The sequence below is a fragment of the Epinephelus lanceolatus genome, chromosome 12, assembly GCF_041903045.1.
Source record: "Epinephelus lanceolatus isolate andai-2023 chromosome 12, ASM4190304v1, whole genome shotgun sequence".
Taxonomy (NCBI): Eukaryota; Metazoa; Chordata; class Actinopteri; order Perciformes; family Serranidae; genus Epinephelus; species Epinephelus lanceolatus.
In genome coordinates, this window is record NC_135745.1 from 27,824,242 (window position 1) to 27,896,330 (window position 72,089).

Sequence of the window (72,089 nt, forward strand, 5' to 3'; positions counted from 1 at the left end):
GTCCCACTAGAGAACGTCAGACCCTCATGCCACCCTCATGGAGTCTGTTTCTGACAGTGTGGTCAGAAACAAGCACACCAGTAGCCTGCTGGATGTTATTTTGTAGGGCTGTGGCAGTGCTCCTCCTGTTTCTCCTTACACAAAGGAGCAGATACCGGTCCTGCTGCTGGGTTGATGCCCTTCTATGGCCCTGTCTCTCATGTAACAGCCTATCTCCTGGTGTCTCCTCCATGCTCTTCAGACTGTGTTGGGAGACACAGCAAACCTTCTTGTGATTGCACGTATGAATGTGCCATCCTGGAGGAGCTGGACTACCTGTGCATCCTGATTGGGCTGCAGGAAGGATAAGGAGAGAGCAACTGTCTGTGGCCACCACATGTAAAACCATTTCCTTTTTGAAGGTTGTCTTGCTTTTGCTTCTCTATTGCACCTGTTGTCACTTTCAAAGTTTAACTGACTTGGTATTACACTGCAACACTTAATGTTTTTGAGCAGTGTATATTGTGATAAAGTATGACCCAAATGTGCAGTGGCAACGTGTGACTGAAATTTCTCATCAGGTCACAGATATTTGTTTAACACTGGATTTAAAACAGGCATTAGGATTGCTTTTTACAACCTCATGGCAGAAGCACCTAATACCTGCCTGCCCAGTAAAACTTAGTCATCATCCCATTAATCAGAGCACTAATCATCATGTTTATTATGGGTAATAATAACACGCCCACAGATGGGTATAGCGTCCATTCAACTGTGAACACAGAGCTGGAGTAACAGCTGGAGAAAGATGGAACAACACTATGTTTCTGATAAAGGCAGATATTAATTAACCCGAGCACAAAAACAGCATTATCCCCAGTCCTTCCTCCCACACTGCACTCATTAACTGTCAGCTGTGGGTATTGCTGATATTGATCCATTACATGACAAGACAAAACCATCATGTCCCGTCCTCAGTCAACCTCTGGAGAGTGTCACCATGGACGGATTTTAACCGGAGCCCATATTTCATAAGTCAACCCAACAAGGCCTCTGCTGTTTTTATGATGTGGACAATACTCAGTTTATGAGAGAGGATCCAACGTTGTTGTCCACACCAATAAATATCTGAGGCACGGCACCATAAGCACAGAGAATGCCCAGTCTCTGAGACATATGGCTTGTGATGACTGTGTCCCTGAGGGTTATGTAAGGCAGCAGTAAGTCTTCTCACTGAGGTGTGACATGTCATGTACTGGCCCCAGTGGAGAGGACGTCAGTGTTTGTCCTCCTGTGGTTTCTTCATAGCAGCTCCTCCTCATCCATCAGGCCTGGCGAGTCAAAAGTAAACTGTGACTCTCACAGTATTTTAATGTAGAGGCTTTTGTTTGCACTGCAGCTCTGCTCGTCAGACAGTTTGTTCAGCTTCTGCATGATCCTTTTGATTCTAATTATAGTTTGATGATCAGTATTAAACAGGTGACTGTATACTCTTACACTTGGGTACATGTATTTTGAGTACTGTACTTCTCTTTTATGCTACTTTATGTTTCTACTCCACTATATTTCATATTGTAGGGAAATAAAGTAGTTTTTACCTCACTATAGCTCTGACAATTATCATTGGTTGTTAATTTTGCAAATTAAGAATTTACATAATTAGAAAATATGATGCATTATTAAAGAATAACTCCTTTGCTAGTGACATATGCTGCCTTTGTGTTGATACATTATAAAGACTAATAAAATTATAAAATATTTATAAATATATAGCATTTTGGAAGGGGCCATTCTGAGTACTTTTGAGTATATTTATTTTATATTTATTGGGAAATCTGAGTGCTACTCCCTCCATCACTGCTGGAGCCACTCAGTATAATAAGTACTTTTACTTTTGATACTGCACTGCTAAGGTATCTTAGATATTTTATTGAGCCATATAAGATTATACATACAGTATGTTGTTGTGTCAATGCTTTTGACATGCTTTTGATTGTATTTTGAGATTGGAACAGTATAGAAAAGCTAATTTTAAAGATTTTTTCCCCAAAAATAAAATAAATAAGTAAATATATTAAATTGAATTGGCAAATGTGGGTGATTCTGTGGGTCCATTTTTTTTCTGTAAACTTTTACAAGCTCTAACATAGAAAAAATGTATTGGTTCAATATTTTTAAAAATATAACTGTGGTACAGTGGCATTGACTTTTTGATTACCATATGCATTTTGCAACAAAATGATAAAAAAAAAAAAATCACTATCTTGGACATGACATTTTGTCACATTTAATGGGGGAAAAAAAAGATAGCCTATGTTAGCTTGTTAATGTTCATTTTAGTATTAGCATTAAATATGCACAAAATACACAATATAAAATTTTTCTTATTATTTATACATCCAAAGGAAATATAAGCTGTTTGGAAATAACAGCAAAAAACACATGTTCTTGGTTAATTTTACTTTTTCTTTTTCTTAAGTCTCCTGTCACATGACTGTGGCTGTGGTCATTTCGGAAAAACCTCCCTCAATTTACATTTTATACGGTATGGTGGAGTAACAGTGACCCCAAGGGACAGTATTATATTACATTATATTATATTATATTTATTATTTTTTAATTAATTATTTACTATTCATTATTACTTACTATTTTTCTGCTTTGATTTTTAATTATTCCATTTATCTACCCTTCTTTCTCTCTGAAAGTTTACTTACAGCCAGACTATGTACACAGAGGGAGAATAACACTTGTAACTCTCTGTTGTTATTATCTATCATAAATGTATGCTTAAATTATATAATTATAATTTAAAATTAATAAATAAACATAACCTTACAGAAAGTGGCATGTAAAGAAAATACTCAAGTAAAGTACCTCAATTTCTTTACATAGATAAACATACTTAGTTACTGGCTACATACCCCTGTATGATGTTAGGACTTAGGACTTTTATAGAGGTACTGGTACCTTTATTAGAGGATCTCAATACTTATTCCACTACTGTAAGAAGTTAGTGTCTCTAACAAAGGGTTTCCTTTGTCTGCAGATGAATTTTAACTACAGTGTGAATCACTCTGACCTGAGAGACATGTTTTTCCATCTTAGTGTTTGGTGTTTACCCCAGGATGATTTCAGGTTATAACCATGAGGTGAGGCCAGCCTATATGAACTTTGGGATCACGTGTGTGGTGCTAACTGTCCGGGCAGAGAGCAGCAGCAGCCTCTGTAACAGCAGCAGCAGCAGGCAGCAGTGCAGCTCCTCTGGGCGGACGCTTCCACTCTAACCACCGCCTCTTTCTCCAACTGCACTGGGAGAGATTTATGCTCCAGCTTTTCTCATTTATGAGCTCCAGTCCACCCTCCGGGACCCCACTAGGACGGTGTGACCGCGTCAATGAAGCGTGAAGACGGCATGGGAAGCCCCGTGTACCCGAGATGACCGACGGTTTGGTCCGAATAATCGCTTCTTTTTGTCGCCAGAGAGGGAAACTTAAAACAAGGCTTGTTTTTTGGAGTTCCACCTCCCCTCCTCTCTCCCCGTAGGATTTGATTCAAAGGCGAAAACCAAGATGGCCGCCGATTCCGTGCAGGTAGGAAAAGTTGACAACTGTTGCGAAAAGTGCGCAAACTTTGCTCTACGTGTTCAACTTTAAGCTAGCTAACAGTTTTATTTCATTAAAGTTGAGTCGCTGTGAGTCGGTGCTGTTAAATTTAAGTTAAGGGCCTCTGTTAGACCCCAAAGGGTTGTCTGGGAATTATCCATGGATTGAGGCCTGGGAAACAATTATCCAAAGTTACTTTTCCTGAAATATCCAAGTTTATAACCGGTGGTTTGGTGCGGAAGCTGCCGTGTTAATTAACGTAACGGTTATTTTTTGATAAAAACCTTTGTTAATGTCGCTGTAATTTAAGACAAATAAAGGTTGTTGAACGTGAACTAAGAGCTTTGTAGCCTCACGTTAACCTGCGTTACTTTTGGGAAATAAACAGTGTCCTGCATGCATTCAAACACCGGTAACCACATGTTTTTCATGTTTAATATCCTTATTCGTGATATAAATACAGTTAAAATGGCTCCAACTTTTATATAAAGTAACGTAAAGTGATGGTGACTGCTTTACGTTAAGTTTTTTTGAACACAGACCGGATAAACTTAAAACTCTAGCTGTGTAAATAAACCAGAAAATGTCTATTATAACACACAAGTTAACATTTTTATATTAAAACAAAAGCATTAAAGTGTTACAGTCATGTCGCATTATTCCCAATAAACAGTCATGACTCACTGATTAATGTGGTTTCACTTGAGTGACGTAAGACTTGAAATAAGTCTTTCTCACAAAAACATTGTCCAACAGCTACAATTCATCCACAACTTATCTTATCATGCTTAAAGTGCAGTCAAGCATCAGCTTTTTGTAGCACTGCCCTACCAAAACTGTGCTCCTGTCCTGTTACAGCAAAGACCTGTCTGATTACTCATACACTATTACTCATCTTTACTGGGAGTACTGGAGGGAAAATGGGAACCACAGATAAGTATGTGCAAGAAGTTTTAGTTCAAATGTTTCTTATTATTAATTTGATGTACCAGGGCTGGTGCAGACTGAGGCAACAGGTGGTGGTGACCTGCTGTCATGTCAGTGATGCTGTTGCTGGACTGGTTTAATCATAATGTTAACCTAAGGCGTGAGAATATATATCTACATTGCAATATGAGACTAGGAATCGTCTTAGATTTTGGATATCTTCCTGTCATAACCAGGATTGGGAATTATTTTTTCATCCACCTGCCACTGTGGTTGGTGGATTCCAAAATCTATCAGTCACTCAGTAGTTTACCATTGTTTTTCGGTTTGTGAGTGATGCAAATCTAGCAGCCAGTTGCATTTTTATCGGCATTTGGCAGGTGGCTGGTGCTTATTTCCATCCCTGACTGTAGGGATGCACGACAATATCAGTCAGTCATTGGAATTGGCCAACATGCTGATAGTATCAGCTTTAAAGTGAACTATTAGAAGCACAATGAACTGTTAGAATCACATTTTATTTCATGTCTTCACCTGCTGGTGGGCCATCACTAAGAGCATGCATAATGTGATGTTAATTCATCATATTATACATATATATCTTACGGGTATAATTCACTAAAATTGGGTTGGGAAAAAGTGGCTATATCGGTATCTGTTATCGGCCAAATTAGTTGTTATATATTGGCATATCGGATATCTGCAAAAAATCTGATATTGTGCATCCCTACCTGGTTGTAGGCCTAATTGTTGCCTTTTCCTGGTTTTAAAGGTTGCATTACAGTAAAGTGATGCATTCTGAATTAACCATTTCTAGTTATGTTATTTACCTTTACCCACTTAGTCATTATATCCACATTACTTGGGTTTATTTATTTAAAATCTCACCGTGAAACATTAAGTAAAAGCACCAGTAGTCATCGCTACAGTATTGTCGCAATATTGAGGTCAAAATTATGACGTTTGATTTTCTCCGTATGGCCCAGCCCTGTGTTAACGTTTATTTTAGTCACTCAGCACAGGTGTTTTTTCAGTTGCTTTATTGGTAACATGCACAGATGGCTCAACCTGATAAACAATATTTTCCACCATGGGTTTATAAAATTTCAATTGGCACAGTAAGCCTATTTGAAATAGTCTGAAAACAGTAAGAGCCATTTCATAGTTTCTGCATCCACACCTGTGCAAGGGAGCAGGTGGGGGTGAGGGTCGTCATCCAGCCATGTCCATGTGTTTGCATGGACCCTATGTGGATGTCCGCATGTAACCCATTTTTTGTCATCACACAGACTGCGCACATAGCAAGCGCACAGAAAGAGCATGCTCCAATCTCTTGTCCATTCCAAAACACTGCAGGCAAGCCAGCTGCAGCTGCTGCATGGTGAAGTTTGTTTTAAGTTGGATATTTGACAGACATTAATTCCCGACCCAGCAGTGCTTACCTAGTTTCAATTTCACCTGACGTTGGCAATAGGAGAATGGTAAACTCATCTATTGGTCCTATCGTTTACTGCTGGGAGGGGGCGCGAAAGTATGTCCAAGCCGTCCGAGCCATAAGATGGTGGCAAAACAGTTGCACTATGGCCAAGTACGATATCCAATTCGCAGGAGCTGAAATATTTTAATAAAATGTAAAATGTGTCGCAACATACCAATATAAATGAAGCATCGTGATGCTATAGAGACGCCCTGGCCAGCATATCATATTCCAAATGTAAAAAAGCATGCTTGTTTGGTACTGACCCCAGCTAAAAAGACATCATCATTTTTGTTTTATTTACTTTTTCTTTTTTTTGTCAAAATAAAATGCAAACATTTCCATATTCACTAAAATCGCAACATGTATTGCAACTTCAATATCTCAAAATAATCGCAATATGATTTTTTTTTTTTTTTTTTTTCATATCATGCAACCCAAATTAAGTCGTCTTGTATTTCAGATTCAATTATATTATTTGTAAGGATTATGCTGTAATTAAGCTAATCATTATGCCAGGCTAGGTGCTGTAAAATGAAAATATGTTACCCTCGGGGCTGGCTGATAAAAGTTGGCATCACATTAGACTAGTATTACTCTTAGCATTTCTAGTATGAACTAACGTGCAGTGCTAATGCCCAGATGGGCTTTTGTTTAAAGTGAAAAATAAAAATAAAATGTTTGTACAATTAACATCCATCCATTTGGACTGGATAGAAGTGGAAAGTTAATCTGACCTGGCATACTCAATACTTACTAGATAATTGTAGAAAAATCTGACTCTGTGTTTGGACTGTAAGGATTATGTTTGTTGCCAGTATGATGACTAACATAACACAAGCCCAGCCCTGTGCATCAGCATCTTGCATATTAGGACTTAAAAAGCGTCATCTGGAAGTCATACGCTCCCTATTAAAAGATGCATCTATGTTTAGCTGCATTCAACTAAGCCAGCTAAACTTTAACATATATCGCCCTGGTGTTTATGTCGAGTGGAACCAGATCAACTCAGCCGAGCAACAGGTGCGTCAGTGCACTTTACCGTTTGTTCTCCTTTATGACATTACAGCGTCAGTGTTCTGGACACAATAAATCTACTGTCTGTCCTGCTTAGAAATGACCATTAACACTGACCTGAAGTGCGTGACATTACCTACAGTTCGACTTGACACGGGATATGTCTAAGGCTCATGTGAAGGCTGCATTTGTAGGATCTGTGTTTATTAGCCTGTGCTGCTATTTCTGGTCGCAGCAGAGCACCAGGCTGTGGCCAGGGCACTGCAGCCAGCTGTGGGGGTAAGACGGCTGGGTGTCAGGTTGTAGGTTGAGATAGGCCTCTCGCAGAAATGGCAAGAGCTTGGCTTTTTAAGCATGAGCCTGGATAGTGGCCTCAACTTTTCCATTGTCCTATTGTGTGAATGGAGCTCTTGTTTTTGGACTTGGAGCTTTCAGGCTTAAAGAGCAAGTTAACCTGCTTACACTTGAGGCTCAGACCTAATGTTTGCTTTTACTTCACAGTTTCCTTTCATGTCTTAGGTACTAAAAGAGCTCTTTAACAAGTTCAACATGTGAAGGTAACTGCTGCCTTACCTTTGTGAGAATATTATCAACAGTTTTTTTAATACAGTTCCTATCTATGGCTATTCATTTATTGTTTTTATTTTTTGTGGGGATGAACAGCTTCTGTTTTATTCATCTAATAAATTAAGCAGCTATCCATTTTTGTAATGTTGAACAAAACATGTGGCTAAAAGGCTTTAGATAAAGTCTTTTCATCTGTGTTGAGCCTTGAACATTTCACAGAGCAGCCAGCAGAGCCACACTGACAAGAACAAGTTCCCTCCATCCATCACAAACTGTGTGCATTGTGCTATGAGTGGAAACATTTGCTTACAATTCCTGCTTCACTCGTCTTTGAACCTAATAAGTCTCGAGCTCTCGGTGTGGCGTCATACCCCTGACAAGGCAATACATTTCAGCAGCAAGGAATGATAAGGGCTTTACAGGTAAAAGAGCAACTCAAGGAAGTATTGCAGTTGACAAGAAATAAGAGGTGAAACTAATTCTGCAAATGAGCTCCTGCTCTCTTTCTTTGGATATAGTTGCTCCGTTTGATCTCAAATTAAAACGCAGACCTTGTGGGTCTACTAGCTGATTTATTTCCACCTTATCTGATCGGCCTTTCATGGATTTCCTTGCATTGTTGCGCAGTAAAATAGGCCCTTTAGGGTGTCCTCATGCTGTCCTCATACTGCGTTGGGCAAACACAGCTACAGTACAAACAAGTTTTGCAGCGCAGTGAGCTGAAGAAGAGAGCTGCTTTTCCCCCCGCACACCCTTCTTCCACTTCCAGGAGTTGTGACCTCCATTTTACCTATGAGTCATCAAGAAACCTCTGGACCAGGATATGTGCAAACTATAGCTTCCTTTAAAGTGAGCACCTATAGAGGAGAGGGGGGTTTTACAAGAGCTGGGCGAGAGTATGATTGAGCACATGGAAATCCCTTATTGTACCAAACAGGATTTTTCCCCCTACTTTAATCTATCAGTCAGGAGTAGAGTAGCATTTAGCCCAGGTAACTGTTTAGCTAAAGCACCCAAATCCTGGAGTTAGGAGATGATGGCCTAAATGAAAGCTACTAAATATGATGGCCTTTGCGGTGTAAAATATCGCCTTTCCTCTTGAAGAGAAGGTGGATGTGGACTTTGTTTGAGACAAGATGGCCAACCGCCAAAATAAAACATTGTGGAAAACCCTAGCCGAGCACTACCAGACCAATGCCCAAATGGGAGTTATGGGGCTTGCACACTTCCGTACGGTAACTTGCCGCCTCCAGTTATTTTAATGAGAAGAAGGCAGCAGAGGGGAAGCGGTTTCAAACATGGCAGTAGGGGTATGAAGCAGTTGCCGCCGCTGGATTTTGCGCTGCAAGGCAAAGTTCATTGTGTTGGTGCCTGGCTTAAATCGCCTTGGTTTGGCCGATCAAATAGAAGGTGGGGGCATCGCAAAAGCAGAATAAAGACAAGATGCAGGAGCTGATAATGTTGGTGTCTGAATACTGTGAGCTGTACAACACAGCGCTAGCAACTTATAAGACAGTGTTTCAAAATACATTCTATATTTGGTGGTACCTGATGGTAGAGGGGCGCTTTGAAAAACACTTTGCTTTTTGGGGAAAAGCCATCGCAGGTAGGCGGTACCACGCGGCAGTGTGAAAGCAGCTTTAGTCTGAAACCTCTCGGTTCACTTTCGATTAAAGAGGCCTTAGACTTTGTTTGAGACAAGATGGCCAACCGCCAAAATAAAACATTGTGGAAAACCCTAGCCGAGCACTACCAGACCAATGCCCAAATGGGAGTTATGGGGCTTGCACACTACCGTACGGTAACTTGCCGCCTCCAGTTATTTTAATGAGAAGAAGGCAGCAGAGGGGAAGCGGTTTCAAACATGGCAGTAGGGGTATGAAGCAGTTGCCGCCGCTGGATTTTGCGCTGCAAGGCAAAGTTCATTGTGTTGGTGCCTGGCTTAAATCACCTTGGTTTGGCCGATCAAATAGAAGGTGGGGGCATCGCAAAAGCAGAATAAAGACAAGATGGAGGAGCTGATAATGTTGGTGTCTGAATACTGTGAGCTGTACAACACAGCGCTAGCAACTTATAAGACAGTGTTTCAAAATACATTCTATATTTGGTGGTACCTGATGGTAGAGGGGCGCTTTGAAAAACACTTTGCTTTTTGGGGAAAAGCCATCGCAGGTAGGCGGTACCACGCGGCAGTGTGAAAGCAGCTTTAGTCTGAAACCTCTCGGTTCACTTTCGATTAAAGAGGCCTTAGCAACAGCCGTGGATCAAAATGCCTCTGGTAGCAATTGGATAGACCTACGTGTGACATAGCGCCGAGCGACAGATGGCGGTAACAAGACTAGTGAGCAGAGGTGGGCTGTGATGGTGAAGCATCAATATGTCTGTGAACAAGAGTTGCCAGAATCAGAAATTGACAATAGTACTTAAACAGAGAGTTCCACAGCAGCTGCCGCCATCTTGTTAATGCCTCAATGTTGCTCCTCTTTACGAAGCTAGGTTTGCGCTCACCGTAGGGTCCCTGGAGCAAAGCTGCACAAGCTAAGAATGAAGTCATCACGTATTTTGCACAAATGTTCTGCAAGTTGTCAGTAATCAGATCACACAGGCCCTATATTAGATAAATGGTTGTGATTAGCCCACTCTAGACGATGTAGGGGGACCAGCAAATAAAACACGCGCTTGCAGATTCGTCTGGTTCCTAGGCTTGGGAAACACTGCATTTTGTATGAAACTGTAGCATGGATAAACTGGTGAGTGCGCAGAATTCCGCCAAGGTAAATGCCTCAGTGATTCAGTGAAAGCAGAAAATAGTTTGCGTATCTGCCCCATGATTTAGATCCACTCCAAATTTGAATTTGTCCTACCTTGGTCCATGCTACACCCCTCCACCAAGTTTCATGAAAATAGGCCCCGTAGTTTTTGTGTAATCCTGCTGACAAACAAACTGAACTGAAAACATAGCGTCAAGATAATACAGCCTACTTGGTACTTAAGTGTCTTGTGTCTTCCAGTGACAACCTTGCAGAGTTAATTCCTAATCAGTTGCCGTGTTTTAAACCCTCTGTCAGTTGTTGGGGTGTCGCTTCACAACTTTCTCCTCCAAGTTGCTTTGCAGGGGGGAAGGCCACAATGGACAGCCAGTGTTATGTTTTTAACTTGGGTTAATTTTAGCCACAGTTCTCCATGGAGTGAGATTAGGTCCCATTCTGGGCTGCTCTGACCTCACAGAGTTAGAAGCTAAGAGGGATTTGGCTGTCGCTGCTCAGACGGTTTATCTTCCCTGTTGATGTCAATGGTCTGTGTGAGAAGGAGAGAGCTGGAGAAAATCGGATACCAGCGGAGTGAATGAGTGTGGCTTTGGACGGAGCCTCTGCCAGCTATCGTGTAGCCTAACCTTTGTGGCGGAGGATATCATTTCTCCTAACAGAACTTCAGTACTTCATGTCATGATTGTTAGTGCTGCTCAGCAGAACATGCGAGGACGGGTTGGTTCAATTGATATAGAGATGGAGCTGGCTGAAACCGACGAAGTTCAGGTAAAAGATTCATAAAGCCTTGATGTTTTGTTTTGTTGACTTGATCCATCCTTTACATCGTCTTCTCAGGCAGTTGTGATTTTAACAGCGGCACACTAAATTGAAGCTAATGGCATTTACGCCTAAATGTTACTCAGTGTTTGGTTTGACTGCTTCCTTTTATAGTAAAGTTATGATGAGTGCAACAAGACTTGGATCTCATGGTTGTCACAGAGTGGCGATGTGCTGTTTTTCACATCTCATTATGCCCTTATTTTATGGTGCAAGTTAATTTGTTCACATTTAAACTCTGGCATGGTTTCACTTTCTCTGAGCGCAGCAAGTTGTGGTTCACCTTTACAATTTACGTGTTGTTTCTGTTATCTGGAGTCGCACTCAGTTTGACTTGTGTGTGTGCACTTTACCATGATGATTTTTTCCAAACACCAAAGGTCACAGATGTGCATATGCATAGCTAATTGCGCAATGATTTGCACCAAAGTGATGACAGGCTTTCGGTTTTTATTTGTCCTGTCTGAGCCATGATGACTCATAGATTGAAGAGCTTTGGTTTCATAGTTGTGAGCATGTAACACAATTAAAACGTTATGGTCCAACAACACATTCAAAACTGGAAGATATTTTCAGGCCAAAGAATTAATAAGCTGTGTAATAAAAAGGAATAAACTGATGAGGGCTCAACTTGAATTGTCGATTAATCCGTCTTTTATTTTCTCGATTAATTGATTAGATCTGTCTATGAAAAGCAAGAAAATGGTGGAAAATGTGTTTCCACAAAGCCCAAGATGACGTCCTCAAATGTTTTGTTTTGTCCACAGCCCAAAGATATTCAGTTTACTGTCACAGAGGAGGAAAGGAACTGGAAAATAGCCCCATTTAAGAAGCTGGAATCAGAAAATAGGACTTTTTTTCTTAAAAAATATTTAAACGATTCCTTATCCGATTAGTTGGCGATTAATTTTAATAATCAATGACTAATAAGCTATTAATCGATTAATTGTTGTAGCTCTAAAACTGATTATTCACAGTCCCTTCATAATCACAGACGTATTCTTTGATCAACTACTGTAACGTAACCGGTGCGCCACTGTGTTCATGATGAACTTAAGAGCTGAAGCCATTCAGGAAGTGACCGCTAATCCCTCCTTAGTTAAGGTGACGGCTTTAAGGATACAGATAAATGGTGACTGACAGAGGCAGTGAAAACACCACGTACAGACAGAGAGAGGCTAGCTCAAGTTCAAAACACACCACGACACTGGGTTGACCTCGCCGTACTCAGGTTGGCCTTCCTGTGTTGAATCTCATGTTTGGTCAGAAGATATAGTCAGTGCATTTAAGTCACAATAACTTCCTTCATCTGACATACACTCATTGTAGAACTGTAAATAGGTAAATTATTATATATCGTCACCTGATGCTCAAGATCAAATCACACGTATTTCACTTAGATTGGTGGTTCAATGAGAAACTCAGTGACTGCTGGGATGAAACTACGTCTGGAGCTCCTCTGTTTTTATTGCATCCTTACTGCTTTCTGGGGATGTGTGCAATTATTCGACAAGTTGATTAAACATGGCTGCGCTTGCTAGCTGGCACTAGAAACACTAGCTGGTTCAACTTATTATTAAAAATGAATATTTTATGTGATTGCGTTCACCCAATGAAAATGCTGTTGCAATGATTTTTTCCTGCAGTTTCCTAAAGATTTATTTCCCGAAGAATATTGTTTTTAATAAACGTTATTTGTTAGCTTTTATTTAGTGAGTTGTTTTGTTTTGTAGGATAATGTGTAATATTCATAATGCATGGTGCAAAGTGCCACACATTGCAGCAGCATTTAAAATGATTTCAAATGGCCCTTATATGCAGTGCTCAATTTTGACTGCTTTCTAAATGTTTTCTTATTTTAGACTAGTTGACTGGGGTTTAATCTTCCATTTAAACATCCAAAAAACAAGTCGTTAGAAACATCCCTACTGCTTTGATGTGCTGCCACTCACGATAAAATGGAAATGCATTTGTTTTATGGGGCAATAACTTCAGCTGTTTTAAAACAAACAGCAAGTCGGTGCTGCTTTCTGTTTATATTGATAAGTCCTGTTGGTTAAACGCTGCTCAAATACTGCCAATCTACTTGTTGACCGAGTCACTGACCTCTGTTTGTCCTCTCCTCCTTTTTCTCTATTATCCTATTTTCCTCTTCCCTCTTCTTCTCCCTCGCTGACCTCCTCTAAATTACATTCCACAACTCCCTCTCCTCTCCTCGTTGTCCTCCTCCTCCTCTGCTGTCCTCCTTCAGGGGGATGCCAGGGGCCAGCAGGTGGCGGAGCGACTGGGTCTGGGACACAACCTGGACCTGTCTGACACCATGGTTCAGCAGAAGCTGGATGAGATCAAGGAGCAGATCCGCCGCGAGATCCGCAAGGAGCTGAAGATCAAAGCAGGCGCCGAGAACCTGCGAAAGGTAAAATTACTGAATATGTTTTTGGTTTTCTCTCAAAGGCCTACTTTGCCAATTTAAAGGGACAGTTCACCAGAAATCAATAATATGTATTTTGCATTTGTGCATCTACTCATGGACAAGAGGCTCATGCTTGTTACAGCGCGAGATGTAAACGTTAATGGCGTCCTCCTTGACGGAGCTGTAACATTAGCTAGCTCAGTGGTGCTAGATGAGTTAGCAATAGATGCACGCTTCCTTCTGAGCCCAGTTGGTAGATGTCGTTTGATAGAAAGAAAATAGTTCCTACATGAAGCTGTTTATAGCAAGGACAATTTTGTGCGGATTATTATGACTTTTGGGAAGAGACATGAGGCAGCTGTGGCTCAGAAGGCAGAGCGGGTCGTCCACCAATAGGAAGATCAGCAGTTCGATCCCCATCTCCTCCATTCTGCATGTTGAAATATCCTTGGGCGATAAACTGAACTACAATTTGCTTGATGTCTGACTGAGTAGATGGCACCTTGTATGGTAGCCTCGGTCACCAATGTATGAATGTGTGTGTGAATGGGTGGATGTGACAAGTAGTGTCAAAGCGCTTTGAGTGGTTGAAAGACTAAAAGGCACCATTCAAGTGCAAGTCCATTTACTATTTACATTGATGTTAATTTCTTAAACAAGTCGAGTTCCATTATATTTGAAAGAAGGCATCTCTACGGCCGTTATCTCCAGCTCTCGGCAACTCACACCAAAACTATCTAGACTGATAAATAAAACTACAAGTATGAAGAAAAATAATTATTTTTAATTGTAGGGTGAACTGTCCCTTTTTAATATTCACTTTTATAAAGTTGAAAGAGACATATCAAAGGTCAAAAAGGCCAAAATCGAAGACATTTTGTTTCCTCGTAAATCTTTGCTGTTAGATACATTATAAAACCTTCTCATGTCTCCTCTGCTCTCCTCTCCTCAGGTCACCACAGACAAGAAGAGCCTGGCCTTTGTTGACAACATGCTGAAAAAATCGAACAAGAAGGTTGAGGAGCTTCACCAGGAGCTGCAGGAGCTCAACGCCCATATCGTGGTCAAAGACCCTGAAGAACTGCTAGGTAACAACAGACACACCACAGCAAAGTCGCCCTAGAGGATTTAGTAAACATTAACCACGTAGTAAAGACAGTTGACACAAGCTAATGCTCATTGTTGTCGTTGTGTGCTTTTACATCAGCTCCATATTCCTTTAATCTAAGCATTTGATCGTTGGGGTTAGTTATATGTTGCTCAAATTAAAGCTTAAATTATTTTTGCATTTTTATTTTATATTTTCAGTCAAAACAAGTGGGTTGATACAGTTTATTTAATTGACAGTTGTAATCCAGTTGTCGTGGTTGGAGAGTTTACCTGCAGCTATTTCTGTGGGTTGTGCCTAGATGGTAACCCTAGATATGCAAAACTCTTGCAAGCCGCTTTAAAATATTCTTGTCTCTCTGTTTTATGGTGTGACCACACAGGTTGTCTGTGGTTTTCCTGATACTGGTGCCAAAATGACACTTTATAAACGCTACCTATGCCTAGACGATACCTGAATCGATACTTAAAGTAAAATAAAGTACAGTCAACAACTTAAATTGAAATGAAAAGGCAAATTTGAACTTGAATTTGAACAGTATATTAACTCTGAACAGTTTAAAGGTCTATAGTGTAGGATTTAGTGGCATTTAGTGACTGAGTTAGCAGATTGCAACCAACTGAAACTTTTCCTGTATGCAAAGCTTGTAGTGCTTGGAGTACTATGGTGGCAGATGCGAAAATGTTAATGTCCCTAGGACCCGCAATTATACAATTAAATCATCAATTTCTGCCAATACATCCCCCTAAATCCTACTCACTGGGTTAGCCACAATTACAATTATGTAACACTAAATAACAGTTACAGAACTAAAATAGAATAAAATAAAAAATGATTTAACATCAGTAATTGTATCCCTAACTCAGGAGAGACTTAACAGCCAGATATTGCTCTGTTACCTGTATAGGAGCAGCTGAAATTGTCACTACAATGAGAATAGCTGGTCCACCTTAACAGTCTACCTTACGTGAGCCTGGTCAGGTTCCAATGGGAGGCTAGCTTCGCTTGCTAACGTTGGTACTTCACTTTAATCAGGTGCTGGCAAGCAAGACATGGGAAATTGTCTTGGGTCTTGAGGAGTTGTAGCATTTATTTACTGACAAATAGTCAAAAATGTTCACACACAGCACTGCTACATTTAACTCTCTGCTCCGGTCTCTGCAGCCTCACTGTCATGTGTCAGCGTCACAAACACACACGCTCTTTTATCTCTCTTTTGACTGCACACTGGCTATGCACGCAATCTGGCAATCGGTTGGTATTGGTTGTAAAGGAACCAGTGGCAAATTGGCACCAGGTTACAACCCTGCTGACAATGCTGTGGCAGGAAGAGATAATGTTTGGGTTAAAATGATTACTTAAAACTAGAGTTCTTCTAATACTGCCTAAAACGCTGGGATCAGGTATCAGTAAGTGCACAAGTCTATATACCAATCTGATACCACGCAATTTATTGATAAACTTGAAATGGCAGTTTTCCAGGAAATCAATTCTTCTTCACTGCTCTAAAACAATAGCCTACACAGCAAGTTGCGCTGTGGAGCCACTGGCATCTACTGTTATAAAGCAAAGAATTAATTTCCGGTAAATAGTGTAACGTTAGCCGTTAGCAAAATGGGAGCAATTTTGTAATTTCTTTTGCATTTATTCTCTGTATGTATTTGTACTTTTTTACAAAGGATTTAACCTGAGCTTTGCAGTACAACAATAATAGCAATCAGTAGTATCGCATCAGTACTTGGTATCAGTTGATATGCAAGTTCAGGTATTTGTTTTGGTATCGGGAAGGAAAATATGGTGTCATAGCATGTCTACTTAAAACGTGGAACATGAAATCTCAAAGGAGCTTTCTCAACCTGGGGTTACCACCTAAGCCAGACCATCTCTGTGTGATGGGTTTCTTGCTTTTGTAGAGAAAGTTTCATTGTGAGTCATAGGTTGATCTGGGATTTTTCCCAGGTGTATTGTACCAAAAAAGTAACTTCTCCTCCTAATATTGTCATTATCTCTTTGGTATTATTTTTCTTTATTACTCTCTCAAATATGCTGGTTTACTGCAAAGGCAAAGTAACGCTGAGTAAATAATTTTGTCAGTGTCGTGTCAGAACAACAGCTATATGAACACACAGAGCACATTGAGTGTTTGGAGGTGACTCACTCTCCAGAGGCTGACATTGTTACATTCCACATTCCACCGACAGTTACAATGAGCCGTCGATTGTTCCCCTCCGAGGCTGTTGAAAGCCTGCTCCTGTGCGTTTGTCGACAACAATGGAATTCGGAGAGAGTTACCCACAGCAGCAGTGTTCAGTATAGTTTTGTTACAGTAGTTGCCTAATGCGGCATTTGTTGGTGGTGAGGGTCTGGGTGAATTCAGGAAGAGAAGGAATGGTATCTGTCTGCCTGTTACCATCACATCCCCCCGCGTTCAGTTGACATTAGGAAGTAGATGAGGAGGGGGAGGGAAGGGAGGTCATCTTGGTAAATGGTTATCTTAAGTGGGAACAAATTTAGCCTGACTCGGTGACTCTCAATCTGATGAACGAGGGCTTCTTTTTAAGTGACGTGACGGCAGGGGAATGTCGCTGGCTATCGCAAAATGATGGAGAGGGACTGAGGTCAGCTCAGCTCCACGGTCATGAGACGACTTGTTGAAATACGTTTAGCTCTCGAAAATCCGCAAGAGACAGCACTTGTTTCCTGAATTAGTAGGAAGGAGTTGCTCTGCCTCTACGAGCAGCCAGAATGTGTTTTTGTTCCAGGGGAAAGTTGAGGGGGCTCTGGTTATTCTCCGCCACTCAGCTGAGGCCAGAAATGGACCGACTCGCTGTCAGGCGCTGTCTCTGAGCTACAGCAGTGACACTGGGTCACCAGTCAGGTCCCTTTGTCACATATGATCTCATTCATAAGGAGACTTGCCCCCGAGATCAGCAGTTTAGTCCTCGAATACAAGTCCAGTCTGTTTCCCTTCCAGTCATTGTATCACGTCTCAAGTGACGAACCACCCACGCCAGTTTTAGGTCCAGTCCTCCAAGTTATGATGTAATCGTTTATAGAGTATTGTTAGTGTGTTGCTCGTTCTCATTAGACACAGATGGGGTTAATCTGAGGGAGGGTTCCCCTTGTCAGCTGTCCAGCAGTGACATCAGCCCTGCAGCTATTCAGTAGCTCAGTATCTTGTCCTCCAGCCCAGCGTGGGCTGAACCACTGAGGAGGGGGGGGGGGGGGGGGGGGGGGGGGGGTCGTTGAATTCTTGGCTCAATGCGACCTTGACCAAACCGCACCCCCCCCCCCCCCCCCCCCCCACGCAGAGAGGAAAGCCCCAAACGTAGACTGAATGACACATGGACGCAGCACTTTTGCACGTGTGCTACTCAGCGTGGCTTTTTCACTTTCATAAACAGCCTCTTCATAACACTGACTAAACATGATCTTAATGTATCACTGTGACGCTACAGGCTCTTATTATGCAATATGGATTTTTAAGAAGGCTGAAGTCAGTTTTGCCCCAAGCCCCTGTTAAATTCTCACCTTGCTTCACAGGCTTTTCCACACACATGCGGTTTGGATGAGAATCTGCACATGCCCACTCTGTTTCCCGCCTAGCCCTGCCTCTCTCAGTGTCTACGTTTACATGTAGGCCTTTCACAATAACTGCTTTCAGTGGACGATATAGTATCTCAGAAATATCTGTGATAAACATTTTGTTTGTCATTATGAGACCATTTTGTGCCTCTGATATGATAATATAATAGCATAATAATGCAAGTATACCTTTTCAAAGAGCAATGAACTTTTATTTCTTAAGAATATTAAGACATTTGAATTGGAAAGTGAAAAAATATTATCTCTAATATATCTTTTATCTGTGTGTGTGTGTGTGTGTGTGTGTGTGGAGGAGCTGAGTTCCACCCATGGTGAGACTTGGACAGAGAGCAGAACAGGACAGAAGCAGTGCAACCAGAAATGAAAGAAAAACGACTCAGCACTCTTATTTCCGTTCATTAGGGTTAGGTGTTGCACCCGCATCTTACAATGGTCGGGAATATCCTGCAGTTTATCATGGAGTCATGTTGGCAAAAATGTTGGTGACATCGTTATGTAAACAGACAGGCGTGTGAACTCAAGGGCAGTATCATACGATATATGGACATGGCCTTTGTGATTTTTGCTGACCTAAGTAACATAATGGTCTTGACAGGCCTAATTTTTACATGCATATGAAAAAGACAATATTCCCACTAAGCCGTTTACATGGCTCATAGAAATGAATATTCCCGTTTACATGCAGCCGTGCATACTCAGATTAATGTGTCCTAACATGTCCTTTATCAAGTCAAATATAGAAAAGTGATACAGCTGAAGCCGCTTGTGCCATTTTGCTTCTTTGCGTCAATGAAATTTCACTCGCTCTCCTTGGCTGTTTCCTGAATTACAGGCTGCTCTTTGCATTTTCGTATTGCCCGCCACCTATGCCACCACCACAGACACAAAAAGCAGATCAAGAGACAGACAGTGTGTGTGTGTGTGTGTGTGTGTGTGTGTGTGTGTGTGTGTAAAAGAGGATTGCCCCGGGAAGGCTAATACCCTCCCCTCCTGCACAGAAACCTCCACAGCGATGCTCTCTCAGCTCATTAAAGGTCATTAGATGAATCATTTAGACTTTCAGTTTGGAGTCACATGCTTCCTTTTTTGCCCGTATCCCGCAGGTGTTCAAAGGAGTCTTTAGACACTGTCTTCATGAGACATTCAGAGTGAATGAATCACAGACCCGCCTGCTGGTTATTGTTATCTGTGTTTGGCAACATCTTCCAGAATAACTGATTTTCCTCCCTGCTGTTATTTCAGGTAATGTCAGTCGGGCACACTCAGATGAACTCAAGACACCTTCAGGGAAATCGCGTTTTTTTTAAAAATTTATTTTTTTTATTTTTTTTTAACGTACAGCACTTTATATCATTGGACTTTAAAAATCTAAAAGGAAAGATTTGAGCTAAAGTACTTGGGTTGTAAACGTAATGGGTCACTGTTATGTGAGACCGCGACGTTGTTTGTATTTCAGATGTGTCGCGTCTTTTCTAAGTGTACCCTTTGGGTCCTCTCTGAGACGAATTGCTTTATGAAACCATAGACGCTGAAACTGAACTTGCAAGTCAAGTCAGGAGAAGTCAGGCAGGTTTTTTTGCCCACCTCACCTGTGTGAATGTCTGGCTCTGTGCTGCAGCAATCAGCCTGGGGAGGGGTTTTCTCTGCACCTTTTCGAGTCCAGGCATGACCAAAAAAACACTACAAAACAATGAGCTCATCAGCCAGAACTGTGGTCCTGCTTGGGGAATAGAAGACACTTGTTTTCGTTTTCACTTAGTGTGTCTGTGTGGCGTATGTGTAAAGTTAATATTTGCTGATATAACATGGTCATGAGTGTTTACACCATATTTGCATGCGCAGTAATGACACTGTAGTATTGCTGGTTGTCTGCAAGTTCACACTTGTTTTTGTGTGTGTGTATATATTCAGTTGCTCAGAATAGAGATGGCCGCAGGGTTTTCCACGGCTGTTAAAGTTTAAACAGGCTTCAGGAAACAGCCAATGAGATGACAGAAGATCCGTTTGAAATAGTAGTGGTTGTCTTTTGTATTATAGTCTTTGAATACCAAAGCATTTTGATAGGGCTGTCAAAACTGGCAAAAAATGGTGAACAATTATTCTGTCTAACAAAAAAACAAGCCCACATGGGTTTGAACCATTTGAATATCTATTTTTGCACATTATATCCAGAGAGCAAACCAATACGATTTATATTGTTATATTTAATTCTACATAATCATGCTTTTTAAAAGATCTACACACTGACACATTACAAAGTAAATAAAATAATGTCTACAGTAAAACTCTACTTGGTGCTAGAGAACCGAGAGTGTTCTGTCTCTGAGTGAGATCAGACAAAATGATTTGTAATTGATATGTTAATCAATAGCCTACATTTTTAAGGCCTATGCAAGAACTCGTCAGGCAGACGGCTGTGGTTAGAGCCACAACAATTAATTGATTAGCTGTCAGCCGTTGGCGGTATTTTTTTTTTCCACAGTTGAGCATTAGTTTTCAAAATCAAATGGTTTTTTTTCCCTTAAAAGTTCTATCATGTAGTCGAATATAGTGCCCCAGGAATGAATCCTAAAACCCGGAAATGAGTCAACATTTTACTACTCCCAGTTTCCTCGTCTCAAAGTCAGTGGGGTTTTTTTGAATGAGTTTTTTGGTACAATGCCTGAAATAAGGTCTGTTGTTAACACAAGCTTAAGATATTTTCATGTTTTGTTCTATGACTTAAAATACGTCATTAAATATCCCACTTGTGAATTTTGAAGCTTTTATGTGTCTTAAAAACGGCAGTTGCTAACAAGTGGCTTAATGAGACTACAGAATGCATCATTGTTATGTCGTGACCGTTGTGTAGTTTATTTGTAGCCTAACGTTAGCTTTTTACTTCCTGCAATTACCTTTGTGCTTCAGAAATCATAAAAGCGATGTATATTTGTAAGTATCATCAACCTTTCTTTGCAGTAGAGCTTATTTTCTGTAATAATCCAAAACCCAATGGAAAAATCCCATAGGCTTTTTTAAGGAGGGAACCAGGATGACGCTAACATCTGCGTCGGCCTACAGAAGAACATTATCCCTGCAGCGCTCTATTATTATATTATATTTTGAAAATTCATTGAGGGCCCTACATCATTACAAATCATGCTGAAAATTAGTGTGCTTTGGATTCACCTTTGATGTGCTGTAATCATGTTTCTATTGTTTCTTTCTACATAATGGAGCAAAAAAAGTTTTGTAAAACACATCCAATTGAAAGTCTCACTCTGACACCATTTATTAATCTGAAATTCTTCTTAATGTCAGACTCCTGAGGTAAATTCACTTTTTCAGTCCCAGTACAGATACCTAAGCTTTGTGTATCGCCCAATACTGAGTACAGATCCCATACCAGTGTTTATTTAATACGCTTTATACCTCAATGTGCGGAAATGACTTGGATAATGTGTAAGGTCACATCAGGTCGGACTTAAACACTGCTCTCCATACTTTCTAAATTAAAATGTGCATCCGTAATCTTAATGTTGTTGTCTTGTGCAGTTTTTTTGAGTCAACTTGACTCTAAAACCTCATCAGATTATAAAGAGCAGACCTTTCTGGAAACACTCAGTGACTACTGTAGTTGCCCCCGGCTGTGTCATTGTGAGCAAAGTTATAGGTCATTTTACTGTGCTGCAGCACTGTTTAGCTAACTTCAAAATGGCTGGCAGCCAAAAATAGCACATGCATGCTGAGTTACTCTTTACAGTCAGTGTATATTTGTGACCAACTCCAGTTGCACATGCAGAGTCACATATCTGTGGTTGTATCCAAATGGCTATAAGGTGGTAACTTGTGCTCTTTTTTTGTCTCTCCCCAGAATACCCTTTGACCCCAGATACTCCCAACAGTGAGGCGAGAACGTGCACCAGCAGCAGCCGCCTGGCCGCCCTTAAAAGACAGAATGACATCGAGCTCAAGGTCAAACAGGGCGCCGAGAACATGATTCTGATGTACTCCAACGGGCCCTCCAAGGTAAGATTCAGCAGGAGAAGGGGAGGGTGCACCTGACATTCAGGTTGGAGCTGGTTCCTGTCACGCTGCCAAGTGTGTAAAAGTGTAAAATTTCAGTTTCGTATGAGCTGGGTCTTACTTCTGTAGGTTTGGGCATCATTCATTTTGGCAATAATATAACATTGTACTCATCGAGTGACATCTGGCGACATTGTGACCTCACCAAAAAACCCCAAACGTGAGCACTTAGACAGTCATTAAGGTTTTAAACAAAGTCTTTCGTTAGTCAAACTTTTTGGGGGGAGAAAATGAGGGTGAACGGTAAACTTAACTTTTCAACTTTCTGGTTTGACTTAAAATTATTATACTTGCCATAGTGTGCACACAGGGACCAGTTTTACACCCAGTGCAAAGCAGTGCCCAGTGCAACTGTCTTTGCTAGTTTCACTCCATACAGTTGTCATTTTTACCGCCAGCACTCATGTTGTGTAAGATGCAAATGTACATATAGGTCTTAAAATGAGGTGTGGTCAGGTGCATTGTTGGTGTATTGCTATTTTGAGGCAGCAGAAAGTGAGTGCGCCATTGACAAACAAAAACCTGGTCTCAACTCAGAGTGCCGCAGTATTTTCCTGCTATTTGAAGGGCACATTATTCAGATGGTCAGATATGCCTACACAGGCGGGTTCGCAACATGAGTACGCTCTGATTGTTATACACACAGGGACAAGCAGATTTGTCGCAGGTGGGGTAAATAATACATCATCGGTGAGGAAAATATTCATTATTAGGGATGAGCCAGTACCCTATTATCTGTATCTGTAGCTATGCAACCAACTAATTTATGGTGCTAAGGGGCAGGACTTGGGATTGAAGTGGGTGGGGTTTAACCTGGTAGTTGGTATTTTAAACTTGCAATTATTTTGCCCTCAGACTTTGCACCATTAACCTAGCAAAAGTGGAGTTGTGGGTTTTTTTGTTTCCCGTCTTGTCTGGCAGCATATTTAGCAGACCATCTTAATCTGCGCTTTGTTGTTTTTGAGATATCCAACCACTTCCACGATTTCTTTAGCTTTGGAGGATAGATCGAGTTTCAGTACTTTATCATAACTAGCTCATTGGCTGTTTGAAACCAACCAGGTGTGGATTAAGAGGAGGTAGACAGTTACTGCAGGCAGAATGACGGAAAATGTCATATTTCTGCAAGTTTTTGTACTGCTTGTTCAACAGTTGTTTGATAAACTCGTCAAACTGTCTCCCTTTTGTTGCACTTAAGGCTAATGAGCATTGTTGCCATTGATTCCAGTAAAATATATCCTAAAGTCCCTTCACTGTGGGCTCTGCTCTGATGTTACGCTCTGCTGTCTGTGTGTGTGTAGTATAGCCCCACCCTCCTGCAAACAGGCAGCAAGTTAGAGAAGAGAGGCAGCAGACTGAATGGCTGTTGTCGTGTTTCTGCTGGGTGATATAGGATGTTAGATCTATCCATATTGAGTAAAAATGTCCAAAGTTTATCATCATTATCAACATAAATTTTCTGGCAGTCCTCTACAGAGATTGTTAAATCACCCAGCCTGATACCTTAATGACATTTTAAATGATCTTTTGCCAGTAAGTAGTAACAGAAGTGACCATTACACTGATTGATTTTAGTCGCCATCATCAGGTTGTAAAGTGTTTGCTTATTTATTTTGTACTTAAGGTAACATGATAGCTTTTATAGAAAGGCACTGTAGTCACAATCTCATGAAAACTGGAGGGAACAGGCTCATTCCCAGTTTGAGAACCAGTCTGCGGGTGGTAGAATGATACATGTTGGGTCTGCTTTTACGGCCTCACTGTAGGGGAGGAGGAAACATGAGAAGGCGCTGACACATACTGTGTGTCATATGCACTGCTGTTTATTCACAAAGCTCTTTGTGGCTCCTCTAATGCTCAGAGTGAGACAAACTATAATTTAGTTGGGAGGTAGAACTGATAACAGCTGGAGCACTGAGAGCCGCTTGTGCTCATCTCGGCTCTCGCGTCCCTCACTAGTAATTGAAGCCACTTTGTAGTAGACGGTTTAGTGTAGTGTAGGGTTTCAGCTGTGAGTCTCTGCTTTGCCAGTGTTGTATTTCTGCTCTTCACAGGATGTGTGTGTAGATATGTCAAGTGTTTTTTGATATAGCATGGATTGATCAAATTTCTCATGCCTGAGAATCCTTTTAAAGAATTAGTTTGACATTTGGGGAGATATGCTTGTTGGATTTCTCAGTGAGAGATGAGAGGATTGATACCACTCTTATGTCTGTGTGGAAACAGAGGGAAACAGCCAGTCTTGCTCTGTGCAAATGCAAAAACAAAATCTGCAACATGCTCTAAAAAATGTGTAATGAAAATTTGTGTTTGTGTGACCAGTTTTGAATCTTAACAAGAACGATTTTACAAAGATGTCTGGGTGAGGTCAGTTTTAAGTGACACTGTGGTGTCCTGGAAAGAGTCACTATTTTTTCTGTTGGAGTTTCCTCAACTCCCCAGCATCTCTGACTCCCCAATTGTTTCACGTCATTGCTGCTAGTGTTAGCTGCTTTGTCCTGACCTTTATTTCATTGTGTTCTCCTGATTTGACGTCCTTCTTGTTTATTTTCTGACTCAAGCTTATTGTATTCGAGAGTTTGTCATGCATTCTAGAATTCATCTGGTGGAGCAGGATATTTAAACGTCTGTCTTGGCCATGACGTAGCCGTAAATCCCGGCAAGGTCAATTTTAGATTGACAATTTGGTATGTCTTAACTTGGATTAATGTGGAAACAGGTCGAAGGAGAATAATTATAAGCACATCATGTAGGTTTTAGGCTATCAGTAAACAGTACACATACAGCAATTTTGTTATGTTTGTGTAATGATAATAAAGTTCTGAAGTCTTGAATCTTGATTAAGTCTAGCCTGCACACTTCCTCCATGCCACAAATGTTTGATAAAGACAACATCACGATCCTAAAGATAAAAAACGACTGGCCAGCTCACTCAGTGTAAAAGTCCATAGTACAGGCAGGCTGTCCAAAAATGCATCCGAGGCACTCTGACTGTAGTTAAGAAATCTTTTTATTGATTCATGGATAAACCAACGCGTTTCAACTAGTGTCTTCATCACAGTGAAAAATGCATTGGAAACAGGTGTGCAATTTATGAGCTCATGTGACGGTCATGTGACACAGTCACATGATATATTGGTGTAGCCCTACTGGACAAAAAACCACATCGACAGAAACTGCAAAAGAAAATGACATAAATGTACGCTGTAAATAATGAAAATATTTAGCAACAAGAAAAAAGGTTCAATGCCAAATAAATAGAAAGGAAACGACAGTGAAATGAAATAGGAATTGTTATATATTGTGACAAACCTGCACATAAAGTGGCAGAAAATGACAGAATTAAGATATGTATGGAGAAAAGGACAAAAACAATATGTGTGAGCGGACAACAAAGTCATAATGTATATATAAAGTTGAAATATTTATAAAGTGTATAAAAGACAGGAAAAACTTTCATAGGACTTACAAAGGTTCCTCAAGTATTATGTATATAAACATGTCATCAGTTAATATTTTACACTTAGAAGAGAGTCTATAAAAACACTCAACATTTCGAACGTACTTGGATGTTTGTCAGGTCAAAATGTTTGAGAAGTGGAAACCACACCTGCATTTATACATAATGCACTCCAATAGGCTGACGAGATCTATAATGGCAGGTGTGCTGAAACACCCTGGGGTGATAAAACTAGTAACCAAAAAAAATAAGAAACAATTCAGTACAAGTACATAAAAAATACAAAAAGAGAAATAGTAATACAAAAGCCATACTTCAAAAATTAGTTATATGAAACTATAAAACATTACATCAAATTCATCATTCCGTTTATCAGTCAACAAGTACAGAAATTGGGTCTAAACACCCTTAAAAAAAATCAAATTCAAAACATCTTACATTTTTGTGGTGTGGAGTAAGTGTGTAGGCATTACTTTTTCTGAAAGTGGAAACAGACAACTTTTTATGTTTTATTTGCATTTGTGGCTGGAGCGTACTGAGTGCTGGCCCCTCCCGGTCTTGAAGCAAATGATGAGTTAATAGTCGTTCAGATTATCAGAAATTAATTTCACACATATTGCTAGTGGGAGGCTTGCTACTTAATTCTAGCGAAATTATACCGACCATGCTGGTTAGCAAAACAGAGATAGCACGTAATGCTATTCTATAACAAGCAAACTTGTTACGCCCCTAATAAAGAAGTAAAGTTGTCCTACATTGGTTCACTGTCATTTCAATCATACAAAGTATCTAAAGCACGCATAACCTTCACTTTGGTTGTGGGGTGCTCTGTGCAAAAGCCTTATGGTTGTGCTTATGTGACCCGTGGAGGGTACAGCCATTGGCCAGTATCGGAGCCCTGTTTCGCCATTAACGGTAGTTATATAAAGTCCTATCTGCGCTGATTAATCAGCGCAACCGATGAGTCAGTGGACCTCTAATAGCTACTGATAGTTGCTGGGGAAAACAAAGCGCTATCCTCCTCCTGTTTTAGTTACACTATGGTTGACTCACTTCCTCTCTGCCGTAAATCGAGCCTTCATTTTCAAGGAAATCAATTTTACTTTATAATATAAAAGGTCTTTGAATCTTGTGTTTGGTTTGGAAACGAGAGGAACCTGCAGAGCTTCAGTGTGTAGCTGTAGTACAGTAAACCTGAATGAAAACGGCCTCATGTTCCCCACTGACTGGAAGGTTCCTCTGTGTGTCCAGGGGAGGTCGCTTACAAAACACTGTGACCTCCCCGGTCAGTCAGACAGACAGACAGACAGACAGAGGCACCTTCCAGCTGGAAATAGTCCTGTCCTGATGTCAGAGAGGAAATGCCTGCTGGACAGAGGTCTTTCCTGCGCGCGGCGCCATCAACAACCAGGATTTTAACTTCAGAGGAATTCTGGGTGGAGTTTGCTTACTTCACTCTTGTGTGTGTGTGTGCATGTGTGTGTTGGCAAGTATGAGAAGGTCAGCAATTACAACACACAATGAGATTCCGCTAACTTTCTTTTTTGATGAATAAGATTTTCCATGTGGTCACTCGGTCTTTGGCTCCAATTAAGGGCATGAACTGAAGTGTTTGTGTTTAATGCTCACAACAACCAAACACAATAAGTGACGAGGGACGGTGCGCAATTAGGGTCATCTGTGAAGTCCAGTTATTTTGCTTGAAAGACAAAACATTATTAAAATCTTCTGATTCAAACATTAATGTTTATTAAAGTGTGTTGATGTATGGCGATATTTCCCCACCAACAGACAGTGATCGTATTGTTTCTAATTTTTTCCCACAGGATCGTAAGTTGCTAGCGACTGCCCAGCAGATGCTTCAGGACAGCAAGACGAAGATAGAGTTCATCAGGATGCAGATCCTCAAGGCCAGCCAGGCCAGCGAGCTGAGCTTCGAGAGCAATGACGTGATGGGTGAGCCTTCACTTGAACTCAGTGATCGATTTAGAATTAGCCAGCGTGACTCCTAAAGAGATAATGCCTCTGCGGGTGCACACAAGGTCTTATGAACAATTATGTCTAAATTAAAGTATCGTGTCCTCCCCTGTCCTCCAGACAAGCCCATCATTAGCCCGTTGGACCTTCGGGTGGAGGAGCTGTGTCACCACGCCAAGATTGAGTCTGCTGTGGCAGAGGGAGCCAAGAATGTCATGAAACTGCTGGGCTCGGGAAAAGTCACAGAAAAGAGAGCACATTCAGAGGTGTGTTGAGGATGTTTGTGATGCATAGTTGTGAGTTTATATCCGTATTAAATTCACATCCTCTACCCCCCGTGCCCAGATTTAAAACAAGCAGGAACAAGATACTCATCACCTTACACATGATGCAGTTTTGTGAGCTTTAAAGCAAAATGGACCGTGTAATCAATGTGTCTGTCTCTTTCCATCCCTCTCTAACTCATTTCCACCTCTACTATTTCCTTCCCTCCCACCCTCCTTTGCCTCATGTGTACTTCCTTCCGTCCTTCTCTCTCCAGGCTCAGGCTCGTTTTAATGAGTCCAGTCAAAAGCTCGACCTCCTGCGATATTCCTTGGAGCAACGCCTCAGCGAGTTGCCTAAAAACCACCCTCGCAGCAGCAGCATCGTGGAAGAGCTGTCTCTGCTGTCCTCACCGGTCCTCAGTCCCCGATCCAGCATCATCTCCACACAGAACCAGTATAGCACCGTGACTAAGCCCGCTGCACTTACAGGTAAAGACACAGCGACTATGTTGTCGTGCACACTAATATTCCAAATATGGCAGTATTCTGAATTTGATAGTGGTCGTGTGAACAGCATACTCTGTTTGGATATTCTGAATTATGCCTTACTTAGAGTGTAGCATTTTCTGGTTAAAACATGGGACATGCTGCCATTTTTTGGAGCATTCTTTGGACATGTAAACAGTACATTCACAATATGCATACACAGCCAACACTTTGCAATGCTGAGGTAGAGATACATGCCCAAAAGAAAACCCCACCTGCTTTTAAACATTACAAAAGACTTGGATATCAAGACAGATTGTGTGATATGTGTATGTGTATCGTCCCACCTCACTTCCAGGCACGTTAGACGTCAGGCTCATGGGCTGTCAGGACCTTCTGGAAAATGTCCCGGGTCGTTCCAAAGCTGCATCTGTCCCGCTGCCCGGCTGGAGCCCCAGCGAGACGCGCTCGTCCTTCATCAGCCGAGCAAACAGAAACCGCGGCGTGAGCTCAAGGAACCTGACAAAGAGCGAAGAGCTCTCCAGTGAGTAGATCTGACCCATACACTGTCTGCAATTCAGTAAATACTGAAAACCAGTTGTGCTGTAATAGTTAACTTCGTAAAGAATAAATCACAACTGGACCATAACTGACCCGTGAGACTGCCCAGAGAAAAGACCTTGTCTGTTACAGACTGGATTACAGTCACAGTCAGAGCATTGTTAATACATCAGTGCCTAATAAATAACGTGCACGTTTCCTCAGATGAGATCAGTGCTGTGTTGAAGCTGGACAACACAGTAGTCGGCCAAACAAGCTGGAAGCCGGTCAGCAACCAGGCCTGGGACCAGAAGTTTACATTGGAGCTAGACCGGGTAACAACACACACACACACACACACACACACTTCTGCCCTTGACCTACATCTGTGCTGTTGACTCAGTGTTGTGTTTGGGCAACACAGTCGGTGTGTTTCACATCTGTTTGTTGTGTATGTGTGTGTCTGTTTGGCGCGTGTGTGTGTGTGTTGGGCTCTGTCCTGTAGTCTCGTGAGCTGGAGATCTCGGTGTACTGGCGTGACTGGCGCTCGCTCTGCGCTGTCAAGTTCCTGCGGCTGGAGGACTTCCTGGACAACCAGCGTCATGGGATGTGTCTGTACCTAGAGCCACAGGGGATGCTGTTTGCCGAGGTACACACTCTCACACTCACATTATTGTTCTTGTCCTTCATCGGTGACAGTTGACAGGTCACATTGAAAAGCTCCTGGGTACCATAATGGACAGAAATTAAACATGTAAACAACGTGTTTACTTCCATTGCATTTCACCATCCAGTTGATTTAGTGGTAACAAACATACAGCCTTGTATTTTTTTATTTTTACAGGCGATCATAATGTTGAGAATTGGCTTTTGAATTTCCAAGACAGAATCATGATACATCTTATGGCCCAGACACAAAAAAACAACATCAAAGACTTGGCTGAAGAATATAATTTGATTTTTTTTTTTTTTTTTTTTTAAATCACACCATATACAAAACACATACAATCAGGCGAACAACAGCACTGCTGGAGACTGGTGGCAGGCAAATCACTCACATATATTTTGGTCACGTATGAAACTACAAACATTATGGGATAATATTATTCTTATTCTTGAGGGAGTTTAAGTTACAAGATCCTAAGCGACCCACGGATTGTATACTTAGGATTAATACTTAAGGACATTATTCATAAGAGAGAAACTTATCTGTTCAAAACCCTTACACTAGCATGCAAAAAGGCCATTACCAGGAACTGGCTGAAACAGGACCCTCCAACTCCAAGACAGTGGATTGACAGCCATTGTAAAGGAACTATGTGCTACTGAAAAACTGACCTTTCACTCAAGGACTAAAGCAAGGACAGCATGGACAGACTATAAGAGAAATGAGGTGTTAGTCAGCTGTTTTTAAGACATGCATCAAAAAGTTGTTAACTGAAGGCAGTAGTCCTCCCCCCCGATGTTTTGTTAATTGAATAATTGAAAAAATTTAATAAATATTAAGGTTTAAAAAAAACCCCATCAACATCAAAGAACTAGTGGCGATGAAGGCTGACTGTTTTGTCGTCTCATGTCGCTGTGTTTCCGCCAAAAAGTTGCACTTGAACACACCGCAAAGACTACAGCCAAAGACCAACTACCACGTATGTTCTGCACCTGCGTGAGAGGAAACAAGTCTCCATACCAGCAGGCGGCAGCAGTCTGTGTTTGTCGTTAAAAAAGGGATACCAGAAAGCCAGCAGGACGGATTGAAGATGCTAGTCAGCACATTAACAACACGAAAAAAGGATATTTACTGTGTGTCAGCAAACAACAACTCAATCACAAACTGTTTCTGCATAATCTTACTTTATATAACATGTTTGTTTTGATCTCATGACCTCTTGACTGAAGTCGTTTTCCCCTTTCCTCTTCTCGTGCGCTGAGCTGAACTGCCAATCAGTCGTCTGCGATGCTAATTCAACATGTTCATTTACCTGCAGTTGTACCAGCTGTTGTCTAAATTTTAATTTCTCTTGTTCAGGTAACATTTTTCAATCCTGTCATTGAGAGACGACCAAAGCTGCAAAGACAAAAGAAGATATTCTCAAAGCAGCAAGGTGAGTCAACATTCAACTCACACTTATTCAAAGTGTACTATTGTGGTTGTCAGAGAAACATCATAGAAATGTACATCTGTTAAAACAGACATGTAACTAATAATGTTGATATTCTGGCTCTTGAGTCAGTAAATGCATTATTCGTCTTCCCTGACATTTACCAAATCAGTTGCAATGTGGCCAAAGAAAGGGGTAGATGATATTGTTCATTGTTTTTCTCCTATAAATGTTTCTCACTGTCCTTTAAAAAATGTCTTCTCTTTGCTCTTTGTCTCATTTGTCTCTTTCTTATCAGGTAAAACCTTCCTGCGAGCCCCTCAGATGAATATCAACATCGCCACCTGGGGCCGCCTTGTTAGAAGAGCCATACCAACTGTCAGCACTAACTCCTTCAGCCCGCAGGCGGCTGAGACTGGGCCCAGCAGCCTGCCTGGTTCACCCACACCCTGCAGGTACTCACATACTCATACACACATCAACTAAGCAAATAATCAGCAGCTCACTCTGAAACTATGAAGAGGACAAGGTGTTAATTATAGATTCTGTCCATGCACAGTGACCCACTGGTGACCAAGCTCGACTTTGACAAAGAGCCCACCCCAGGACCCAAACACTACCCAGCACCTGATGACAGCCAAGAGCCCCTGGTGCAGGACAAGATGCCCGACAAGGAGGAAGTACAGGTGCAGTTGATTTGAATAAAAATATTCTCTCCATTATAATTCTGTCCCTGGAGATGAATATAGTCATGCAGATCTTATTATGTGATTATCAAAGCGTATCTGTGAATATTATGAAGACACAACAGTTGAAACTAGAATTTTCACAATAATAAATAATGGTTAAAAGCTCATAACTCATTTCTAGCTGACCAAAACCTAACGATTTCCCTATTTTACATTTATTCACTTTGTCTTTCCTCCTGCTCTGTCTCGCCTCTCTGCAGGACGCTCTCGCCTCATTTGACTTTTTGAACAAGAGGAACAGCATTGCGGTGAGGCCAGACCTGGACCGAGCGGTGGAGCAGGAGATGCAGCATCCAGACCTGGAGCTCATTTCCATCCAGAAAGAAACAGAGATAAGGTAGGAGGGCTGGGCGCTTGGCTTGTTCTGTGTTACTTTCAAAAGCTTCAGGAACATTTAAAGTAAAGGTTAAATAAAGAGAGGAATCTGTGAGGTGAAGGGTCTGGCTGCTGTTATGCTGCTCCAAGTAGAGTCTTTTATTTGAGAAGGGAAGAATACAGTTTTTTCTGTTGTTATGTTAATGAATTCCAAACTGTGAAGACAGGGACCAACAACAACAACAACAACAACAATAAAGCACAGATTGTAAAAACCCACATTTAGCTGGCAACATGCCAACAGTATTACCATTGTTGTCACAGATCTTGACATCCTTTCAAGGTCTGCTCAGTCTTATCTGACATCCCAGTGTTCAGTGGAGCTGAAATATACCAGGTGTAAACACTGCCCCCTGGCTTTGAATCTTTATATGTGCAGCATGAACATGGAGTCTGCTGCTCACTGGTTCTGTATACAAACCATCAACTTTATGCAGGTTTCTCTATGTTTATCTTAAAATGGATGCTCATGTAAACACTCATCATTCTCCAGGGAAGAAGAGCAGTTCCACTTCAGTCTCCAGGACTTCAAATGTGTGGCGGTCCTGGGACGTGGTCACTTTGGAAAGGTACGTTTCACTTGATCATCCAACATACAGTTACTTCCATTATCAAGGAATCTGTTTGCTACTTTCTTTTATTAACTGTTTTGTCTAAAAATGCCAGAAAGTAGTATAACATGCTCATCATAATTTCCAAAGGCTGAAGGTGACATCTTAAAATTGCTCATTTTATGTGACAAACAGTCAAAAATCCAAATATTTTAGTATACTCTCTTATATGACAACGATCAGTATCAAATCCTCATGTTTCAGAAGCTGGACCTGGGAACTGTTTGCTTTTTTGCTTGAAATATTACTTACCCATCAGAAAGTGCTCTCTTCAGATAGATGTAAATTTGTATAAAGGGTTTGTTTTGTACTTGGAGAACAAAATGCCGTATAACCAGACTGAAGAATGAAAGAGCAGAAAGAGATGAACCTACCTCTACATACTGTTCAGACATACCTCTGGGCAACAGTTCAACAACAACAGAGGAAATCAGCAGTCATTGGTTAAAGAAATTGGAAGCTTAGTTAGATAGGTTAAATAGAAGCAGGTTCCTATGTCAGTGTCAAGTGCACAATAATTACTTCAACAAGCTGGAATTAACAGGCAACGTGTTGCTTTAGCAAAGCTAGTCTTCAGACTTTACAGTAATAGAAAGTTAGTCTATGGTAAGCGCTGTTGGAATATCAGCTGACAGACTATGGACTGACAGATCACAGCTTAAACCTCTTCAATCTAACCCCTGAATAGACTGCAGAGGGCCAAAGAAAAAACAGGCACTCAATATTTAGAGAGGGGTGTCAAACTCATTTTAGTTCAGGGGCCACATACAGCTCAATTTGATCCCAAGTGGGCCGGACCAGTCTTCAAATATGACCACAGAAAGTATTCATTGTTATTTCAGAGAGCTTTATTCTAGTCAGGTTGAAAAGCCTCTGAGGTAGTATTTCACATGAAGTATCTGCTCACTTTTAAATTGGTCCTGAAACTTCTCAGCCTTCATGTGTGCATAGGTGTGCTAAGTCATCTAGAGGCCCGTATTGGACCCTTTGGCAGGCCCAAATTATTTCAAATGTAAATAATACATTTGGTGTCTGACTTAATCTGTTTTTATTCCTATTAAAGTAGACATTATTCAAGAAAAGCATCACTATAGCAGATGATTCCAAACTTTTAAATGGTGGTGTAATTTCTCTGAAGTGTGTCTCTCCTCTTCTCCCCTCCTCAGGTGTTGTTAGCAGAATATAAAAGCACAGGAGAGATGTTTGCTATCAAAGCGCTGAAGAAAGGAGACATTGTGGCTCGGGATGAGGTGGACAGGTAAACATTTAAAGTTTCCTTCAGACTCTGCCAGAAACACTGCAGGGCTCCTTTTGGAAATGGAAAGGAAATTATGTTTGTTAGTGGAGTAGTCATGAGTTGACGTGGGCGTCTATAAATCACTGTAACTGACTCAGTCTCTTTTTTTTCCAGTCTCATGTGTGAGAAGAGGATTTTTGAAACGGTCAACAGTGTCCGCCACCCGTTCCTGGTCAACCTGTTTGCGTGTTTCCAGACGCAGGAGCATGTTTGTTTTGTCATGGAGTACGCAGCGGGAGGCGACCTGATGATGCACATCCATGCTGACGTTTTCTCCGAGCCCAGGGCCGTGTGAGTGTCCAAATGTGACTGGCTTTTACATGATCTGTCCAAAAACTTTTCCTCAGTGTGTGATACTTTTATTCCTCTTGTACCCTCACTGTGTTCTTCAGTAAAACTCATATAACCTAATACGCCATGTGTTTTATTCACTTGCAGATTTTATGCAGCCTGCGTCGTATTGGGATTGCAGTTCTTACATGACCATAAGATTGTGTACAGGTAAGCAGTTTTGACTCATGTTCAGCCATTTGATTCAGTCCCACATCTGTCCAGAGCATGACATCTGCAAAAATGTTTTTTTGTTTTTTTTTTAATTTGCAGAGATTTGAAGCTGGATAACCTGCTCTTGGACACAGAGGGCTATGTGAAGATTGCTGACTTTGGGCTTTGCAAAGAAGGTAAATTAGGAAAGAATTACACTGAAGGCTTTATAGTTCAAGATTAAACAAGAATGTTGCAATTGACCAATATCCTGTAGCTTCAAGATAAAAACTGGTGCCCTGGGAATATTGATGTGCCCAAACAAGGATTAATATGAAGTAGGGCTGGGTGATATAGCCACTATGTACGATATATCGATATATTTTCAAAGATATAGATTTAGACAACACAGTTTTATATCGATATAGTCAAGTTGCGTTACATAACGCATACCAGTAGGGATGCACCGAAATGAAAATTTGTGGCCGAAGCCGAATAATATTAAGCGCTTGGCCGAATACCGAGTACCAAATACCGAATATCGTTGTTTAGTTTTGCATTAGCTTTTGCAGATGAACCCCCTCCAGATTAGTGTCGTCACGGTACCAAAATTGGATCCCACTGTACGATACCAATGAAAATATCATGGTTCTGAATAGTATCACGATACCACAGTGAAAATGAGGCAGATGTGCCTTTTGTCATTTATAAAAAGATAAATCACTTTTCTATAATACATCAATGATATTTCAATGGAATAAATTACTTATTGACTTATTCATACTTCAAAAACAGCATCAATGAGTGATTAACATAGGGGGGATCAAAATAAAATAAATAAATGAAATAAGAATCAACCAGCCACCCTCCTCCCCTGACAAGTCCCTTCATAAGTAACGAACAGTCCCTAAAGTGCGGTGAGGTTTGTGGACCGTGAAAGGCTCGTTCCTCCTCTGACACGTCACATACCTGTGTTCGGCTGGCTCGGCTGTTCAGGTACTTCTGGGCAGTCATGACGCCAAGAAGAGGATATTATTGGAGCCGACTTCTCTTCGCTGGTAAGCCGATGGCCGCCGTAATTGACAGGAATACATTACTGTCTGTGTCTGTGACCCCCGTTCAACCCACAACCGGTGGGATTCGCCTTTCGTTTCTGCTGCTGGTTGAAATCTGTACTCGCACAGCGTGTTGAATGATTTAAACCTATTTTGCTCGCTCAAAACTATTTTCAGTTGCAAATGCGAGTGCGGTGACGGACGGATCGCCACACTGCCGACATTTTACTCCACCCGTCACGGCACGCTATTTGATTGCGTTATCAAAATACGCTGCTATTATTCGGCCTTGCTTTTAACTTATTCCACCGAATACTGAATGTGTGTTTTTTGCAATATTCGGCTGAATATATTCGGTTACTGAATATTCGGTGCATCCCTACATACCAGTGTGCATGTCTCCTCTCTCACCCTCTCTGCACAGCTTCGCCCCACTCAATCACTCAGAAGGTCTCCAGCATCATCAAGAGAGACACAGAGCTGTTCCTCTCTTTAATCTGTCTGTTAATTAGTCTACAGTGCGACATCGGTCTATATGTTGCACGTGCTACGCTAAATCAGTCTGTCAGATGAATGAAATTACCGCAGCACATGTGCAATCCAGTGCTGCGCTGCTAGTTTGTGTGTGAGGTGGATTATGGCACATTGCTGTTCCTATTGGTAGTTGTAGTCTAATGTGTGACAGTGAGACAGCGCCTGGATGAAGACAACAGATGTGCTTAAAAACATGGAGGTTTCATATACAAGACGTACAGTACAGGCCAAAAGTTTGGACACACCTTCTCATTCAATGCGTTTTCTTTATTTTCATGACTATTTACATTGTAGATTCTCACTGAAGGCATCAAAACTATGAATGAACACATGTGGAGTTATGTACTTAACAAAAAAGGTGAAATAACTGAAAACATGTTTTATATTCTAGTTTCTTCAAAATAGCCACCCTTTGCTCTGGTTACTGCTTTGCACACTCTTGGCATTCTCTCCATGAGCTTCAAGAGGTAGTCACCTGAAATGGTTTCCACTTCACAGGTGTGCCTTATCAGGGTTAATTAGTGGAATTTCTTGCTTTATCAATGGGGTTGGGACCATCAGTTGTGTTGTGCAGAAGTCAGGTTAATACACAGCCAACAGCCCTATTGGACAACTGTTGAAATTCATATTATGGCAAGAACCAATCAGCTAACTAAAGAAAAACCAGTGGCCATCATTACTTTAAGAAATGAAGGTCAGTCAGTCCGGAAAATTGCAAAAACTTTAAATGTGTCCCCAAGTGGAGTCGCAAAAACCATCAAGCGCTACAACGAAACTGGCACACATGAGGACCGACCCAGGAAAGGAAGACCAAGAGTCACCTCTGTTTCTGAGGATAAGTTCATCTGAGTCACCAGCCTCAGAAATCGCAAGTTAACAGCAGCTCAGATCAGAGACCAGATGAATGCCACACAGAGTTCTAGCAGCAGACCCATCTCTAGAACAACTGTTAAGAGGAGACTGCGCCAATCAGGCCTTCATGGTCAAATAGCTGCTAGGAAACCACTGCTAAGGAGAGGCAACAAGCAGAAGAGATTTGTTTGGGCCAAGAAACACAATGAATGAACATTAGACCAGTGGAAATCTGTGCTTTGGTCTGATGAGTCCAAATTTGAGATCTTTGGTTCCAACCGCCGTGTCTTTGTGAGACGCAGAAAAGGTGAACGGATGCCTGGTTCCCACTGTGAAGCATGGAGGAGGAGGTGTGATGGTGTGGGGGTGTTTTGCTGGTGACACTGTTGGGGATTTATTCAAAATTGAAGGCACACTGAACCAGCATGGCTACCACAGCATCCTGCAGCGACATGCCATCCCATCCGGTTTGCGTTTAGTTGGACGATCATTTATTTTTCAACAGGACAATGACCCCAAACACACCTCCAGGCTGTGTAAGGGCTATTTGACCAAGAAGGAGAGTGATGGAGTGCTGCGGCAGATGACCTGGCCTCCACAGTCACCGGACCTGAACCCAATTGAGATGGTTTGGGCTGAGCTGGACCGCAGAGTGAAGGCAAAGGGGCCAACAAGTGCTAAACACCTCTGGGAACTCCTTCAAGACTGTTGGAAAACCATTTCAGGTGACTACCTCTTGAAGCTCATGGAGAGAATGCCAAGAGTGTGCAAAGCAGTAATCAGAGCAAAGGGTGGCTATTTTGAAGAAACTAGAATATAAAACATGTTTTCAGTTATTTCACCTTTTTTTGTTAAGTACATAACTCCACATGTGTTCATTCATAGTTTTGATGCCTTCAGTGAGAATCTACAATGTAAATAGTCATGAAAATAAAGAAAACGCATTGAATGAGAAGGTGTGTCCAAACTTTTGGCCTGTACTGTATATAACGCGGACAAAGTGTCTCTGGCTCCTTTTCTCCCTCAGCCTCACTGGTGATGTTCTGTGCATAAATAAGATTAATAGCCTAAATAAATGAAAAGATTAAAATCATTTTCCAGCACTAGATTCATTTGAAAGGCCATGAAAAACTTTACTTAACTCCCCCCCGCAAAGATTAATTGTTTCAAACTACAATGGATTTAGGCCTAGACATAGTTTTGTGTCCTGTGCTGCAAATCTTTAAACCTCTGTAGCTCCAGTGCTGTGTGCAAAAACGTTAACGTACAGCCCTGCTGTTTATTTTATATCATTTTCATTTACATGTTTTGCAGCTGCATATTTTCAAACAGGAATAAAATCCCTGTCTTTGCATTTTATTTTGATCAGTCTGTTTTTATAAAAGCACTTGTGACATCTCAAATGTGGCTTTGACCTGCAGCTGAACATGTAGCATATTTCGTAGAAAATACAGAGATATGAATTTTTGTCAGTATGGCCCAGCCCTAATAGGAAGGGGTTGATAGTTTTAGGAGGTCTGGTCCTTTATTAAACTGCATGTGTGTTGCTTTCAGGAATGGGTTTCAGGGACCGCACCAGCACGTTCTGTGGCACGCCAGAGTTTCTAGCGCCTGAGGTTTTGACTGAGACGTCATACACTCGTGCTGTGGACTGGTGGGGGCTGGGTGTCCTCATCTTTGAGATGCTGGTTGGGGAGGTGAGTGCAGGTTTTCAATATGATCAGTGATTCATAGATGATTTTACAAAACATCCAGTAATGTTACATAGCTGCACATTATCATGCCTTTAATTCATGCTGAATATCAGTGATTCACATTCAGCTGCACTTGTCATGTCTCCAACTTTTTCATCTTGGCACGTCTCTTTTCAGTCACCCTTCCCCGGAGACGATGAGGAGGAGGTGTTTGACAGCATTGTCAACGATGAAGTCCGCTACCCACGGTTCCTCTCGACAGAGGCCATCTCCATCATGAGAAGGGTGTGTAGAGATAGAATGAAAAGGAAGAAATTCTAAACAACTGAATAATCACACGTTCAGACTCTGCTTGTATTTCCCTCCTGATGAATCCTCGCTGTGTAGAGAATGAGAGGATTTCACCCAGTAAATGGTGTGTGTGTTCCTGGTTGTGCATCACCTTGATATTAGCCTCACATAGCCAGACTTATCTCCACAATTTGTGTTAGCGCTGTGCCAGTGCTGGAGAAGGTCTGGCTTAATTGAACAGTAAAGCTAAAAACACTGTGTTGTACTTCTTTATCACATTAGTTTTGGGCAGCACTAAACCCGGGATGCAGCGACAGTGCTCTTTTAAAATAGTGTTGGAATGGAACTTGCTTTGGTGGAACATTTGCACATGGGGAGGCGAGTACTGTCATTAAAATGGCTAAAACCCTGCAAAAGACAATGGCCAGAGAAGAGTGGCAGCCCTTTTCATGTGTACTGTTGACACTGAAATTATTGTAGCGGGCTCACTTTTCATAGAACAAACCAACCTGCAGCAAACTCGTGAACTCACCAGGGTAAGGTTTTCAATACCAAACTCTGTTGCCTTGCTGGTAGAGGTTAGTGTCCTCTCTATTCATTCTGTATCTAAGGCTAAAACAAAGTGTGGAGATAGGTCTGGCTATGTGAGACTAGTTTCGTGTAGTGACGGGGGTTTGAAAACTGTAACATGGCAGAAGTGGAAGAAACCTCTGTCTGCAACAGCAGGCTCATATGCTCAGTCTACATCCTGTGAGTGAGACTACTTTTAATATTTACTGTGTTTTATGCTCCTCCTTGTGCTCAGCTCTTGAGGAGGAGTCCAGAACGACGACTGGGAGCAGGAGAAAGGGACGCAGAGGAGGTTAAGAAACATCTATTCTTCAGGGTAAGGAATGAAAACGCAATTTGCACAATCACTTTGTAATTTCAAAACAAACACTAATGTGACCGTCTCTGCTTGTTGGCAGAACATGGATTGGAACGGACTGTTGGCTAAGAAGGTGAAGCCGCCGTTCGTGCCGACTATTCAGGGCGCCAACGACGTCAGCAACTTCGATGATGAATTTACCTCAGAGGCTCCGATCTTGACCCCGCCCAGGGAACCCCGACCGCTGAACTCCGACGAGCAGAACATGTTCTCTGACTTTGATTACATCGCCGACTGGTGTTAGCTTCCCCTGACCCCCATCTACACACACACACACACACACACACACATACACACACATACATACACACACTGTGAACCAACACAGCAAAGACTGTAGCTCACATCATTTTTAAAACTCTTCCTTGCCCAAAATGTTGAGGAGGAGCAACGAACACGGCTCCCCGAGCCTTCGGGCAAAAACTCTGTGCCATTGAGGAGAAAGTCCAGAAGCCTCCAGAGGACCCCCACTTATTTTTTAATCCACATGAAGAACTTTTTTTTTTTTTTTTTATTAAGAAAAAACAAATGAAACTCTGTTGTTGGAGAGTGAAGGAGGAGGGATGCTTTGTCCTCCTGCACACGTCGTCGTCGTGTCCATTGTCTGACCACTGAGAATGTTTTTCATATGAACTCTTGAGAAGACGGCAACATCACAATCATGTTATTCAGTGTCACTGTCTTCAGTTTATTGATCTGTACAGATTATATTCAGTCGTATATTTTATTGTTGTGCTTTTTCATTCTTTATTTGCAAAGCCCTCGTCATAGGTTAAAGGAATGGTTCAGATTTTTTAAAGGCGGGGCTGTATGAGGTACTTATCTGTAGTCAGAGTATTACGTAGAGTGGATAACAGAAGATAAGCAATGCACTGCTGTGGACGTGGGCAGCTGCAAATGTAGGTTGAAGGACACCTTATTCAAAGTGTACGCTACATTTAAAATATTTTCACAGCTTTACCTGCCATCACACAGGCCTTTCTGACGGGGAACTGAAGGTAAACCTAACTCTTGTCACAGCCACCAGATTCCATTGATAAATCAGTCATTTTAGCTAACTGATCAGAGGAGCTGCTGGTCTACTGCTGCCTTGATTGGTTAGTTAGTTTGTGTTATCGTGCGACTTTGGTGAATCACTTTAACATGCCAAAGTCACACGATGACACAAGCAAAGGAACCAATCAAGGCAGCAGTCGACCAGCAGCTCCTGTAATCCCTGGTGTTAAATTGCTGTTTTTCTCAATGGAGTCTGGCACCTTCAGTTCCAGTTGGAAATCACCGTCTGACAGCAAGGTAAAGTGATGAAAATACTCTAAATAATGATTTTTCTTAGGTGGTTAAAATACGTTATGCTGCTGCCCCCAACCACAGCAGTATGTTACAAGTATAATTCACTGACTATGGATAAGTACCCCATACAACCCCACTTCAAACGATCCGAACTATCCTTATATGGACATTTTATCTCACTGTAAAGTTTGACATTTCTGCCGGGTGTTCAGTGAGTTTGAAGTGTTCAAAGTGTTCTCACTGAGCGATCAACTACAACAACCATCTTGACTACTACTGCTGCTTCTTGACTTGAAATCAAAGTAACACTACATTTCTGTTTTTGTCTCGGGGCTTGATCTTTGTTCACAACCTGTTAATAACTCTTTTCTCTCTCATGTTGCTTCCATGTCTGCACACAAGAACCAACAGGTTAATAATAATGACTCTCTCTAGTGTAAAAAGGCAGTCCATCCAGTGTTAATGCTACTTAAGCAGATGAATTAACCAGCATCTTAGTTTTATTTGAAATGAGCTGGTCACTAAGACCAGAAGAACTGATGAAATATTAAATATTTTTCTCTGTCTGATGCCCTCTAGTGGCTCTGTAGCTTGGGGTCGATATTCAGCTGAGCTCAGTTAAAGATCTAAAGTATCGCAGCATCTTTTGGAGCAATAATGTTTTCATACCTGAGTTCAGCTGGATTTCACTTCAAGTTTTTTGGGTTTTTTATTCCTCATTGACAGTTGGTTGTGAACCTGACAGCATGTTTTCTCGTTACCTCAGTCTAAGTACAAACACTAAGTGAGTCGCACAGTTAAAAGCTACCAAAACCAAATTGATCCTGTCCCTCTTGAAGCAGCAGACAAACAGCTTCTCATGGTTTAAAACAATCTGATGATGGGCTGACAGATGAAGATGTTATGTGCAGAAATCCATAAAACAAGTGCTGAGCTGTTTTTGTTTTGGGAACATATGAACCTCATCTTTTCGAGGTTTCCGTCAAAATGCAGTTGAAACGCTTCCCACACTGTTCTGTGATCAGTTACATGTCTCAGTCTGACGCAGAGGAACCAGCCAATGACACTCTCGTCAGTTTGCATGTCGTATATAAACCGACTCAAATGTCGGAGACCTGTTGATTTGAATCACTACAGGGGAGGGCAGGGTATATTATATATACATACTGTATGTACACAATTAAGCTGAAAGCACTAATTTTATCAATAGTTTTTAATTATCTACATTTCTTAATGATGAAAATAGATTGTACAAAGTTTTTTTTTTTTTTTTTATTCTTTGCTTGTGCATGTTGTCGCCAGAACAGATGAAAACTTTATGGATGGTACACCAATACAAGTCACACAACTGTTAACTGTTCACCCTGGTGTTTAAAAAAAAAAAAAAAAAGGACAAGGCATTTCTGCAGTCATTTGTTGCCCATCATGAATGCACAAATTAAACATTTGTAATAGTGACTTTGCTTTCGTTTGTGGAATACTATTTTAAGTTTTGACGCATTTAAAAAAGGTCCAGTGTGCAGGATTTAGCGACATCTGTTGGCAGAAATGGAATATAATCACTGTTTTTAACAGTTTTAATCACACAAAAATAAGAATTGTTTTCATTATCTCAGAATGAGCTGTTTATATCTCCGTACAGACCAGGTCCTTGTCTACAGAGTCCGTACAGTAGCCCAGAATGGACAAATCAAACACTGGCTCTACATCAGCGACAATTCTCTTCAACGCCTGGCACACGCAAGAAGTTTTGGATCTGCAACCTCTCCCTTGGCGTCACTAAATCCCCCACACCGGACCTTTATGGCTCACTGAGGCTGTGGAGTTTTTTCTTTTAAAGACATTCATTCTATAAAAGATTGGATAGTAAAACAGGTTTTATGTAAACAAATGTTTAATATTATTCAAACCATGAGCTGATTACCATGCTTTACTGAAAGTCTTTTATTTCATTTTATTTTTTTAAATTACTTAGAACAATTCAAACAAACTAACAAAATAGAACCAGGTCATTTTTCTACAAAAACAAAGTTTTATGTATACAGTATGAAACCGGCCTAAAATTGCAAGCATCAATTACATTTTTTCCCACTTGGACATATATACATGATACAGTATATACAAGCAAATGAAATACTGTAAGTACAGTCTGCAAAGCTGTTTATTTAAGCACTGGAATGTGTCCGTTTTTATTCCTGCGAGGGAGCACCGTGACGAAGGCTCGACGTCTTAGGAGGGAGCAGATAAATCTTCCAAATCCAACACAAAAATGTTTTTTTTTAAAAAAGGAGAGTAAAGTCCTGTAAGTACAGCAGAAAAATATCGTCACTGTGTCGGGATCAAGTCTTCACAGTTGGGGCAGCTTGTCGACAGGTGTGTCGAATTTGAAGTCTGGAGGGAAGAGTTCTGCAGCGCGTGGGTAGATGAGTCGGTAAGACTGTCTGATCGTAACGTCTGCGACGCCGGCAATGTCTCCAATTTCTGTGGAAGCATAAAGGTCAATTAGTGAATCGTGTAGAATCTGAAACTTACTGAGTTTTAAAAACTTTTTTGTAGCTCAAAAATTCAAACAAAGTGGGAATAAAATCTGACAGAATTCTACTTTTTTGATCCATTTGGAAAAACTTAAGATCCTTAGAAATACATATTTTCTTATTACAGCACTGTCACGTACCTTTCTGGGTCTTCTTCTCTGCGGAGGCCTGCGAGGCCATGTAGATGGCTGCTGCAGCCACTGAGATGGGGCTCCTGCCAGGCACCAGGTCGAGCTCCACTGCCTTCCTGGCGATGAAGGTGGCCGCCATCTGCACCTGTTTGGGCAAGCCGAGGTTTGAGCAGAAGCGGGACATGAAGTCTCCGGTGGTGATGAGATCCACGCTGGTCTCCAGCGCCTTCAGGATCAGCTTGAAGCACCGGCCGATCTCCTTCTTGGAAATCCGAGAGACAGCACAGATCTCTGTCGAGGGAGGGAGGGAGGGAGGGAGAGGGGATTGGGGGGAGGAGCTCATTTAGATGGAGTGACATCGAAGAAATGTGTCTCTTTGATGTGACTCTCTACTGTGACTGTCACAGTAAAATTACACAAGACCAAGTTCACCAATCGTGTATCCTTTAGTTGTATAAAAAGTAGGGACTCCTAATGCACAAGTTCTATTTTTTATTTTTCTATGTATTTTGGTATTTTCAGTTTCATCTCATAAGAGGTGCTTCTCAGTTTAATAGCCTGATGTGTCCTGTTGCCTTCAGAGAAAGCGTTTGTTCAGTGCTCGTACAGTGTAATACAGAAGTGTTTGAATTGTTCCTCATTTTTATAATTAAAATAGATATCAAAGTAGGCGGTGTGCAAACTGTTCCCTCAGTCCCCAGCAAGAGAATATGTCTATCTGTCTAAAGAAATAACAGTACCGAATTTGCACTAAACCACGACTCCTATCCTGGGTTATGAACCAAATCATGAATTCTGTGTACCTATACACCCCTGATAATGTGTTTGTGATATTTTCTTCTTTGAGACCAAAGGGACAGGAATTAAACTGCCTTTCATTAATGGTGGCATACTACACACCACAGATTAATCCCATTGAGAAACACTTACAAGGATGTTATGTGTGTGTGACTTTTCCAGGAAAACGTGAGAGCAGTTTTCAAAGAATATGTTGTATAGCAACATAACATAATCATATATCCACCATTTCTTTCTGTACTGTCTGAAAATGAAGACAAATGTACCAGTCAGACAGTCCATCGATACAGAGTTGAGAAAATAATTATAAATAATTCAGCGAACCATAACTTCCTATCTTATTTAACATGAGAAACTAAAAAAAATCAAGTAGGTGAATAATTTTTGGCCGCCACACATGAATTTAATGGACATTTCTTAAAATTCAGACCTACGTTACCTGTTACAATTCATTAAGAAGCATCATCGATTTTGTGCAGATAGCTCAAACTCTTCTAAGAAAATAAAATGTTTTATTCTGACCTTTGAATGTTCTCGGCACACCTTCTTGTCTGCAGGCAATGTAGAGGCAGGCCGAAGCAATGGCATCGTTGGCTCGCCCCTTCAGGCTCTTCTGTTCATAAACCTGCTTGAATAAGTTGTTTGTTCTGTCCTGCAGAGCAAAAACAGTTTTATCAGGAAAAAAGCAATCCTCTTAAAAAAAGTCTTAAAGACAGTCTCCACAAATTTAATCATGTTTAAAGTTTTTTTTCAAAGGGGATTAAATAGTGCATGTCTTCATGAACCCAAAATAAATTGTTTTTGTTACAGTTTTTGTAAAGCAAATAATGAACGTCTATTTAAAACAGTTATTTCGATACTGGTATCAGTATTGAAAATGCCTCCAATACTACTTAAAATGCTGGACTGGGAATCAGTATGTAAGAGAGTCTATTCACATTTTAAGTCTGTTTCTGTCTTTTTATTTGATGAATAACCATTTTCATCATTATGTTGATTATTGAGGCAACGTCTCGAGCTAAATGAACACATCTGCAGACGTTGTAAACCCCTTTTACACAGGAACATGCAGATGAACGTGTCTTCAACCCACACACATAAACTTCAGTCTGCAGTTTTGTTTCCACTTCAATGACGGACCACAGAATTACATAATTAACCACATGAAGTTCAGCTTCATTTCTTTTGTTCCCTCGCTCACTATGTTTTGCCCATACATGCATGGCTTTCATTTGTGTTCAGTGTGATGTGACATGGCTCTTTAAAGTGGTACAGCATTTTTTGACTGCTTAGCTTCACTTTTAGGATAATCTTTCCAAAAGCACATTACGGAATCAGGTTTCAGAATTGTTTTTTACTTACTATGATGTTTCTTGGCAGGTTGATGCGATCAGCCATGGTGCTGATTTCTTTAAAGGCGTTGAGCATGGCCCGGTCAGAGCTGCTCATGGTCCGTCGGTTCTGGTACTTGGAGTTGCCGAATTCATCAAAACTAGCAGCACCAGTTCCCTGTGGAGGAAACAGAGGATGTTTACCTGTAAAACTCACTGCAGACATACTCCAAAAGATGACACAAGAAGTTTTGAGGACGTGATTTACTGTGGTTGCAGTAGGCATTCACAGACAGTGACACTAATGTTTCTTGATACTCTTTGGTGACTCAGGAAAAACAAAAGCGCTGTTCTCGACCTGTTTTGGTTACGCAATGGTTGACGCACTTCCTTTGTGCTGAAAATTAAGCCCTCATTTAAATAGTCTGGAAACCAAAGTTGCTTAAATATCTTCTGAAAACCTTCCAATCATTTGAGCTGAAAATACCAGCACGTTGGGACAACTGTAATTTGGGAAAAAATGCAGACAACAAGGCTAATTTAATTTAACTGAACAACGAGCACAACCGCCTCATACCTTGCTGATCATGGTGGTTAGGTCGCCTCCGTTGAGCAGTGGGTTCTGGGCGTCTCCCACTCTGGATGGATCTTTGAGGGCTTTCTCGTTGGAGAACGTCCTCCACTCTGAGCCTACATCGATTACACGATCACCTGAAGAGAATTAAATAAATTAGAAATAAACCTAAATATGGTTCATTAATATGGAAAGATTAATTTCTTAATCCGTCAATGTAACAAGCTTGACTTGATATATTTGTTGCCCAAATACAACATTAAGGCTCCTTTCCATTTAGAGTTAATACAATATTTCTGATGGAGTGCCCCTATTTTAATCTTTAAGACTAGTGACATGGTTTTTAGCCGAAGCACCAACATGAGGAATGAAAGAAAACGTAGTTAGTATTAAAAGTAAAATGCATCCAAACTTTAACCTAGTCCAAGTTATTTCCTCCTTCATTCTCAAAAAAAATCCTGTCTACACAAACACTCTAACACAACTGAAGCACTGTCAAGAGCATGCTAAACCCACAGCTGGCGATATGAAAGATTCACACAAAGAAGACAATGATATTGGCCAATCAGATGCCTGAAAAAAGCAATTACTGTAAAGCTACCGGGCTGCAATGGGCCACCGCAGTGCCTCTGTTCCTAAATATAGTGGAAGAGTAACTGTACACTTCTGTGTAAACATGTAAAAAGTCATGTAAGCAAGGTTGAAACCAGCACTATTTTGGTCACGTCTGCAACTGCACAAAATGTCACCTCATTTGTGACGCCTCACAAAGGAGATAATGGTGCACGCTTTGACATCACGAGCCAAAAACTCAGTTTTCCCTTTCAACACTGAAAAGGGAACTTCTGAACATCTTTACCCTGGAAAGGATCCTTTTTTAGCAACCGAAAACGCAGCTTGTATGTGGAGGAAAGGTCAAACCCCCTAGAAAAAGTTACGGTTTACAAAAAATACCCATGTACGTGTGAACTAAGCCTTGACTGAATTAAAAAAAATGACACCCTTAAAAGAAGAAATGTACATTTTTTTTATACAATCAGTCCTTTAGTTTTGGTTTGAATACTTTTTAAGACGCCCCACATTCACACCAAATTCAGTTCACTTTCTTTTTTTTTTTAAAGATTATTTTTTGGGCTTTTTGCCTTTAATCGATATGACAGTGTGGAATGGGGAGAGAGAGAGAGAGTGGGGGGGATGACACGCAGCAAAGGGTTGCAAGCCGGAATCGAACCTGCAACCGCTGCAGTGAGGCATCGCCTCTGTACATGGGGTGCCGGCACTATCCACCACGCTACCGACGCCCCAAATTCAGTTCACTTTCAACCAACATTCGTCTTGGTTCCCTTTTTTAAATTTCAGCTTTTCAATCTTGTGCATTGATGGCTGCACCTGTTGCTCCAAAACAAGTTTTTTTTTTCCTTCCTTCCTGGACTGAAACAGGAGAAGTGAAACCTAACAACAAACACTGAAGAGCCAATTTCAGAAATAGGACACAGTAGCTTGATAGAAGTGACAGTTGTTTCAAGTTCTGGACATCCAAACAATGAGGAGACAAAAACAAAATGCATTTACAAATGTGTTCTTCTGTCTGGCTGTATTAAATCCCTGTAGAATAATTAACCAGAAGATGGTGCCATGTCAACACAATTCCCTTAAGCAAACACATTTTCCATCATCCAAGACTCAAATACTGTAAATATTATGTGATTTATTCTGTCGACAACCTTTAAGATTAACTACAATACTGTGCTCTGAATCAAGCTCAAACATGTCACACATCATCCCTTACTTCTATTGTTTCTCACTGTCTTATCACTGTATGTTGTGAGGCAGAAATAAAATATGATCTAAACAAATGTTCAGACATTAAATTGCATCAAATCTGAGATAAGCAGGAGATAAACAGTGTGACAAAGGCAGGGCATATCGCTAGTTATCATAACTGTCTGTTCTTGGAGCTGTGCAGCAGGGTCGAGGATTAGATTTCTGATATTTTAATCCTGTTAGGGTTTTTTTTTTTCTACCATCCATAAGTCTTTCTCACATCTCGAGACAAAGTGACATTCATCTCCTTAGAGGGCAGCCAAAGCTATGGGAGCAGGAACAGAGGGCACTTCAGCTTGCATCAGACAGCGGCTGGCGTCTCCCGTCTCCCACCTGACCTGGTCTCTGCTCAGGAGGCTCATTAGAGGAGAACCGTGTGTTCCCTGCAGCTTTGTCCTACAGTCTGCATCACGTGTTCAGATTCAATTTTTGCCTCATACGCTTAATATCTTTGCCTTTATGTGCCTCGATGATAAATGACAGGTTGATTAAAACACTAGGCTAGGCTGGGATTGCACAAATAGCTGTTAATCACTTGTTTAACGCTTAACTGATGTTAATTTCTTTTCTTTCATCTTTACCCCATCTAGTGCACTTGTACTGGGGTTGGTAGACATGGTTTCTGCATGACAAAATGAAAAAATATGTTTTTCTTATCTAGCTGAATACAACATTAAAACTGAAGAACACTGGCAGTGCTGCTGTGAATCCAGAGGCAGGTTGAATGGCACTAAAGAGGAATTTATTGCTGCTAGTTTTTCCAGAATCTAGCTTCACGCTTTGGGAACCTGTGTGCTCATGTAGCCTGTCAACTCAGCTGATGTTCATACCACACGCAGAATCATTTCAAATACCGTGACCTCAAAACCAAGCAAACAGGTTCAGGAAGAGGTGTGCTGAGACTCACAGCCTCAGAGTCTCTGTGTGCTGATGACTTTGATAATCCGAGTATGACAGAGTTCAAATGTGTGATGTACATCGAAAGAAACAAGTACAGGAAACCAAAATGCAGAGGAATAACGTGTTCAAACACTGAAAGCAAAGCAGAGGTGCACATGGTGTTCATAGTGTATATACTGACCTACTACAAGGCCGCATTCGGGGCAAATCATGTCCCCTGCTCTGTAGTCCTCTACCAGTATGGCATCAGGGTGGTTGGGACACTGAACTCTGGGAAGGGTCAGACCATCTCCACTACAAGAGGAGAACAACAGTTGAGTCATCGAACAGTTCAAAAGGCAAGAAAAAGACAAGAAAGGGACAAAAGTAAGGGGAGAAAAATATGGGGTGGGGGAGAGTTCATGCTGAGGCCAGGACACAAAACAAGCTTTACAGCTACAGTCACATTTACAAGAGCTGGAAAAAATATGAATATTCAGACTGCCCGCGGAGCATGACTTGTTAGGGATCACTCATAAGAGAAAACACCAACTGAAAACATAATTTAAGACAATTACAATTGGCATGGGTAAGAAAATCTAAATGCAAATACTGCATAACCTAGATGTGTTATTTTTACTTTACTCTCCCCCTTTTTGTTGCTGAAAAGAAATACTGGACGAGTAGGCAAAAAACACAAAACTGGCTTGGGCAAAGTAAACATATGAATCCTGATATTAAAGATCAAAGCAGGTCACCCTAATATTAATCCATAATTAACTGGGTAAACAGCCCAGAGACAACATCAAACAACCTAAAGGCAAAGTGTGACAGCATCATGTCCTTATGAAGCCTCGGTGCTGTAATTAGGACTGCCGCTAACGGCTATGATCGTTAGTGACTAATCTGCCAATTATGTTTTCCATTATTTTTTAGTCTTTGAAATGTCAGAGGTCCTCAGTCTTGACACGACAAAATGCAGAAAATATAAAACCTTAGGGGTGAGGGGAAACAAAATTGCCACAGCATAGTATCACGATATTTTTGTGTGGCGGATCGTCACACAGTCCCAAGTATCGATGTTTTATTAATTATATAACTTATTAATACTACAAATACAAATTAAACTCTAGATAGCCTACTAGAATAATATAATCAATTGCCTTTTCAGTCCACTAGATGGATTTTGTTGCCAAAAAATGGCTTACGTGAAACGAACAGACTGAAAATTTAATCTTATTAGATAAAACAGATGTTGACAAGGGCACATCATTTCAAGTTGAAAAAAGGTAATAAATCGCGATACATTTTATCGCAATATTCAGCATATCGCGACATATTTAAAATCACAATACTATTGAATCGTGACTCAAGTATCGGGGATCCTCTGGTAATTCCCACCTCGATTAAATCTAGAATTACTTAGAACATAAGTCTCACAACTCAAGAGTATTTGGGATTTTTGCAAAAATAAATAAATTCATTAAACTATTATTAAAACTGTTGATTGATGATCAACCGGTTGACAAATTGATCAAATGTATCAGGTATTCATGAAATCATAAAATGAATACGTTGACTCCTGGATTAAAGCCAACAACCAGAGGGTCACGATGATGTGGCGGAAGCAAAACAGATGACCTCATATGCGTCATATCAATGACATATCAACACTCTTTTACGCTCTTATTTACATTTACATACTGTTAACACAAACATTCCCCTGACAGTGGTTGTAACAAAACACCAGATAAGAGGAAAGAGAAGCAGCTACACACTCATGATTAGTTAGTGAGCCCAACTGATGCTAATGTCTAACTGTTACTCGCTCCCTGTACAAACTTCAGGGAAGCTTCAGTTGACTAAAGTTGCGTTAAAAGCTCAAAGCAAACAAGATGAACTGAAATCACTGACTGTGTTTACAAGCGGCAGGAAACCAGAGACGCTTTGATCGCTGCTGTCCACGACACTTTAATATGTTAGCATAAGTTTCAGCTTCAAACTACGCTAGCTGTTATCATGTTGCTAACCGCAAAAGAGCTCGAGAGACGGCGAAACAAAGTCTACGATGAAAAGTGACGTTAACTGAAGCTACAGAGCGCGAGCACAATGTAACCGTTATACACATAGTGACTTCTGGCAACATCTCACCAGCTAGCTAAGCTAAGTAGCCGTGACCCAACACAAAGCATCGTACAACGGTAGGAACAAGGGCGTCATATTTTTTTAACTACCACTAGCTTCTCTCGTCATGCCTGGCTCGTTAACTTTACATAATTCAATTCCGAGAGCGACAGACGAAGAAGGAAGAGGTGTTATATTTGGTTAAAGTTGCTACGCACCGGCTTGTCGACGCCATGTCACTCCTCACTCCGCCCGTTTGTCAAAGAAACAATTGAGTGCAGCACCTCTATTTATAACTTTTTACGTCACGTGGCCGTTGGAGTACGGCAACGCATGAGGTTCAAACTAGTCGTAGTATCCTTCCGCTTGTACCTTTCTTGCTGTAAAAGCAATTGTGAAATAATAATTCAGACGTCTATGATTATACCATTAGGTATAAATGTGGTGATGTTTAAATATACACCATTACAACCAAAAACCTCATGTGATCGAATGTTTTTATTTATTTGTGTGTGTGTGTGTTTTTAAGTGAAGTTAATTAAGTCACAATTATCAGGTCATAGAAACCACAATAAACACCCCTTAACATACAAAGTCCACCTGGTACAAAAGAAGAAAAAAGAGGGCTGGAATGTTTGTCAATGACGTTTTCATAAACACTTTTTATTTATTTAGGATATTTATTTATGTATTTTAATCTTTATTCAGAAAGAAATTCTGGTCATTATTATATTAAGTTGTTGATTAAGTATTAACAGTACAAATTACAGACTGAGCATGGACATCTCAAGGAAAATAAACAAGTAAAAACAAATAAAATATGTAAAAAATAAAAGGGTTAGAGGTTTAATCAGAAAGCAACATATAAATGTTTTTGTATATATGAAAGACTTGTTTGTTTTTAATATGTTTCAGTGTTTTCTTGAAAGAGGTTTGATATTAATAAATCTACACCTGTGGACAACTTGTTTAGCCATAACAATCAAGCACATACAGTACACAATTTCCCTTTTTCATATCCTCCATTTGCACTCTAAATTTAATGTTGTTATATTCTAAATTGGGCGCTTGAAAGTCCTTTTCCATTATCCAATTTTGAGACAATTCTCCCCCAAAAAATTCTATATGTTCTTGGATGCAAAAAAAAGTTTTAATCTCGTAATCACAAAACACTATTTGTTAATGCAGTAGCTGATCAAGGTTAATATAAAATAATATATTATATCCTCCTTGTAGCTGTCAAGGAAACTATATAGTTTCCTTGACAGCTACCCGTCAGCTAAAAGGAAGTAAACAGGGACCAAAGCTGTTGGCTTAGCAACAGACCAGCTATGAAAGGGTCTGTGCATACAGGTGGAACTACATTTCTTCATTTTCTTTCTATGGGGCTTTAACTGTATAAATTCATTTTAAGATATTTTCTCTGCTAAAGCCTAAAAATCTCAAAAATCAGGCTACATCCAAAACACCCAAAGACGAACAATCAAACAGTACAACATAAATTTACATATAATACCAGTGAAATGACATACAATAACACACACACACATATACATGCAATCTGAATTTAACAACAGGAACAAAAATATCCGTCTGTAACCTGTTACTTAAGAGGGCCTTTAATTTCCTGGGAAAGTCCCTGGAAAGACCTGCAATTTTATACTAAAAAGGGAGAATGGGAATTTCCTAAAAAGAAAAGCATTTTAACCCACCTAAAGAGTCATGAAATATTCATTTATTTATTTGAAACTAGGGGTGTAAATCAAAAGTTTCATCATGACACACTGTTAAATTGATTCTTTGGATAACAATATGATATTTGTTGATATCAGACAGTCTGCTACAAGCCCAATACTGACCAACTAATAAAATCAAAATAAATGCTTCAGTTTTTACGCCTAAGTTGTGTAAATGGCTGTTTAAAGCTGCAACAATGAATCTCTTAACTGTACTGATGAATCCCAAGGAGTCTTCTGATTAAAGAAAGGCTTGTGATATTGCTGTGTGACAGTGCCAGCCTGTGTCTCTGACGCTGTACCAATCTGCGACTGCTCCTCTGCATCATACTTCCCGAGCCCGTGAAGGAAACCTCTCAGTGCCACAAAGAGTCACTTGATTAGGTCAAGTTTTCTGGTAACAGAATAACAAATGTGTGTCTACAAATGAAACATCTGTCATATAAACACAAATCAACCCACTAGTGTGCCACAAAAATTTATTTCTGTTACTTAATGTATCACAAAACTTCTCTGAAGTTAACTTGAATGACTGTAATTCAAGTTTGTTATCATCATCTCAGTATCAGTCAATGCCAGTGTGCATCAACTCAACAGCAGGTGGAGCTAAATTAAAGGAGTGTGTCAGGAGGACCAGCAGCGACACTCATTCACATTCCACTGTGACTGATTACGGTGATTAGTTTTCACTGAAAGATCATTCAGCACTGATCTGTCTGTCAGTGGTCCAACATGTTGGAATTCTTTAAGATCGTATAGTTTGAACAGTAAAATGACACCTACACAGCTGAGTATGCATCTTCTAATCAGCATTTGGCAGGTGTCAGCAGTCTGTGTCCAGTGTGAGGTTTAGTTTAATTTAGTTTAGTGAAAAGTGTCCCTGAGTCTGATAAGCATTCACATGTCCTTACTGCATGTTTTCTAATACCACTGCTGACGCAAACCTTCTGCTGAACTGAAAAGGACTGTGGAAGCCAAACCTGTATTAATGTACAAGTCCAAGCATGACAGATATCACAGGCAGGGGTGTAGCGCCAAATTCTGGGCCCTGTACATAAGCAGTTGCTGTGGGCCTCCTGCAATTTCTCTCTTAATCCATGTCTCTGTTATGCATTTTTTTTTTAATTTCACAAAGTCAGATTGCTTTAGTTCCCTTTCTTTTCTTTTCTTTTCTTTAACTGAAACCCCAAATTTCCTTTCTTGGTGAAAGAAATGACAGTGTACAGTATGATGGTGCTCCTGCAGCATTGTTCTAGCTGCTCCTATGCCCAGTATACACCGTGTGATTTTGGGCTGTCCCAGGCGAAAGATGACCAACAAGAAAGAAACGTGGTGATATCTTTGGTCGTGGCTCTAAAACGGTGGTCCTACATCACACAGTGAGGGAGGTTCAGATACAGATACAGATACAGATAGAGAAAGCTTTATCTATCCCCGAAGGGCAATTCAGTTTCTACAGTCCACCATCTAGACATACAACCATTCACACAACAATAATACATGGCAGGAGTAGCATGATATGGCATGGGTTCAAGTACAATTAATATGAGGCAGACAGCAGAATAAATAGTAATGATAAGAGAATAAGAGAATTTTTTTTTAAATAGAGAATAAATTAAAATACAGTTCAAACACATCCCCAGAGGATCTCAATGCTGGTTAGCTATCAAAGCGCAAATTGGTAGCTGAAGTTCAAATTTTTCCAACCCTCGTGATAAACTGTATGACGCGAAATTGTGCTACTCGCTTCATTTGCTCCGTTTAGTTTGCATATTTTGCGTCACATCCATCGCGTTCATTGGGAATTTGCGTCTAATTGCGTCTTTACATTGACTTTACATGTAATTCACTTGTGCAAATTGTTTGAAGAAGACTGAAGAATCCTACTGCGGGGGTGGACTAAACCATTTTGTGCCTTGAAGGGGTGAAAAGGGCCTCAGAGAGCTTCCACTATTTTTTCATACGAAGTTCAGTCTTTCAACCGATGTATTCAACCAGTTTTAATTTAGTTATGGCACTAATTACTTAGAAAAAAAATTGCAAAGAAAAAACATAGAACACCTTTGTACTTTTAAAGCCCCCCCTCCCACTGGGGCCCTTGGTTAATCAGTCCCACTTTCCCCCCATGACTACGCCCCTGATCACAGGTACACCAAACAAAACCAGAGCAAGCAGGAACCAGTATGCTGTTATCAGAGCAGAATAAAAAATTGTATGTGTCTTTAGTCTTTCTTTGTCTCAAACACGCGTACAAACACACACTGCACGACCCACCTCAGTGCCTCAGCAGCTGCTTATTGATTTCACAACTGCAACACCATATTACTCCACATCATCATTCCTCATGACACGTACTGTGTGTCAAGTAATAACAAAGGATCCACGTGAAAGCAAACAGCCCGTATGCACACGTTTGGAGTCGTGTGTGTAATTTGACACACAAAGGCACACACACTCCCTTTGTGTCTCACCATACCTGAGAAACCTTTGTTGACTACATTAATACCCCTAACCCCGAACACTTACCTTCACCTAGCACTGGATTTTCCTACCCCACTGTGTGTGTGTGTGGGTGAGAAAACTCTTGTCGTGCTTACAGGAAATTAATTACCATAGAGACAGGTTTGTTTGGGTTTGTTGGTGGTTTGTGGCGTAGGTCTAAAATTAAAGGTCTCTGTATTTTTTGCTGCTTCCACGCACAGACCTCACGTGCGTCTATCCGGTGTGCGTATAAACCACCGGCTAATGTTTGTGAGAGTGATACCACCCTGTGTATTCTTTACAAATCAGAGAGGGAGGTTCACGCTGAATTATTTATATCTCATTGAGCCAATTCTCAACGCACTGAGCTGGTTGCCAGGGGTATCTGAGGTCCCCAGCTGCTGTCCCCATCACCCCCACAGACAGGAAACCTCAGAGCGCTCAGCCCAGTTTGACAACAAGCCAAACCACTACAACATCTTTATACCTTTTCTCTTATGTCTCACTGCAGTCAGATAAACACCTGTAGGCTAGGGAGCACAATCAGTCAAATCAATACCTGCATTTATATCACATAAAACTTAATTACAAGAAAGGTCTCAGCAACAAGTTGTGGAGGGAATCCCTGAGAACTGTGAAAAGAATCCACGTGACCCAGATCCAAGTTAAGTGAGTTTTTCATTCACTTTGCACTTTGTCAACTGTCTTTGTTTGGGTTTTACAAGAGGAGCCACTCAGCTATCACAAGACTGCCTCGTTTAACTCTGAGCAAACATTAGGCCCTGTTGCAAAAAAAAAAAAAAAAAAGCTTTTCTGCAGAGCCGGTAAAGAACACCAACAAAAAACGATGACTGTAATCACTCTGCGCGTGTTTATGTATGCTCACGCACCACCTCCACATCAGACTATCGCTCTACACTCCCCAGTGGCTGCTTTTCTTTCTTTCTTCTTTTTTTTTCTTCCTCTCAAAGTACAAGGGTAGCGTGAGTGAACACAGAGTGCCAGCAGCCCAGGACCGGTTGAAACCTGTATGGGTTGCAACTGAGGAGACACTTCCTCCACCCAGTGCATCATCAACCAAATCCAGAAAGAGCTGGAAATGATGCATGACTTCAGCACTCAGGGTCCTATTGACTGTTGAGTTTGTCAATACCAATAACTAGATAGATAGATAGATAGATAGATAGATAGAATAAACAATGTTATTTTATTTGTGCAAATGTTAATAACAGTTTAGTTTCACTGTACAAACACAAGGCAGCGTGTCAGACATATGGCGTGTGACACAAGGCACATGTGAGAAGTCTTAATTAGTCAGCTAAAGTCAGTTCAACACCATGAGGCAGTTTGTGGTGTCTGGTACTCTGAAACAAAGAGGGGGAAGCTGGTGCTGCGTTCAAATCACGCTGGGAAAACGATAGACAACATGGTAGGCTTTATGAGGGTAACTTTTAACAGTATCCACTTCAGGTTGGTCTGTATAGGGCTATATCTCCTTTGCTCCACTTAGGAATTTATTATAGGCAGGGCATTATTGTCCTCAAAGATTTGCGAGGGGTAAATTTAGGTTGATCCTAACCCCTGACCCCATTAGTAAGAGCACCACTTTGGTCACATAACTTTTTCCCTATGCAAATCTTTGTGGAATATGGAATATGTATTGCTGCAATGCCAAAAAATAAATAATATTAAATAAAGTAAAGTGAAATAAAATACAGTGAATTAAAATAAAATAAAATAAATTATAATAACATAAAAATTAAATCAAATTTAATTAAATTTAATTCAATGTCATAACAAGAATTTTTTGAGAAGCTGAGAGAAGTTGTTCTCCTCATAACAATATACTGTTTATCTTATCTATCCTATCCTTTGTCCTATCTATTTTTTATAATGCAAAATGTGTCATGCAAGATAAATACATGCCGAAAAAAAAACCCCACTGGTTTAAGGTAAAAAAAAATGAAGGTAACAATTTACACACATCTTTTTAAGTAGTTCCAACCCCTGGCATTATTAAGTCAATCCTATGAGTCTTTTGACAAACTCAATCATTTTAGTATTACACACAAAATTTGCTTTGAACTCAGGTCAACTTATTTTATTTAAGATATTCTTATTCAGTTATTTTAATTCGATCCTACTCAAAAATGTTAAATATGTTTTTGATTTGACCAACTTCGTAGAATAAGTTGTAATTTGACTAAATCACTTTAATGTAAAGAACATAATTGTTTAATGCTGAAAAACTTATTATTTTAAGTGTTATCCAGTCAGTAATCAAATAATTTTATGGAGTGTAGAATGCTGTTGTAATGAGTAAAGTTTCTTTCTAACAATGTGAAAAGTTTGCTTTCATGTTTTAACAAGATATTTTCACATTGTAACAAGAAACTTTCCTTGTAAAAAAAAAAAGAAACTTTCCTTGTTTTAAAAAAAGAAACTTACTTACTTATATACTTATCTTACATAAAACATTTCACACTATGACAAGATAAACAGTATATTGTTATAACAAAGATTTCTTGTTGTGACATGAAAACATCTTGTAAGAATGTGAAAAACATCTTGTTTATGACAAGAAACTTTTTCCTGGCATGGCACTTCCCTTTGTGGAAAGCATGTTGGGTCATCACAGTTATTTCAGGTGAAACACCTCAGGTGAAAACGGGTTTTTCCTGCACTAGTCAATTTTCAGGTTTTGGGCTATTTTGCTTCCGCATCATATCTCTTTGGGGTCATTTTGTGTCTCTTTGTGGCTGTTTTGACCCTTGTTGTAGTTATTTATGTCCCTCTGCAGTGTGGTCATTTTGAGTCTTTTCCTCATCTGTACCTGTTACTTCAAGAGACATATTGCAGGTAAAGGCCAGGGAGCGCCCTGACACTTTTGGCCCCTGGGCCTGTGCCCAGTAGGCCTGTTTAGCAATCCAAAATTCCCTCTGTAAAAACCTTTGACTCTAATGTGTCAACAAACTGAAACAGGAATTTTGAACATGGCTTTATCCAATGTACAGAGTTTTGTTGTCCGCAAATAAGCTCATATTTAATTAGATATTGCCTCATTTGTGTCTTCACCTGACCTTACAGATGTCTAGAGTCTGCTGGTATTCAAAGGATATTTGCAAATGTTAATAAACAACGTTCAAGTTTAACAATCATCATAATAAACATAACTTTATTTATATAGCACCGTTTATTTATATAGCACCTTTCAAAACACAGTTACAAAGTGATGAACAATAAAACTCCACACAATAAAACGCAAGGAGAATATTGCAAATAACATATCATCTAGTAAAAGATAAAATAAAAGAAGGCTAAAAGCTAAAATCAAGATAATAAATGGGAAATAGGGTTGAAATATGTTTTTGGAGAGAGAGAGAGAGACTTAAACGAAGCCACTGACTCAGACAGCCTTATGTACAACAATGTTTCAACGTTAAATCGATTAAATTGTGCTCCTCTCCTCTCCAGGCAGACATTTGACAGCCCAGCTTTTGACAGTGTTCATTACCTGTCCCACTTTCTGCCACATGCCGTGAACGCCGCATCTGATAAGCTAGCAGGCGGTGTCTTCGGGAAGTTGCCTTAATGTCATCCTCCAATGAGAAGCGCGCATAACACCCACAACGGCGGTCTGCACGGCTCCATATTGGATCTGGCTTTTCTTAGAAATACATTACACTGGTGGAGGTCCGTCTGCGCATATTGCCTAACACACGGCCCCGGCTGCCGGCTCCGCTCCCCGGCGCTCAGGTATGAGGGATGTAGGCGACACAAACCCGCGGCTGTCACCAACAAATGTTCCCCAGAGCTTTGTGTCACTCCCCGGCGTCATTCCCGCAGTTTTTAACGGGGCTGAGAAATTAGGTTAGAGGCGCACCTGAAGACTGGAGCGAAAAGTGGCATGCAGGCTGAGGAAGGAATAATTGGATTGAGATAACGCCGCACGGGCAGTAAGTATATTCAGCTTCACTGTGTTTTAAATTCACACTTTAAACTATTTTAATTATAATAAATAACACGATTGGTATTGTTTCTTCCCGCGTGGTCGAGTTGATAATGGTTTCCAGATAAGAAACTGGTTACCTGCCTGGTTTAACACATGCTCAATTTCACATGTTGAAGAAAAGTCACCTGACACAGAAACACCAACAGATAACTTAGTGCGCAAGAACTCCTCACGTGAGGGAGAAAAGTCAAAAGCTTTCATCATGCAGCCTCTATACGCATGTCTTATTTCCTCTTATGGTGGAGTAATTTAAGAAATTACACTCAGCCTGTTTTTCCACATGTGCAGTCTACGACCTGTTTCCTCTCAGTCTGGAGCCCCTGGCTGACCTCAGAAGTTATACTAATTTGTCTGGGAGCCATCTTTAAACATATAATTTATTAAATTACTCTCAACATGCATCACAGTGGCTTCTATCACATGCTGAGGTCAGTTTGATGTAATCTGTCTGTGCAGGGCTGCAGAGGAGGGGGGCTGTTCACCACCCTGCCCTGGCTGCCAGGCCCCCATGTAGCACGGGGCCTCGCCCTTTCCTGGGGGCCCTCACGCACTAAGATTTTTATTTCTCTCATATCCTGTTTAGATGTGTTTCCTCTTCTAGTACCCCTTTACTACTAAAATTATCATGTGTATGTAGGTTTTTTAAACTGGGGATGCACGATATTGCCCGATAACCAATATTAAAGCAGCTGTGCGGAACTTTTCGTTTTCGTTGATTATAGCGCCCCTTTGGTCGAAGCGGTATGACACCCACAGCCTGGTGTTCCGACTGCAGCCAGCAATTACCGCATGCATTTGTTTTGGAGAGCAAGAGGATTAACTAACGTCAGGTCAGTCCAAGTAATTAGTGGAAACAGCAAAATTACTCAGTAAATTCTCCTGTCGTGTTTCTGTTCTGATCTAATCTGTTGTGTATTTTGAGCTACTAAGGCTACCGTAGTAGTGTGAGCCTCAAGTTATTATGAGTAATGTAGTAACCGTTGTTGTGCTACTGGAAACAATGAGAGGCAGCCGTGTACGTTCGGTGTAAGGAGGAATAAACAGTTAACAAGTCATCTGCTGAGTCCCCATTATTATGTGAAAAGAATACTCCGACGATTTGGGAGTTATGGCCTTTCTCTATCATTTTCATATTGAGACAGCGGTTAGCATGGCACTTGTAGGGGGTCAGTACATCTTGCGCGGAGGGATACGACGGTGAGCAAGAGCTGCAGCTGGCTCTGGGACAGGTACGCTAGGTCACTCGGTAAAAGCAAACAAAGAGACGACACGGACGATATTACTCACCCGACTGAAAGCTGTCCATCAGCTCCTGCAGGCCTGGAGCGTTTTTTCCAGTTCATCTTAGGAACATGAAAAAAAGTTTGAATCACGCCAGGATTAGTGATTGCTGCAAAGTTTTCACTCCTTGTGATGCACTCTCTGTGGCGGTTTTCCTCCTGATGATATATCTCCCCAACGATGGTAGCACCGAGTCCCATTCTGTGCAGCAAAATGGGAGAGGAGGATTCAGCCTCTCTTCTCGCCTGCTCAGCATCAAACACATGGAGTTCCTCATCTGTGTACTCCGGCTCAAACAGGTATGGCTCTGGGTCTGTGTCCGCTACAAGAAACTCTTCAAAGTCGCGTTCAAAGTCGTCCATTGCAGCTACTAAAATCCAGAGATATCGCTAGGCTAAATAAACAGCTGAGTTTTGTTTATAAGCTACGTCTGTGCCTGCTCACCGGTGTATTCCTCCACGGATCACAACGCAGGACGTACTGACCCCCTATAAGCGCAATGCTAACCACTGAGACCCAGCCACTGGACGTACAGACACAAAAAAGATATCGATCATGTTGTCTCAATATGAAAATGATAGAGAAAGGGCATAACTCCCAAATCATTGGAGTATTCTTTTATGTTTAGATACACAGTGAAGACATAACATAATCCTAACACAGCAAAGCTGTTACCTGCAGCCTTCACTTGCAAAGCTAACCCTACTAACATTAGGTCAGTCCAAGTAATTAGTGGAAACATGCTAACATGCTAACGTTACACACAAATTAGTAGTAAAGTAAGACCTGTTCATAAATGTTCTGGTGTAGCTCTGAATTTCTTATAAACTGAGGACAACTACCTGCTGTATATTTGTGTTCATGGTCACAGTCACAGATAATTTTAGATGATGCTCCTTCGTTATCCGCCGTGACATCAAAAGTACAACCAAGTCCTCATAGATACATCTCTGATAAAACTGTTAGGTGTTCAGCAATGCCCGTTGCGTACTGCTTACTCGAAGAAAACTGTAAACACGGCTCCTTCTTCTGTGGTTTAATCGCTGCGGGCCGCTGCGGGCGAGCAGAATCACTTCCGCCTCGGGTGCCGTATTCTGGTTTGCTGACTTCCGCTGTGTGTCCGACCCGAGCGAGGCTACGCTAAATAGCCATATAGAGAAAGGCTTTTTTGTCGCTGTTGGGTTCAAATAAATATGCAGATCTTCAAGGGGGGGGGGGGGGTGATACGAACTAGGGACAGTTTTATAAATGGTAAAAAGTTCCACACAGCTGCTTTAATATATCAATTTTTTCTCCTTACATGGCCTCTTAAAGGTGGGAATTTCACGCCGTTATTCCACCTCACTGTTCTGTGTATAAAAGATACAACTGCAGAATGGGGGGACAGAGTTGTCTTGCCTTGAAGCCGAGATTGGCAGTAGTAACAGCGCCAAAACAATGCCTGTATAAATGTAACAGCTGGCAGGACAGTATCATGGGTGGCACAGGTGGGATGTTTTGAGGACATGTTACTCTTGCGACCCACTGCGGGGGATTTGAAAAGTAGCTGTTAGTAGTCTGCAGCTAACTCAAAGAAGAACAGTGGCCATAAATATCTGCAGATTAGGAAAGCAATGAGGCCCGGGAGCTCCTTAACCTCTGAGCAGAGGACAAGATCGGCCACCATATAAGGACGGGAAATGATTGTTATTGACATGTTATGCCACTGTCGTTGTTTATAAAGTGCTGCCAACACATATTTTATCCATTGCACTAGAGGCTGACGCTGTTGTGTTGAAAGTCAAGCCCGTCATGTCTCTTTTGCCTCTACCATGCTGGAATGTTATCTAAAATCACACACTGGAGTGGCGTAATGCAGCCGTTGTTTGATTCTGTGTAAAAATGCAAAGCTGGCATAAAGAAGAGACTTCATGTGGCAGCCCTGTAGCGCAATATCTGTGTAGAAAGGGACACTGGCATTGTTGGCTCCAGCTCCAATCGACTTTAATTGGCAGTGATGGAAATACGGCACCCGGGTGGAGGCACCAATCTTCGCCCCTTTACCAATGCAACACAGTGTCAGGCCACCACAAGGTACCGTCTGCCTCTGCCAAAGCAGCACGCGAACATCGCAAACAATTCAGTCTGAGTTTGAGAGAGAAACTAAATGAGTAATAGATATTTTAAAAAGTTACCACTCTAACATTTTCACTGGCCTCCGTGCTGCTTTCTACTGTTTACTAACCTGTTTTTTGACCCGTCCATGACAAACTCATCTGCTGCAGAGCCAAGTACACAGCTCTTGTCCATTTGCAATGGGTAAAAGAATCTATCACCTATTTGTAACAGGTTTTCACTTTTAAAAAAACATTCACATGCTAATTATGGTAGAAAAAGGGGGTATGTGTGTGAAGACACTGCTGTGATACAAGAACATTACGTGCACTGCTGCATTTTCCAGATAGATCATTAAGCATGTCAGATATGACTCAACGGTCATGAATTATTTACATCAAAGTTTGATGACTGAGTGCCACTTTAAGGAGCCAGCACAGGCCGCACAGGAAGTCATAGTAGTAGTTGTAATCTGCCTCATAATAGGAATTAATATGAAATTCCTTGCTTGCTGAGTTTATCAGTTTGCAGATCACTTCATCTGTCCCCCGAGGGTCGACGAGTTAATCCATTTTTCCTGAAACCTCCCTTTCTCCTCTGCCATACAGTGGTTATTTCAGCAGTGGCTTTACCATCTCACTTCCACATGACACTTCCGAGTCGTCCACTGATATTGCTAACTTAAGCAAACAGCACAAGCTGACAGGACGAAATTCCTGTGACACTGTCGAGTTGCCATGCAAACATATAGCTTCCTACAAGCTGTTATTCCTAATCGGGCAGACGCTTGTTTGGAGGACACAGTTTGACACAGCAGTCATTTAAATGTAAGCTAACAAAATGGAAAGTATTAAAATTATAAAGCATGCCTTTTTGAGGTGACACTAAATGTTTTTGAGGGCCACCACTGGCCGCACTTTGAGCCACATTGATTTACACCCACACGTCAAAAGTGTCCTCAGTGAAAAAGGCCATCATTGATCATTTTCACACCATGAGAAAACCCCAGTTATGACCATCAAGCGTGCTACTGTGATGATATGACCATGTCAGATTGCTCTCATGTCACATGGAGAGAGGACTGGACTTTGAAGTTCCTCAGAACAAGAAGTTAACTTTGTGTAACCCTGCAGTGGCACCCTGAAGTGACATCATGGTCTGAATGTGACGACTGTGTTTTTTAGGGTCATGCTGATATTTTAGAATAAAATCAGTTTTTTTTACATAGATGAAATCATTTCAGCAAGTTTTCTTTCATGTCGGTGCATAAAAGGAGCTTGTTAAAATGTTGACTCGAGTGTCTATAAATGGGGACAAGGGGCTGGTATCATCACTGGGTTGGCCTGCTGCACGCCCACTTTGTAAACAATAAGGCTGAGAAATCCCCAGAGCGCTGTCACTGCCCTCTGACATGTTTTTATTAAAGAAAACAGACGCACATTGCACACTGAGCCTGCGTCAGGGAGACTGTTGCTAACTTTGGTTGATGCGGGACTGTGTTTACAGTGAGTGCAGTTATCAAACATGGTGTCTTCTGTAGTGGGATTAACAGCATTTTATGCATCCATACTCTTATCGTGACGGCCCATCAGCAGATGGAGACATGGATGTTCATTTTAAAGCTGATATTGGCCAATACTGTTGACGTGCTGATATTATTGTGCATCTCTAGAAACAGTAATAGTATTCGTTCAGAATGTTGAACTGTTTCATCCCTTAGCGTGACATTTAACAGACTGCAGTTGAACAATGACTTTCTCAGAGCTCTCTTATGGATTAACTATGTGATGGAGACAGAGTTTCTAAAATATCTGAGACGTATATTCGGAATTACAAATGATGCAAGATAACTGTAATAAACTTATATCTGCTGATGATATTGGCCCACTGATTATTCGGTTAGGCTTGAGCAGGGTTGCGGTGATATTAGGGCTGGGCAATATGAGGATATTGTATCAATATCAAGATATGAGACTATATATCGTCTTAGATTTTGGATATCGTATCATGATATGGCATAAATATTTTTCTCCCTTGTTTTAAATGCTGCATTACAGTAAAGCCATGTAAATTTATTAGGGCTGTACCTAAATATTCGGATATTCGAATATTCGTTTCTATGGGTAGGATTTTTATTTAGTTTTTTTTTGTTTTTTTTTTAACATATATTTTGGTGCTAAATGTAGTCTTTTTGTTGTTGGTAAATGTAGGTTATCAATAAAAATCAAAACTTTTAAATTGCATTGTTAAAAATGTGAAAATATAGTATAGCCTACCAACTGAGCTTGTGCGCACGGCATGCTTGAGCGCATCCGTCTGAGGCTGTGGATCAATGCCAAGTTTTACCACTTTATCACTATTCCCTCTAACTTGTAGCTGTTTTTTCGTTATCTTTTGAATTTAATATGAATTATGGAACCGTTTTTGTCAACGTTTGTTTCCCCCGTTTTGTACAATAAATTATTGTTTAAAGTTTCAACAAGTTTCTTTTGGAGTGCGTGACACAAGTGTGTTTTGAAAACGACCGCGGACTGTCACCTGCTCAACGCATCAGTACCTTCGGATGCCATGACAGTAATAGCCAATAATGTCAAAATATCATTTACAGACCGATTTAACAGACGATCACTGCTGCCCGACCCGCAGGTCCATTTGCGGGTCCCGCGGGTTACGGGTCGACCCGCGCATCACTACTCAGCTCAGTCTATAAAGGCTGTACACACAACAGTAGGCTATAGACATTATATTCTATTCAGGTCGGCAGAACCAGCAGCGGATCGGCTCTGCAGTGCACAGCATTGCTGATTAACCATTTTATTGCAGCAACCAATTACTTGCAGAGGCTTCCTACAACTTGTTTCAACGGTTCTGATTTAATCAGAAGACAAATTAAAGAGGATGACTAGCCAATATGAAAATCAAAAGAAAGCATAGAATAATATACTGAAGGAGACTGTTGTGCCATCACATTTTTTTGTGGTTTGAGAGCAAAGATCCGGTCGCCGCTGTGCAAAACTCCGCAATACAATTAGGTCCGAAAATAACGAATATTCGTTATAAATTCTGCCGAAGGTCAGAATGTTAAGAAATGGTATTCGGGACAGCCCTAAAATTTATCGACTTACCAGGCGTTTTATATGTTTCAACGCTTGCCTTAACCCACTTAGTCTTTATATATCCACATTATAGATGATTATTGATCACAATCTCTTTGAAAAAAACCCCAACAAAACAACAGTCACCCCTACAACTTAATTGTATTTAGTCAGAAATATTGTTATGTTCCATTTTGTCTCCCAGTCCAGGCATTAATTAAGTACTTTTGAGGAGATAATATCGAGATATATATTGTGTATCGAGATACAGCTTGAAAATATTATGAAATAATTTTCAGGACATATCGTCCAGCCCTAAGTTATATTCCCCTTCGACTGCCTGTCAGACGTTTTACACAGACTTATATTTAAAAAATGGTTTCAGTGTTTGTTCAAACTCACCTTCACTCCTTTAAGGGTCATTGTAACTGATCATATCAATCCTGCAACACCATTTACCATGATACCGTGATATTTTCAAAGATGTTATAGTACAGTGAAAATCTCATACCACTGCAACCCTAGGCTTGAGTCCAAAGAAAAATGTTAAACATTTGTACCGTCAACCAATTGCAGAGCTGCTTTGATGGAAAAATTGGGACTGAAATTCCTTAAATTCATCTACAGGACAAACATTCCATGAAAGGACCTTAATGATGCGGTCATTCATGCTTGAGACATTCATGATAATTGTGCAGGGGCCATGTGCTCGAGCATATTGTGTGCCTGTTTGGAGGCTGATGGATTGCAGTGATGAACTGAAACGTAACTGATATGAAGATATAAAGTCAAGTTATTCAAATATTATGCTTTCTACCCAAACAACCTGTTAGCAAAATTATATTGCCTTATGTTTTTATACGTGTTGCTTGTTGTATTGCTCGTTGTTTTATACAGTTTTCCTATTGCACCAATCATGTTTCTTTAATGTGTTGCTTTGAATTTTATTTCTGATACTTCCTGTTTAGTGCTGTAATGATGCAAATTTCCTTGCTGTGGGACGAATAAAAAAGGATTATCTTATCTTAAAACAATTGAAGCCTCTAAAAAATTCTAGTATAAGAAAGATGGAGTTTGAAGTTTCTCCATTTTGACTCACAGCAGCAAAAAGGCAAATTATTTTCTACATAAAAAAAAGAAAATGCCATTCATACCTCACAAGATACAGTCAAATATATAGTTTCCTCTTAGAAACGCTCAGATTCTTCCCTTCTTACTCACAAGAAATATCTCCTTTTTGGAGTGCAGTTTAATGGGATTTAGGATGTCATCCGCCTCAGTGCGTAGTACAGTATGAAATATTCAAATGTGTCACAGGACTATTGCTCTCCGGCGCCGGTCCCAGGGTTTAAAGAAACAACAAATTATCAAGATGGACAGATAATCGTTTGCTTATTTCCAAACTCCCACTGATCTTGTTTTAAGATCTTGTCTCAAGAAATATTTGTCCTTCCATTGTGTTTGTTCGAATTAAATACAGCAGGCGAAAGATGATACAAACAAATGCCAGACGTTGACTGAGTACGAAAACAGTGATTCATTAAATGAAACACATGTGTGCCAACCGTCTCAGTGAGTCAGAGCAGTTGGTAGACTTATGCCTACATCAAAGCAGTCTGCACTGTTCCAGTAACAGCTTGTTGTAATAAGTCTGGGTTTAGCACAACCCGGGCTCTGTGCTTAAACATCATTAAAATGTAACTGAATGAAACTGCACTGCAAAGTGAGAGGAAGTGAGAGTTGAATGCAGCACATCAAGATACAACAATAACACCCAGCAGTGCCTTCACAGTTACACATTCACACCTTGTACAGCTGCAGGGGTCAAATGTGCTTCTCTAGCTCTCGACTTTTGGCAACCTGCAACATTTGACCCAAAAACCTTAAGGGGTAACTCTGGTATTGTTCAACCTGAAGCATATTTTCCTGTGTTTTTGTGTATGAGTGACTATGGAGACAAGAATTTTTGAAAGTGGTCCAGTATTAAGCAAGAGTGCTGCAGCTGGCAGCCCTTTAACAGGCTGCAATGTATAGTTAACCCTGTAAGACCCAGATATATAAAAAAAATGAGCAAAATTTTTTTTTGACCTCTCAGATATTGTTTTAGGAGGCCTCTGATGTAGAAATCAAAGAGTTTTCAAATTTTTTACATTTTAGTAAGTTTTTAGGCAACGTTGGGCACAGTTGGGAGCAGAACGTCTGTGTTTGTACTCACTTTGTCTGAACAGATATACAGAACATTTAAGTATTCATTTGCAGGGTTGATTGCTTACTAAGCCCCATAACAGTATATATCATGAGTAATAATCATCACACAACAATCATAGTTTTATGAATAAGCATTTATAAATAAAAATATTGGAAAAAAATATATTTACAAAACTTTTTCCTCCGTCACTTTCAATGTGGTTTACTACATTCAAACAATACTGTCTGGCTGGCCTATTATGCTCTCTGCTTATCATACTAAAAGGAACACATGCATCCCCCCAGAGCACTTACAGGTTCACATTCAAGACCATTCGCACCTGTCCCGGAACAATGCAACAGGCACTGGATCGTTAAATTCATGGGCTAAAGAGATACTGTTGGTCCACTGATCCCAATTAAGGTGATTAAAAACCTTTGGATGATGGCAAATACATTCAGTTTCTTATTTTCATTTCCAAGACCACATCACATTACATACAATAACAGAAGGATGGCACACGGCGTGGCCAAAGTACAACCAATGTTACTCATACAGAGGAAGAACGTCTTTTAGACAAAACACCCAGTTAACAGATGACTTTAGATGGATGGTTCAAATAATACTTTGGCTAATACCTTTCTCTGGAATCATTAAGCTTCATTCTGACATTCAAACTGAATATGAAGCTCATGTCCCACACCATCATCATCATCGTCGTCATCACCATCACAGAGGTTACAGATCCTCTGGTTTCTGTCCAGCCCGTCACATCTTCACTGACTTCAGGACTTCTGGTGTTATTTACTCTAAAGTTACAAACAGCCTTTTTTGTTTTCATGCCACAGATCCTTCTCCAGTTTAAACTCTTGTTTAAATATATATTATATACCACATGATGTCACACTGCTGAGCTCACTTTACTACTTTTGTATTAACCTCTGTTCATCAGTTAGTTTGAACCAGCTGATGTTATTACACTTTGGTGTAGTGATGGGCAAAGCAGTTCTTTAGATGTTACTGAATCACTAAAGGAACACATGCATCCCCCCAGAGCACTTACAGGTTCACATTCAAGACCATTCGCACCTGTCCCTGAACAATGCAACAGGCATCCCCCCAACAAATCCAGAACATTCAGAACCTGTTTTTCTATCTCCTAATGCTACAAACTGCTGCTTGGGCAACAGTGAGAAAAATAGCTCAGGATCATTTAGAAGTTAAAAAACAAACAAAAAACTACAAAGATACAGGGAGTTTCAAATACTGCTATAGATGTTGGAGTTTCAAATACCCCATACAATTTATTCATGTGTTTAATTATGGTCTAAGCTAAACTAAGTAAAAATTTAACAGAAAAGCACATTTAGAGCTTCGTTACAATGAATCATGTAATACTTTAAATTTCTACTACATTTTTTTTAATTGGTGACCATGTGAGAAGTGCAGTGACCTTATGTAATGTGTAAGGAGCACAGGCTATTTTGACTACCACACTGACCCAACGTTGTAGAATTACAACATAGACATAACAAGCTATAAATCAAATTTGATGAATGTTTTCCAAAATAACTAAATATGTACATGTTCTCGACATTGTAATAAACACAAAAAAATTTTTTTAAGGAATTTTACTTACTTTAATCCTGACAAATCCAGTCATGCAAAAAAAGGAGATGAGCTCAACGGGAAGTTTGCAGGTAGAGTGAGTTCATGGCCAGATGACCAGACCTATAAACACTAATTCTATCCAATAGCATTGTGAGGACAAACAATAGGACCCATTAACTATGTAAATGTGGTCTTGAGAAAAAAAAAACATTTGCAGGCCTTTTTTTAGAATTATTAAAAGTGATGTTGTAAATTTGAAACAGTGGGTTTTACAGGGTTAAGGGGTAGGCTCAGATTCTTATTATAAGTGTCTTGACAACATTATAGAAACAGACATTGACCTTCTTGTTTAACAGTAAGATCCTTTTTGTTTAACCAGAAACAGCCCTAAAATCGGCAATGTCAAACCCACCAGACTCAATTTAAAAAAACAGTAATTTAATCATCATGAAATACACTTCATTCAAAGTTGACAGAAACAACATACAACTCACAAAAATGGTCTTGGTTCATCTTTCCACTGTTGTAACGACTACCAACTCTGGTTTGGTTGAAATAAACCCTTAATTCACCCAGTTAGATGTGAAAATATGCTGGCTCTATACATGCTAAAATTGCTGTTTTTTTAAATGGAGTCTGGTGGGTTTTGAGATGGTGATTTTGAGGCTGTTTCTGGTTAAACAAAAACGATCTTACTCTTTAACATAAAGGTCCATATCATTTCCATAATGTTGTCAGACACTTCTAATAACAATCTGAGCCTGCACGTGGTAAAAACAACTCTCAGTGGAATGGTTACGTTGCGGCCTGTTTCGCCACTGCTTGCTCAATAATGGACTGCTTTCAACAACTGCTCTTCCCATTAGTCACTTAGACACTAAAACACATGAATATAGTCTCCAGTATGAAAAATACTGACATTACCCTTTAAACTTCCTGGTGTAGGTCTGTGCTGTAGAAACTCATGTCGGAAGTTATTTTTAAATTTTCCCTTTTTCGTTTCCTGAAAGATTACTCAAGTTTAAAGGGCACAGCAGTCATGAAAGACTGTTTATGTTCAGACTTTGGTGATATAAACAGAGGAAGTAGGACAGCAATAATAATAATAATTTTTATTATTATGGGATGAGAATACTGTTTTTTCCTAAAATGCAATAAACTATAGATAAAAAACAGCAGTACAGTGTGGCCAAAGACTATATATGGTATAATAGGGCTGGGCATTACAGAGAAAATCTACTTATAAATCTATTTATAAGTGCTTATGTGCTTTTTGATAAATAATCATAATATTTATCATGTAATATGGATATAATGACTAAGGGTAAAGGGAAATAATGAGCAGCTAGTCTGAACAGTCTAAAAGTTCAGAAAATTACATCACTTTACTGCAATGCAGCTTTTAAATCCAGTAAAAGACAATATTTGCAATATTACACTATCCAAGATCAAGGAAGATATCTAGTCTCATATCCTGATATTGATATAATATAGATATATGGACCTACAGTATGATAAGAAACAGGTATGTGCTTGGGGAAACCTAGAAAACATTCTCTCAAAGGAAATTCAATCCTCATTTGTGGGCACTAATGGGTTAACTGACTCTCCTCTGTTTGTTGCAGTGATGTTCACTCTCACCGAGGTTGCATCCTTGAATGACATCCAGCCGACCTACCGCATCCTGAAGCCATGGTGGGACGTATTCATGGACTACCTTGGGCTGGTCATGCTCATGCTGGCCATATTTGCCATGACCATGCAGATCACCAAGGACCAGGTGGCTTGCCTTCCTTGTCTGGAGGACTCGGAGGAGGCCACGGGAGCAAAGCCGAACTCTTTCACGCAGCAGACAGCACAGAAAGCAGCCTCATCAGCAGCCACTGGAGCCCCCCTGGCAAACACCCTCCCCCTAATCACGAAGGACTTACCGGACGATGCTGTCCATGAGATCCACGTCACACACCAACACACTGCTGTGGTGCAAGAGAAGTATGTCAATCAACCTCAACCAACAGGCGTCAGGACCAACTTGGACTATCAACAGTATATCTTCAT

At 40.6% G+C, this 72,089-nt stretch overlaps 3 protein-coding genes across 3 annotated transcripts in view; 2 read left to right on the top strand and 1 right to left on the bottom strand.

The window, feature by feature from the left end:
* Nucleotides 1-3,198: 3,198 nt before the first annotated feature.
* pkn2a (protein kinase N2a) lies at nucleotides 3,199-42,796 on the top strand. Its single transcript, XM_033650329.2, has 23 exons — nucleotides 3,199-3,572; nucleotides 13,411-13,575; nucleotides 14,525-14,660; nucleotides 22,140-22,294; nucleotides 27,638-27,767; nucleotides 27,909-28,054; nucleotides 28,330-28,543; nucleotides 28,899-29,084; nucleotides 29,306-29,415; nucleotides 29,586-29,729; nucleotides 31,107-31,182; nucleotides 31,478-31,634; nucleotides 31,739-31,865; nucleotides 32,129-32,265; nucleotides 32,797-32,872; nucleotides 34,081-34,172; nucleotides 34,326-34,502; nucleotides 34,650-34,712; nucleotides 34,815-34,891; nucleotides 38,690-38,832; nucleotides 39,007-39,114; nucleotides 39,926-40,006; nucleotides 40,089-42,796. The coding sequence occupies exons 1-23, from the start codon at nucleotides 3,552-3,554 to the stop codon at nucleotides 40,290-40,292; spliced, it is 2,925 nt and encodes a 974-aa protein (XP_033506220.1). The 5' UTR covers nucleotides 3,199-3,551; the 3' UTR covers nucleotides 40,293-42,796.
* Nucleotides 42,797-43,214: 418 nt separating this feature from the next.
* gtf2b (general transcription factor IIB) lies at nucleotides 43,215-51,819 on the bottom strand. Its single transcript, XM_033650330.2, has 7 exons — nucleotides 51,752-51,819; nucleotides 49,612-49,724; nucleotides 46,710-46,843; nucleotides 46,164-46,310; nucleotides 45,324-45,453; nucleotides 44,013-44,294; nucleotides 43,215-43,819 (listed from the first exon to the last, which is right to left on the bottom strand). The coding sequence occupies exons 1-7, from the start codon at nucleotides 51,766-51,768 to the stop codon at nucleotides 43,686-43,688; spliced, it is 957 nt and encodes a 318-aa protein (XP_033506221.1). The 5' UTR covers nucleotides 51,769-51,819; the 3' UTR covers nucleotides 43,215-43,685.
* A 7,546-nt stretch (nucleotides 51,820-59,365) lies between these two features.
* Nucleotides 59,366-72,089, top strand: part of lrrc8da (leucine rich repeat containing 8 VRAC subunit Da) — a 17,160-nt gene continuing 4,436 nt past the window's right edge. The window contains exons 1-2 of the mRNA XM_033651182.2: nucleotides 59,366-59,706; nucleotides 71,657-72,089. The exon at nucleotides 71,657-72,089 is cut by the window's right edge and continues 4,436 nt beyond it. Of these exons, the coding sequence (XP_033507073.2) occupies nucleotide 59,706; nucleotides 71,657-72,089 (434 nt within the window). The 5' untranslated portion in view covers nucleotides 59,366-59,705. The remainder of the gene's footprint in view (nucleotides 59,707-71,656) is intronic.

Bases quoted from the DNA above. Each gene is read 5' to 3' on its own strand.
- gtf2b (XM_033650330.2), bottom strand. The intron at 46,311-46,709 runs GTATGAGGCGGT...TTTCCTCCACAG, and splicing joins TAACCACCATGATCAGCAAG to GGAACTGGTGCTGCTAGTTT. The intron at 44,295-45,323 runs GTCAGAATAAAA...CTCCCTCGACAG, and splicing joins TGTGCCGAGAACATTCAAAG to AGATCTGTGCTGTCTCTCGG.
- pkn2a (XM_033650329.2), top strand. From the start codon at position 3,552: ATGGCCGCCGATTCCGTGCAG. The intron at 13,576-14,524 runs GTAAAATTACTG...TCCTCTCCTCAG, and splicing joins GCGCCGAGAACCTGCGAAAG to GTCACCACAGACAAGAAGAG. The intron at 34,173-34,325 runs GTAAACATTTAA...TTTTTTTTCCAG, and splicing joins GCTCGGGATGAGGTGGACAG to TCTCATGTGTGAGAAGAGGA.